General features: G+C 45.8%; 2 protein-coding genes and 1 long non-coding RNA gene across 4 annotated transcripts; 2 read left to right on the forward strand and 1 right to left on the reverse strand.

Moving 5' to 3' along the window:
* Nucleotides 1–21,698: 21,698 nt before the first annotated feature.
* LOC130297347 (uncharacterized) lies at nt 21,699–31,155 on the reverse strand. The gene is made up of 3 exons (XR_008849490.1): nt 31,120–31,155; nt 25,347–25,450; nt 21,699–22,421 (listed from the first exon to the last, which is right to left on the reverse strand). It is a non-coding gene; the product is annotated as an uncharacterized LOC130297347 (long non-coding RNA).
* Nucleotides 31,156–31,595: 440 nt separating this feature from the next.
* LOC130297345 (DNA damage-regulated autophagy modulator protein 2-like) lies at nt 31,596–38,187 on the forward strand. Of its 2 annotated transcripts, XM_056549736.1 has the most exons (8): nt 31,596–31,901; nt 32,006–32,288; nt 33,935–34,002; nt 35,281–35,423; nt 35,813–35,978; nt 36,205–36,260; nt 36,402–36,488; nt 36,615–38,187. In XM_056549736.1, exons 2-8 carry the CDS (start codon nt 32,164–32,166, stop codon nt 36,807–36,809), a joined length of 840 nt encoding a protein of 279 aa, XP_056405711.1. In that variant the 5' UTR covers nt 31,596–31,901; nt 32,006–32,163; the 3' UTR covers nt 36,810–38,187. The 2 variants fall into 2 exon arrangements, with proteins under 2 accessions (XP_056405711.1, XP_056405710.1); XM_056549735.1 differs by having other exon boundaries at nt 31,596–32,288.
* Nucleotides 38,188–62,196: 24,009 nt separating this feature from the next.
* On the forward strand, nt 62,197–68,767 carry LOC130297346 (DNA damage-regulated autophagy modulator protein 2-like). Its single transcript, XM_056549737.1, has 7 exons — nt 62,197–62,394; nt 64,541–64,608; nt 65,888–66,030; nt 66,420–66,585; nt 66,812–66,867; nt 67,006–67,092; nt 67,219–68,767. The coding sequence occupies exons 1-7, from the start codon at nt 62,270–62,272 to the stop codon at nt 67,411–67,413; spliced, it is 840 nt and encodes a 279-aa protein (XP_056405712.1). The 5' UTR covers nt 62,197–62,269; the 3' UTR covers nt 67,414–68,767.
* Nucleotides 68,768–72,089: the final 3,322 nt, after the last annotated feature.

Raw genomic sequence — 72,089 nt, forward strand, 5'->3', positions numbered from 1 at the left:
GCGTTTCCCCCGCGGGACCCTTTGGATAGGGGATAAGATGTCTAGGGGCGGAGTACCCCTTTAAATGGTTTTATATCTCAAAATAAGGCCCAAAATGCAGTGTGTAAACAGAGCCCGATAGTGATGAGAACTTATTCACAGAATCGACACAAGACGAATCAGAAGTCCCAGGGGAGACAATGTAGAGAAAGACTGGTGCCGTTACCCATAGCAACCAATCATATCGCTTCTTTCATTTTTCAGAGGCCTTTTTAAAACTGAAAGTGATCTATTTGGTTGCTATGGGCAACTGCACCTCACACCCTCTAAATCTCCCCCAATGATCCTCAGGCAATACAGGTGCCGGATTATTAAGTTATGTTCACACTGAGGAAGTTTAGCCAATCTTTCGTCTTCTGTTTGGTGCCGAATTGGTGTGGAAATGGCGCAGGATTTGAAGAGTAAACCAGGAAGAGATATAGGAAATGCAGTACAGGAAGTTCGGCCATTTTGGGCTTTGATATGCGCAAAAGTTCTGCGTCCATTCCGCTCTGAACTCATTTTTTTGGGAAAAAATAAAGTCCTTTTGACTATAATGGCCTTTTTTTGGGGTAGAAATTCCTCAGTGTGAACAGCGCGGAGGAAAGACCATTAAAGTCAATGGCACTTTCATTCAAGGCAGAATTGGAGCGTAATACTGGTGAGGAATTACGTGAGGGAATTCCACAGCGTGAACATACTTTTAGATTTTTCTAGATTATTAGGCTGTGATTAAATTAGGCCCCCCAGATAGGAATTGTAGTTTTGCAACCCTTTTTAGGCAATTGTAGAAACTCTATACCCCCCATTAAATAAAATCGTAAGCCCGCGCAGCATCCATCATAAGATAAATGTTATTTATCTTCCCATAATATCATCTTTCTTAAGGCTTTTCCGAATTCTCCTCCAAAACGTTTCTTTATTCTGCATTGGAAAAAATAAATAATATGTCTTTCCATGATGGATGCGGCAGCTTTCTTCTGATTTCTTAACATATGATTGATGGGACTGCGGCCCCGGGCCAAAGGCTCCTTATATAATCTACATAGTGCGGCAATTCCCTTTTTTTTTTTTTTTTTTTTGCTGGCTTTTATATATGTATAATATTATGTCCTGTTCTATATTATTATCATATATTCTGTGACAATATTATATGTTATAAGGCATATCTGTGGGGGACATTCAAAAAGTTTCTGCAAAAAGTTTCTTATCTATATGGTGTACATATGGGCAGGGGTTGTACTAAGTCTATATACTATACATATGGACATGCGCTGTACTAAGTCTATATGTTATACATATGGGCAGGGGTTGTACTAAGTCTACAGGCTATACATATGGACAGGGGTTGTACTAAGTCTACAGGCTATACATATGGACAGGGGTTGTACTAAGTCTATATACTATACATATGGACAGGCGCTGTACTAAGTCTATATGTTATACATATGGGCAGGGGTTGTACTAAGTCTACAGGCTATACATATGGACAGGGGTTGTACTAAGTTTATATGTTATACGTATGGACAGGTTGTACTAAGTCTATATGCTATACGTATGGGCTGGGGTTGTACTAAGTCTACAGGCTATACGTATGGGCTGGGGTTGTACTAAGTTTATATGTTATGCGTATGGACAGGTTGTACTAAGTCTATATGCTATACGTATGGACAGGGGTTGTACTAAGTCTATATGTTATAAGTATGGACAGGGATTGTACTAAGTCTATATGGTGTACATATGGGCAGGGGTTGTACTAAGTCTATATACTATACGTATGGACAGGGGTTGTACTAAGTCTATATGCTATACGTATGGACAGAGGTTGTACTAAGTCTATATACTATACGTATGGACAGGGGTTGTACTAAGTCTATATACTATACGTATGGACAGGAATTGTACTAAGTCTATATGCTATACGTATGGACAGAGGTTGTACTAAGTCTATATGCTATACGTATGGGCAGGGGTTGTACTAAGTCTATATACTATACGTATGGACAGGGGTTGTACTAAGTCTATATACTATACGTATGGACAGGGGTTGTACTAAGTCTATATACTATACGTATGGACAGGGGTTGTACTAAGTCTATATGCTATACGTATGGACAGGGGTTGTACTAAGTCTATATACTATACGTATGGACAGGGGTTGTACTAAGTCTATATACTATACGTATGGACAGGGGTTGTACTAAGTCTATATGCTATACGTATGGACAGGGGTTGTACTAAGTCTATATGTTATATATATGGACAGCGGTTGTACTAAGTCTGTATGTTATATATATGGACAGCGGTTGTACTAAGTCTGTATGTTATATATATGGACAGCGGTTGTACTAAGTCTGTATGTTATATATATGGACAGCGGTTGTACTAAGGCTGCATACACATCACGATTTCTCCAATTTCTCCATCCGACCTGAGTACACGATTTTTATAACTTAAAATCGTATGAAATCATATATAAAGTCGGATCCATTGACCTCCATTAGAAAATCGGATCCATTACACACATCTGATTTGCTCCGCATCCGATTTCACACGATTTTTGTTCAGTTCTAAAACCGTGGTCAACCCCGATTTTAGACCCGAACAAAAATCGTGTGAAATCGGATGCGGAGCAAATCGGATGTGTGTAATGGATCCGATTTTTTAATGGAGGTCAATAGATCCGACTTTATATATGATTTCATACGATTTTAAGTTCTAAAAATCGTGTACTCAGGTCGGATGGAGAAATCGTGATGTGAATGCAGCCTAAGTCTATATGCTATACGTATGGGCAGGGGTTGTACTAAGTCTGTATGTTATATATATGGACAGGGGTTATTCTAAGTGTATATGCTATACGTATGGACAGGGGTTGTACTAAGTCTATATACTATACGTATGGGCTGGGGTTGTACTAAGTCTATATGTTATACGTATGGACAGGGGTTGTACTAAGTCTATATACTATACGTATGGGCTGGGGTTGTACTAAGTCTATATGTTATACGTATGGACAGGGGTTGTACTAAGTCTATATACTATACGTATGGACAGGGGTTGTACTAAGTCTATATACTATACGTATGGGCTGGGGTTGTACTAAGTCTATATGTTATACGTATGGACAGGGGTTGTACTAAGTCTATATACTATACGTATGGGCAGGGGTTGTACTAAGTCTATATGTTATACGTATGGACAGGGGTTGTACTAAGTCTATATACTATACGTATGGACAGGGGTTGTACTAAGTCTATATACTATACGTATGGACAGGGGTTGTACTAAGTCTATATGTTATACGTATGGACAGGGGTTGTACTAAGTCTATATGTTATACGTATGGACAGGGGTTGTACTAAGTCTATATGTTATACGTATGGACAGGGGTTGTACTATGTCTATATGCTATACGTATGGGCTGGGGTTGTACTAAGTCTATATGCTATACGTATGGGCTGGGGTTGTACTAAGTTTGTATGTTATATATATGGACAGGGGTTATTCTAAGTCTATATGTTATAGGTATAGACAGGTTGTACTAAGTCTATATGCTATACGTATGGACAGGGGTTGTACTAAGTCTATATGCTATACGTATGGACAGGGGTTGTACTAAGTCTATATGCTATACGTATGGGCTGGGGTTGTACTAAGTTTGTATGTTATATATATGGACAGGGGTTATTCTAAGTCTATATGTTATAGGTATAGACAGGTTGTACTAAGTCTATATGCTATACGTATGGACAGGGGTTGCACTAAGGGATATTTCAGCATAAAAAAATTATATTATTCTAGGGCTCTTAGAAATGGCATAAAGTTATACTTACTTACCCCCACAGATGGGACTCTATTATGGCCAGTGATTGGCTGAGCGGGCAGGTCCTGCACCAAGAAGTCAGAGAACCAGAAGGAGAAGAAAGGGAGCTGAAGGGGTACCAGTAAGGGACAAGGTAGGTAAGTATGCTTTTTTTCTATTTTCTTAGGGCCCCAGTAATGTAGAAATTTTCTTGCAAATGCCGGAATACTCCTTTTGATTAAAACTGTTTAAACGTAAAAGAACATTCTCCAAATGAGGGAGATTGATAAATCTGACTCACCTGTAGACTGTCTAATCTGAGTTCTAATTTACATCAACCATTATAGGAAATCTCGTGTAGGTTACCCAGTGGATAGATGGAAAAAAATAGGGTCAATAGATGGACCCTTACCTGGCAGAGTTATGCTGAGAGCATAACGTCTGAATTTGCGTAGTAGTAATCCAGTCACAGCCTCGTGGTCCCTACAGTAGTCCAAGCGTGAAGATCGACAATCAATAGCAAAGCACGTTAGAGGACAAGTACCTCTGGAGAAATGGGACATCGATAAGGCGCAGACTTCTTAGACGTATGTTGGTGAAATTAAATTTATCCCAAGAAAATGCAACGCAACAATAAGCGTTTCAAGCCCTGACCGGGCTCTTCGCCAGGCTCATGTATAATGCGGATTGTTGCGTTGCATTTTCTTGGAATAAATTATATTTCACCAACATTCGTCTAAGAAGTCTGCGCCTGAACGATGTCCCATTTCTCCAGAGGTACTTTTGTCCTCTAACGAGCTTTGTCATTATAGGGAAACTGACACAGGTTGATCGCTGGATCTATTACATGTCATCATTTTCAACTTGAGGATAAAAATAAAAGTAGCATTTGCTCATGGTCCTGGCCAAAAGTCTGGGTCACCCAGGACGAACAACCCCAATGACTGACACATTACGATGCTTACATTTTGGATGTACTGTATAGGTGTCCCAAGGTTTTGTTGGTAGTGGGTAAGGTTGACTAGAGGATGCCGGGGGTTCGAAGGCCCACTAGGACCTTCGAACCCCCTGCCTCCTCTAGTCAACCTTACCCACTACCAACAAAACCTTGGGACACCTATACAGGTTCCCTGGTGCATCAGTCCGGGCCAATAGCCTTTTAGCTGTGTCTCTACCTAGTTTGCAAGGGGTCCCAGGAATATTCATGAGGTAGGCGGGCATATTGGTGCAAAGATGACAGAGGCAGTGATGTTGGGTATACTGGGTCACTCCTCAATTGGGCAAGGCCGGCCATTTCCAGAATAGCATAACGAAACAGGTATCTCCGGAACCAGACCAAGAATCTGAGAATGCAATATCTCTTTGTAATCCAGATCACTCGCACTATAATTCCATGTATTGGGTTTAGAGCGGGAGAACTGGCTTCCCTTAGTTTGGCCCAATTCAGGAAAACATAATGTGCACAAATTTTGGTGCATGGCATTGTAGGCCCCCAGTTGCTGTGCCGCCACAATTTTGGTGCTGGTGGAGCCATAATCATGGTACATCAGGCTTAGTCAACGTGGGCCGGAATTTTTTGTAAATGGGCATTTTATTTCACACATAAAAAAAAACAAAAAAACTACTATGGCTGAGAAAGACAGGGCAGGCACCAAAGCTGGGATGTCAGGGGTTAAAGACACAGCGTGGGGAGTGGAACAGCGCAGAGGTTGTGAATGGATATGCTTCAGGGGGTGCCAATCAAAGTCCAGAGTAATATATGCAACGTGCAAATAGAAAAAAGTAGATTGCACTCACCCAATGATGAAGCTAAAACGTCCTCTTTATTGGGAAATCATAAAAAACATTCTGAGGAAGAGGGTAGAGAGATGTGGTAAGCTCACGCTGACCGCATCTCTCTACCCTCTCCCTCGGCATGTTTTTTTATGATGTTCCAAGAAAGAGGACGTTTTAGCTTCATCATTGGGTGAGTGCATCTACTTTTTTCTATTTGCACGTAAAAAATAAAAAATAAATAAATAAATAAAACGAGAACTAGAATAGAAAATGATTCTGGATATGGACAGACGGTCTTTACCAGCCAAGTCACATGAGAGCCAACTCTACGTTCACTTTTCAGGACCAGATTCTCATCATAGGCAATGTAGAACATCCCTTTCATAGACTGAACGTGAGTCTGATCATTTCCAATTAGGAATCAATTGGCGTGACAGTGACTGTGTTCTAGACTGATCCCAAGCAGTGCCCCCCCCCCCCACCCTGTTAATCTTCAACCAAGTGCAAAAGCTGTGTCAGCAGAAGACCAGATTCCACCCTTATTCAGGACTCCCTGACACTGATGTCTTTTCAGATGCTTCCTGCCAGTCAGGAGAGAATGAAGAAGACAGGGGGACTGATGTGAGTGGGAGACGTGAGTGTGCATCAATACAAAGAGGGTGAAAAACAACAACTTTATTATGCTGACGCAGCTCTTCTTACATGAGGCCGGTGAGCGGCGGAGCAATGTCTACTCTGACGTGTTGGGTGGGCGGATTACATGCTTGTTGTAGGCCAGAATTACCAGAAGGCTGCTTTTAATTCTGCCATGAGGACACTTCATTTTGGCCTTCAGAGGGTATTCTCATCTCATATTTATAACATTTGTTATAAAGCAGTGGTCCCCAACCCAGTCCTCAAGGCCCGCCAACATTACAGGTTTTTTAAGTGACTCGATTGAAATAGAACAAGGGAAAGTTCAAATCGTGGACTTGAGAATGGGTATGGTTCTTTCCATTCTGCTCTTTAGGAATTACCAAAAATAACCAAAAATACAGATGGAACCAAGGGTTACTCCGTGGAAAACATTTATTTATTTTTTTTAAATCAACTGGAACCAGAAAGTTAAACAGATTTATAAATGACTTCTATTAAAAAATCTTTACCTTTCCAGTACTTTTTAGCAGCTGTATGCTACAGAGGAAATTCTTTTCTTTTTGAATTTCTTTTTTGTCTAGTCCACAGTGCTCTCTGCTGACACCTGATGTCCGTATCAGGAACTGTCCAGAGCAGGAGAAAATTCCCACTGCAAACCTATCCTGCCCTGGACAGTTCCTGACACGGACAGAAGTGTCAGCAGAGAGCACTGTGGACAAGACAAAAAAGAAATTCAAAAATAAAAGAATTTCCTCTGTAGCATACAGCTGCTAATAAGTACTAGAAGGATAAAGATTTTTTAATAGAAGTCATTTACAAATCTGTTTAACTTTCTGGCACCAGTTCGTTTAAAAAAAAAAAGTTTTCCACTATCATATATATATATATGTATTTATATATATATATATATATATATATATATATATATATATATATATATATATATATGGAATATCATGTATGCCATAAATGTTAGAGTTTGGAATACCCCTTTGAGGGCATGTGAATGACACGGAGAAGAGCCACGATTGGCAGGTTTTTTAGCGTTTAGGTTTTTTTTTTTGGGGGGGGGGGGTTGTCAGGTAAAAAAAAAATGCTAATAAGTTGTCTAGAAACTTGGCCTTAGGAGGGTTAAGCTAGTAAAAGTTTTTTTTTATTTTTTTTTTTAGGAACCACCATGACAAGAAGTAGGCAATAGCCCCAAAAAACTTCCCCACTAGAGCTGCACAATTTATCGCAGAAACAATAGAATCGCAATATTAGCGACTACTCTAGTAAGGATAAAAAACCTCTCCCCAATTTCTGACGCTTCCTACTCCACAGCCGCTCGTTCTTCAGGTAACACACAGCCATGAATGTGATAAAGCATAACACAGAAAGGATTCCTCCAGAAAGCATCCATAGGAAAAAGATCTCCCAGTACGGTAAAATCCTTTGAAATTCATTAGAATACATGAAGTAACACGGATCAGACCTCAAGGTGTAGATAAATTGTGAATGAATGCAAGACTGGAGATATGGCTGGTTTTACTAAATAAATAAGAAGAATAAACTCATATCTAAGCAGGGCCCTTGCTACAGATTCAGTATATACAGTATGCCAATAGTATATAAAAAATAGTATTTATGAGGTATTGAAATAATAGAAAAAATAAGATAGGATAAAATAGAATAAAATAGAATAAAATAGAATAGAATATAAGGGGAATCTTTTCGGACCTACTGTGTTTAGGTGCTCACATTTGAATTTTGGCAGTGGCCGAGACCCAACTCCCATGTGTGTCTGTCATCCGTCACCTTCCACCCCATAAAAACATGGACATAAAAAAAAATATGAATGCTTACCCAGCCTCGGTCCCCTGGTCTGCCACAGATTCCATTCTCCTACGTGTGGTTCTGGTGTTTTCTCTGTGATTCCTTCTTTCCAGACAAGAAGCTGGTTGTAAGACCTTCCCGCACAGCCAATCACTGACCTCAGCAAAATCCTGTCTCGGGCAGTGATTGGCTGAGCGGAAATGTCCTGAAACCAGCTCCGGAACTACTCTTAGGAGAGCGGGATCTGTGGCAGACCAACAGGGAACCGGGCTAGATAAGCATCAGTCTTTTTTATGTGTCCCCCGTATTCAGGGAAATAGGACGTGAAATGGGGGGGGGGGGGGGGGGCATGGGACATGAAATGGGGGAAATGGGACATGAAATGGGGAGGATGGGAAGTGACAAAGGGGGGATTTAAAATGGAGGGGAATGGGGCATTAAGTGAGGGGAATGGTATAGTGTTGCTGGAGAATATTCGCAATGCGAATTTTATTTGCAAATATCGCATATTCGCGAATATAGCACTATATATTCGTAATTACGAATATTTTTTTTTTTCACAGTACACATCAAAGTGATCATCCCTCTCTGCTTCCAGCTTGTGTGGTCTAAAGAAGGCTCTAATACTAGTGTGTGAGACTGGCGTACGAATTTTTGCATATGGAGAAATTTGCATATGCAAATTTTCACTTATGCAAATTTCCGCATATGCTAATTTTCACAAATGCGAATTTTCGTTTGTTAATTTTAGCGAATATTTGCATATGCAAAAATATAACGTGAATATTACGAATATGCGAATTTAGCAAATATATGATGAATATTCGTCCATATATTCACGAAATATCGCAAATTCGAATATGGCCTATGCTGCTCAACACTAGAATGGGACACAAAATGGGTATGATTGGATATGAAATGGGGGTTGCTCATGAAAATGAGGGGATGGGACATGACATGAGGGGATGGAATTTGACATTTGGGGGACATGGGGTATGGGACATGAAATGGAGGGATTGGACATGATATGAGGGGGATTGGACATGAAATGGGGGAATGGGAAATTACGCGGTGGTATGTAAAATGGGGCATGTAATGGGGGGTGCACATAAATGGAGTATTGGGCATTTCACAGAGATTTCACCATTTATCAAATCACAATTGCATATAAAAAATGCAATATTTACCTCTATGTTCGCAATATAATATTTTCCCCAAATCATGCAGCCTTACTCCCCACTATGGCCCTTTTTACCCCTATTGATTTAAAAGGGTGCTGGTCCTGGCTGTTAGCACTTCCTGTTCTCACAGGAAATGTCTGCTCAGCAAATCAGTGGACAGTCAGTACTGCGATCAGGGATTGGCGGTGCAGCCAGGAAATGCTGACAGCTTGGGCAGCGGCAGGTGAGTATAGTTATATGTCTATTTTCTCTATTTGAATTCACACTGTGTTTTCTATCCCCCTCTTTTTTGTTTTTACTTGGTCAGCACTCTGCTCCTTCCACTCAGTCCAGGCCTATATAAATTAGCAGGAAGCTGCATAGGGCCCCATTCTTCCTGGCAGCCTCCCAGTCTCTGACTGGGAGCACATGGTAAGTGAGCTTTTACACCTGTTCACACTGGTGTGGTGCTGTGCCGCATCCATTGCTGCCGCGGCGCCGTGTCTGTGGGGAGGCGCAGCCCTGGGACTGGTTTGAGTGGCATTGGGGCTGCTCTGCCAGTGAGTCGTTCCCCCTGTGGGCACTGGTGTTACGACAGTGGTGGTCGCCACTCAGTGCTACTCCATTTTATGCTAGGGATGTTAGGGACCCGCTACTTACAGGTGACCATGGCGTGGTTAGCGCACTTGCACTTCATGATCATAAAGTACACTAACGACCTGTTAGTTTAATGAATGTTACTGAGAAGCCTTAGATCATTGTGCATGTTGTGTATGTGCGACAATGTTTGTTTTCTCTATTTTAATTCACATTGTGTTTTCTATCCCCCTCTTTTTTTTTTTTTTACTTGGTCAGCACTCTGCTCCTCCCCCTCAGCCCAGGCCTATATAAATTAGCAGGAAGCTGCATAGGGCCCCATTCTTCCTGGCAACCTCCCAGTCTCTGACTGAGAGCACATGGTAAGTGAGTTTTTACACCTGTTCACACTGGTGTGGTGCTGTGCAGCGACCATTGCTGCTGTGGCACCGTGTCTGTGGGGTGGCGTGGCACTGGCACTGGTTTGAGTGGCATTGGGTCTGCTCAGGCCAGTGGGTCATTCCCCCCTGTGGGCACTGGTGTTGCGGTGGTGATGGTCGCCACCCAGTGCTACTCCATTTTATGCTAGGGATGTTAGGGACCCGCTACTTACAGGTGGCCGTGACGTGGCTAGCGGGCTTGCACTTCATGATCATAAAGTACACTAACGACCTGTTAGTTTAATGAATGTTAGATTATTGTGCATGTTGTGGATGTGCGACCATGTCTGTTTTCTCTATTGGAATTCACATAGTTATATGTCATTGTATGTCATTATATGTAAAACAGATTTTCCAATAAATAAATAATTAAATTAAATAAAAAATAGAAAAATAAATAAATGTTCCCTGCCCAACAACAAGTACCAGCATGCCTAGCATTAAACATTTATTACATTTTTGTCCCCCCCCTCCCCTTCGCGATTCCCAGACAGATCGTACTTCTAATGGGTTTTACAGCCATCCAAAGCAACATGTCCGCCCGCTGTCTTTAAGCACAGTTAATGAAAGTAACCCCACAAATTCATTTTAAATAGATGGGAATAGTTAGAAGCCCAGGCTGCAATTTATGGCGTTCATTACAATCCTGCTGAAGTAGGTAATGTAATGGACTATTACTTTTATCATCATTTTAATCCTTCAGAATTATTGAGAGCTGCTACTTGGCATAATTTCACGAGAGAGACATGCGAGGTTCCTAAGCGCCATCAGGTTCGATGACCACGCTCCTGCATTCCATTATATGGCGTTTGTATAATAAGGCCGAATCGGAGAATAATAATAAGCATGCAGAACGGAGCAAATAATAGATCACGAATGCATCTGGCAGCGGCCGGCCCCCACCCCAAATGGAAAAAAATAAATTACCATCAGTAAGTATATGTTTGCCTCTAGCTATTGCAAAACTACAACTCCCAGCACGCCCGGACAGCCGAAGGCTGTCCGGGCATGCTGGGAGTTGTAGTTTTGCAACAGCTGGAGGCACCCTGGTTGTAGAACACTGTTATAAGAGATGGACTCAACATATACTTTCTGATGGTAATTTATGTTTTTCCATTTGGGGTGAGGGCCAGCCGCTGCTAGATGCTCGGTCCACCAAATTGTATTTATTATTCCTATGCACCTGAACCGCGAAATTTTGTAAAAATAAAAAATTATTTTGTTTGGTCTTCAGCTAACATACAAATCTATGTGTCTCCATGGTAACAGACAACAAGCAAACCCTGCATCTGATCAGTCACGCCCCTTTTCGAGCCCCCTGCCTGAGGGCTTTCATGTTTTCAAGGAGATCTACAGTGTTAGACACTTATAAGTGTCTGATCGCGGGGGTTTCGAACGCTGGGACCCCTCCTGTATGGGGCCCTGGCTCTGCTGCTGCTCCGTCCTGGGCCGACACGCCCCCTCCATGTATCTCTATGGGAGAGGCGGAGATGCAGCATTCCTGCATCCCCGCCTCTCCCATAGAGCTCTACAGAGGGGGCGGGTCTTCCCTGTACGGGAGATCGCGGAAGTCAAACCCCCCTGCCATCAGACACTTATCCCCTATGCTGCAGATAGGGGGTAAGTGTCTAACACTGCAGTACTCCTTAAAGCGTCAAAGCCTCGGCTCTTGGAACCAAAGTGAATGGTGGCAAGACCCCGGTTACAGAGACTGCTGTAGAGAATTGCTACAGACACTGTTAAAGAGGACTGCTGTAGAGATCATTGTAATGTTCAGTGTTCCTTTGGGCAATAGGTGGCTACAGCCAGGGACTATATCATGTGTCCACTAGAGGATGAACCCTGGACAGTGCAGCCATGGCCCTTTCCTGTGGTATTCTGCTATGATGGTGGCCTGCAGAGACCTTCAGCAGTACCTAGAGCCTATGCACAAACAAAATCCTGTGGTTGCAGAGGTCCCCAGGGTATTTCGTACCTAAAGGGTTTATCCAATTATCGGGAAACTACTACTTAATAAAGCCTCTTTTTCGAAAGTCTCCAAACTGTACAACTCCAGCTCCAACTGGGGTTACCACCCAGCTGTCTAGACTCCTAGAGAAGGCAAATCGGACAATTTCGCATGAGAAATTCAGTAGAATTAAAACTTTTTTGATTCGTTTCAGATAGGTTTCACCCCTGCCCCTGTACTCTTGAGTGACCTAGAGATAGCATTCGCAGGATCTGGTGTTCGGTGTACTGAATAGGAGCAGGGCCTCTTGTCTTTGACAAGAGTCCCTGCTCTTGTATATACTTTGTGCAGGCATGTCTACATTTGAATCTAAAATAATTTGGACAGTTTTGCTGAATGGGACCCGAAATAAATACCCAGAAAATCAGTGTGGCGTGGGGGTGTGAGGTGCAGGGTAGATGTTATAACCCAAGGGGCAGATGTTATTAACCCCTTCTTGTCATTATGCCAGGGCATGGTTTAGCCTTAACCACCCAAAGGTAGTACCGCTGGTCCTTGGCTAGGCATAGGGGCAATGAAGATACCGACGCCAAGTTACGGACAAACGGTAGCTTTACTGAGGGTACCAGTGACACAGAGGTGACCAGTGACACAGGGGGACCTCGCAGGCTGGCTGGGACTTGCGGTAGTTAGACCGACTTCGGTGCAGGCCACGGTGACTAAACAGTAGACTTGACTTGACTGACTTGATGACTGACAATTAGATGACTTTGGCTTACTTGCAATTGACAGGTGGCTGCAGATTTAAGCCTTGAGGCCTCCAATGCTCCGGATGCAAACACCGAGACTACTTAACTGCACTGGACCTCAGGAACTAAGAGAGAGATTGCAGCCCTTCCCCTGGTTATATAGGGGGGCTGTGCAAGGAGCCCATAGGTCACTTGGGGGGTCACCTGGTCACTAGTGCCTCCTGGGTAACAATCACATGGTATAACAATTAAATAAACAAGACATTATTAATATCACAACTTATATACACAGGGGATAATACATAAATGGGGCCCTGGGGACATGGAGAGACTCTGCCTGACAGGGCAGGAGAAGTACGGGGACACACCATCCCGTACTGGGCCACCACTTCAGCGATAACTTTAAATGCCTGAAGAGAATGTGTAAAGACTTGACAGAAGATGAAACAAGTCGGAATTGTATTTTCTGGTGATTTTATAGGCAATGCTTTTATTGCAGATTTGCAGTAACCCCAATGCATTTGCAGGAGACCCCCACCTCTATACCTGCTTCGGTGTCATTGGCATGCATGCTCCACCTCGCCCCCAGCTAATGTAACATTATACATATGATTTCTCTCTAATTGGGCCCTTTAGTGATGGAATTGACAATAATGAATTAATAACATCCTCCTAATATGCTTTTTCCATTTGGCTCCATCCTGGAACTGCCTCCCTCCTTCCTTCTTCACTTTCCGCAGAGGGAGGGTGGCAGAATTTTCAGCTTATCCATACAATATGTTTCGGAGGCTGCAATCTAATGCGCTCTGTTTACAATAAACGCCAACGCGCCGCACATCGATTGTCCATCTAGCCTGGGTTACATTAGGTGGCTGGAAGGTTAATGTGAGTCCATTTGACTGGGGAGTGTCCGCTACCCAAATCCGTGTGGGACTCATCAGTGTTTAAGTAAACATGAGTAAATATCCGCATTTGTCAAAATATTGATTAGCTTTAAAAATAACAGGATTGATTTATTAGTTGGCTGCCAGAGATGGACAAGTGCGCAAATCATCTCTCTTATATTCAATTTCTTGATAAAAGGACACCAGCGGCAAAACGCTAAAAGGGTCATGTGCATTTAAAGCAATAGGACCGTGGGGAGTTTAATACAAGTATTGTTAAAGAAAAACACTATCAAGTTCATGGCGCTTTTTCGGAAGTATTGATCGGAAATAATGATCTGCGTTGTCTTGTGGAGTCTTGTAGCACAGTTAGATCTGTGCAGGTGAAATTCCAATAATGTAGAATAATAAGAGCGACAGGTGATGGATTTATCCAAATTCAAAATTAGAGGAACTTTAGTTGTCTTGGCTATCTCTTGCATATGATTTTATGGTACAGTATTTAAATAGGTTGAAATAGGTTGTCTAATTGAGAAAAACTATTTTCATATAATAGAGTTAATAGAATGGGGTCTTTTGTCCAGAATTTTTATATTCTGTATTAGCTAGAGTAGAGATTTACAAAGAGTGTCTGTCTCCTTAGAAGTCCTGTCCCACATGATACAGGCAACCCTTTGATTTCAATGAACACAGTGTAATGCTTAATTTCCCCTGTGGTGGCACTGCAGGTAAACTAGGCACTTACTGATAGGTATCACCACAGATTACAACTGAATCGGTCCCAGAAAGAGAACACTTTGTGATCAGATTATTGGCAAAGGAACTTTCTAAAAAGGTACTGCCCAAAGAGGAGGAACCCTTTAGAGGAGAAATCTAAAACAAATTATATTATGATGTTTTACAATATATCATAGATACAGGATAAAAAGTAAGAGAGACCAATAAAGAGAGAGAAAAATAGAGAGGGAAAGTGAGCAAGAGAGAGGGATAAAGAGAGAGAGAGAAGGAGAAAGAGAGGGAGAGAGAGAGAAGGAGAGAGAGAGAGAGAAGGAGAGAGAGAGAGAGAGAGAGAGAGAGAGAGAGAGAGAGAAGGAGAGATTGAGAGAAAATGAGAGAGATAAAGAGAGAGTGTGAAGGAGAGAGAGGGAAAATTAGACAGAAATAGAGAGATATGGAAAGAGAGAGAGAGAGAGAGAGAGAGAGAAAGAGGCACAGAGAGGAAGAAAAAAGACAAAATGAGAGAGAAAAAGACAGAGAGAAAGAGAGCGAATGAGAGAGACAAATAGAGAGAAAGAAGGAAAGAAAAAGAAAGCGAAGGAAGAAGAGATCTGATACCCTGCTGATGGTCTCTGATGGATCCATTAAAAGTATAGAGAGAAAGAGAGAGAGAGAAATACATAGAGAGAGTAACAGAGAAAAAAAGAAAAGCAAGAGAGAAACAAAGAGAGAGATATGATACCCTGAATATAGCATTTACATTGCTGACAACTGGAAAAATGTACCCTGCTAAATTAGATAATGTATTAAAAACATACTCTTACAGAGCTAAATTCCTCTAGAATAACCTTGTAACACAGAAATGCACAGATTACCTTATGGAGTCACATAGAGAAACAACAAAGAGCCTCATCCTTGTGTATATGGCCTTGGAAAATCCCATAGCATATTCTATATACAGTTTACTAAATGGACCATGAGGTTATAACACATGGACAGTAACATTGCTATGACTAAGGGTCCAACAGATTAAAAACCCGTCTGCGTTTGTATGTCAGTTGCTGGTGCCTTGATCTAAAATACAACAAAAGTACTCCTTTTCATTGCATCCATTGTGATGGATATTTTCCACTTACATGGACAACGCTAGAAAACATAATCTACATTTTTCTTTGTTAAGATGAATTTCTTGTGTACCCAAAAAACTGAAATGGAGCAAATACAAAAAAATTCATGAGAACAAACAGAAAGAACGATGCTTTACTATCCTAACCACAAGGATTGATAATAGGTCTGACAAAGAGGACTTCATCAGGAAACGGAAATTAGGTCTTATTAACCAGAACTGATTGATCAAATCTGCCTAAATTTATTTATTTTTCTTAAATCAGGACAAATGTTGATATACATCTCCCAATTGATGCAACGTTGACCTTGATTCCCCAGTCCGTGTGGTTATGGAGCATATCTCAGTGACACATGTCGGAGATTGTGATCTGTTGTGGCCCTTGAGAGTTACTCATGAGGAAAAGAAGCGAGAGAACACAAAAATACGATGTTCAGATAAGTCTCCAGCAGTTTGATTTCTTTGTCATCTTTCCAACGTGTCAGCAGAATTAACCTCACCCACAACAAAAAATGATGTCCAGATACGGAGGACGGTATTTCCACCGCTCAGGTTTCGTAATTCTTTTTTAACAGCTCAGTCTCACGAACTGAACCTAAATACTCAAGGCCACAATTTACCCGTTGATTTCTCCGATAGTATACAACAATAAAAAAAATTGAAAAATGCCACTTACTAATAAAAAGAATTAAGAATTGGGCATTGCTTCTAGTGTTGGTTGAACCCAACTCATGATCTGACGCTTTGCAGGACAGGAGAGCCAACCGTCAACCTGACTTTTGGAATAACCCAACTTAAGCTTGACCTTACTGTCTCCACAGTATTCTCCCTCTATGGTACATTCATCCCTGGTTCATAGACATTACACAAGGCTGGACTCTCCCACCAAAGTATCAGTTAATCCTCCAGTAAACCAACCTACTTCAGAGTCCAGTAGATGCTTCTAGTGTTTGCCAACACCAACTCATGATCTTGCAAGACAGGAGAGCCAAAACCAAGCTTGACCTGTTCCCTTGCCAATAGAGGTGAAAGATTGAAGCAATCCAACTTAAGCTTGACCCCCTGTCTACATAATACTCTGCCTCCATGGTACATACATTCTTGATTTATAGACACAACATAAGGACTGGACTCTCCTATCAAAGTATAGATTTTTTCTCCAGAAGAACAACCTACATGACAGTCTAGTAGAGTCCAGTAGTTGCTTCTAGTGTTTGTTGACACAAACTCATGATCTCAATATTTTCAAGACAGGAGGGCCAACACTGAGCTTGACCTGTTCCATTGCCAATGGTGGTAAAAGATTGGAACAAACCAACTTAAACTGGACTCCCTGTCTCCATAGTACTCTACATCTATGGTACATACAACTTTGATTTATAGACATAACATGAGGGCTGGACTCTCCCATCAAAAGCACCAAATAATTCTGCAGTAGGCCCGCCTACAGGAGAGTCCAGGACACTAGATGCTTCGAGTGTTTGTTCACACCAACTCATGATCTCAATCTTTGCAAGACAGGGGGACCAACACTGAGCTTGACCTGTTCCATTGCCCATGTAGGTGAAAGATTGGAACAACCCAACTTAAGCTTTTCCCCATCTCCATAGTTATTTGTCTCTACGCTACATACACATTTGATATAAGACATATAATAAGGGTGTGTACCACCAAAATACCAGTTAATCCTCCAGTAGGCCAACCTACAGAAGAGCCCAGGAGATCTTAAAGACGCATATGCCGTTGGGGTTTATCACATTAATGGATTATTTCACTAAGAATCTACATTCGCAATAATCTTCAGCTAAAAAATATATATATCTACACATGTTAGTATGCTTGATAAAGGCTAAGATGTAGCCCAAACGTCACCTTGTTTTTTGGGAACCAATACATTTTAAAGCTCTTTTTGCACAAGATACCAGAGTTTCCAGTTTGGTGCCGGTGTCTCCTTTCTTCATACTGTATCTGCACTGGCAGTCTGGACAAAAGATCCAGTGCTGACTTCTTTTCCAAGAAAGGGCCTTATTCAAAGGCCAAAATTGGCTAGCTTTTATAAAAAGTTGTGTTTGTTTTCACCTCCATGCCCATTCCATTCCATGTGTTTATTTTCACCTCCATGCCCATTCCATTCCATGTGTTTGTTTCCACCTCCATGCCCATTCCATTCCATATGTTTGTTTCCACCTCCATGCAGATTCCATTCCATGTTTGTTTCCACCTCCATGCCCATTCCATTCCATGTGTTTGTTTCCACCTCCATGCCCATTCCATTCCATATGTTTGCTTCCACCTCCATGCCCATTCCATTCCATGTGTTTGTTTCCACCTCCATGCCCATGCCATTCCACGTGTTTGTTTCCACCTCCATGCCCATTGCTTGTCCATGTCCATTACTTTAACCCAGTGACTTTCTCCTTGTGCTTTTTGTACTATTTTGCATGTCCGCGCCCATTCCAATACCCAATAAGTATCTACCAGTCAGGGCCGGTTCTGCCTATAGGCAAAATAGGCAGCCGCCTAGAGCACCCTCTTGATGGGGGTGCTGCTCTACCTGCCAAAAGAAAGTTAAACAACCTTCATCCGAATTACTAGCTCAGCCAGCAGCATGAGGAGGTTTGTTACAGTGTGGCACCCCAGTGACTTTCTCCTTGTGCTTTTTGTACTTTTTTTCATGTCCATGCCCATTCCATTATCCCACAGTTGGGGGGGGGGGGGACTTCTCTACAGGTTCTCACCTCCTAGTAACTTGTGGTTTAGTACAACAAGAACTGGGTACCCATTATATTCTCCCAAAGCAACCACATGGTCTATCTCTATGGTACATGTACACCCTTGAGTTCTAGGGATCCACAACTTGACGGGATTATCATCATGGTCATCCCCTAGGCAATAATTTCACGGGTTAAAAAATAAAAAAAATCCTTTATTCCTTTGCAAGCCGCCAGAATAATACTAATAATAGAAGGAATTGCAGACTCTCCTTGAACTATTCTCAAAGCACAAGGGTAATAATAGGGGATAGGCACCTCCGCCTGGCCCCTACATGAGAACATCCCATTCAAATACCACAGCAATCCATTTCATTTATTTTCCCTCTAAACAAGTTCTTTTATCATGAAGCAATAAATTTGTCTCGGCTCTGGCAAATTTGTCGCGGGTGACAGAACACCGGCAAATTGATTAATCGCCCCTTGTACGCTGCAAAATGAGAAAAGCAAGGGATTATTATGAATTGCGTCCTTCTTATGCAGTGGAGAGTCATTATTCACGGAGCATATGCTTCCTGTACCCTCTCCGTGCAGTGGATCCCATCTATTTGCTGCAATGCTTACACAAGTCAACAAACATGCATTTATTAAGATGTGAGGGGGGACGTTATTAGGAGGTGAAAAATAGCTCCTTTTCGGATGTTTGCTGCCCGGGATATTTCGAGTGTGATGTATCTTCCAGATTACTTCGGACTTTTTCACATTGTCTTTAATAGTTGCTCGTGGAGAAAGTAGGAAACGATGCGCCAAAAGGAAGAGTATCTTGAGTATCTGGCTCAACCTCCAGTAGGGGCAGTGTAGCACCGGAAAACGGTAGTCCTTCACTTGTCATAGACATTGTCAACTATAGGGCTTTTCCTAAGTATCTACTAGCTTAGTGGTCTCCATACTGCAGAACTTCAGATGTTGCAAAAATACAACACCTAGTGTGCCCGGACAGCCAACGGCTGTCCGGGCACACTGGGTATTGTATTTTTGCAACATCTGGAGGTCCACAATTTGGAGACCACTGTACTAGCTGCTCTAGTAGTCCACCACTTCTCAGAAAGCCATGTCCTACACATAGGGCTTTCCTCAAGTATCTACTAGCCAGGGCCGGCTCTGCCTATGGGCAAAATAGGCAGCCGCCTAGAGAGCCCTCTGGATGGGAGGTCCACAGTTTGGAGACCACTGTACTAGCTGTTCTAGTAGTCCATCACTTCTCAGAAAGCCATGTCATACATAAAGGGTTTTCCTCAAGTATCTACTAGCCAGGGCCGGCTCTGCCTATAGGCAAAATAGGCAGCCGCCTAGAGCGCCCTCTGGATGGGAGGTCCACAGTTTGGAGACCACTGTACTAGCTGTTCTAGTAGTCCATCACTTCTCAGAAAGCCATGTCATACACAAAGGGTTTTCCTCAAGTATCTACTAGCCAGGGCCAGCTCTGCCTATAGGCAAAATAGGCAGCCGCCTAGAGCGCCCTCTGGATGGGAGGTCCACAGTTTGGAGACCACTGTACTAGCTGTTCTAGTAGTCCATCACTTGTCAGAAAGCCATGTCATACACATAGGGCTTTCCTCAAGTATCCACTAACCAGGGCTGGCTCTGCCTATAGGCAAAATAGGCAGCCGCCTAGAGCACCCTTTTGATGGGAGGTCCACAGTTTGGAGACCACTGTACTAGCTGCTCTAGTAGTCCATCACTTCTCATAAAGCCATGTCCTACACAAAGGGCTTTCCTCAAGTATCTACTAGCCAGGGCCGGCTCTGCCTATAGGAAAAATAGGCAGCTGCCTAGAGCGCCCTCTGGATGGGTGGTGCCACTCTGCCTACCGCAAGAAAGTTAGAAAACCTTCATCTGAACCACTCGCACAGCCAGCAGCATGAGGAGGAGTTTTGTTACAGTGTGTCAACCCAGTGACTTTCTCCTTGTGCTTTTTGTACTTTTTTGCATGTCCGTGCTGTTCTGCCGCCTTCAATGGATTTTACTGGATTTTTTGATTAAAGAGTGCCTCTCATGTTAAATGTTATACTCCTCCAAGTTCACTGCCCCCGTCATGATAAACCACCCCCTGCCTTTATTTTTATTATTTTTTAGTTTTCTACCTTGATATTGCTCTGTATTTTCCGCTCAGCCTACGGTTCAGGTTCACAGACGGAGAAGGGGCGTTCCCCAGCAGGCGTGACATCATCTGAAGCCATACAGGGGAGAACTTCCTCCCTCACTCTGCTACACACAGCCCAGAGCAGTTCAGTGTGAGATGAGCTATGATTGGCTAAGGCTGCACACACACACTCCTTAGCATTTCCTGATTTTTGGCTTCTGCCAGGCAAGCAGTGCAAAAGATGGGGGAAATGTACTCTGGACAAGTAGGGAGACACCTAGTCGCAGCTTTTTTGAAAAAAAAAAAACACAGTACATTAGAAAGATTCTTTTTTTTTTTTACCATAAGGAGTGCAATAGCAAAAGTTAGTTTTAATGAGAGTGCCCAGGGAGCAGTGCTGAGCCTGTCTGTGTCCCGGCTGCAGTCTGAGATTTAGGACTCCAGCATGAGTCTGAAATCTATAAAAAAAAAAAAAAAAAAGGCTTGCGACCAGGACTGGTGGTCATTTTTTCAAAGTGGAAAATTAAATAGAAAGAAGCATTTTTTTTAATAACATGCTATTGGAAAGTTATTCTGCATAAATTAATCTATGATATATTTGAAGATTTTTTTTATTTTTATGAAAGGTACCCTTTAACAATATTTGTGCATGGAACTCATCTTACGGTTGCCTCAGCAACCCAACTGCCCAGTATGAAATCTGTCTCTCTAAGCCAAACTTTGAGGGCAACTCTGAAGGTACACTTAAAGCCTTATTCATGTCAAATGTTTAGCAGGCTTCTACAATTTAGTGATATTTACCAGTTTTATTAGTAAATAGTCCTTACACATTATATAACAAGAAAGAAAGAAACATTTACGGGATTATAATGAGACATTGTTTTTTTTTTTTTTTGCCTACCTTATATATTCTGCACGATTTACAGAGCCTCTCATCGGGTCCATTACTATTTCTATATCTCCCGTTGTGATATATTAGCTTTGTATTTCATTATGAAACATGCACATGTAGATTAGCGCCATACTGTAATTTCTCCATCTATCCTGCGTCCCCGTTACGGCACTCATCTATAGCAGTCTCCGCCATCACATCACTTCTCGCCATTGATTGGAGAGTGCATTACCGGGATAAAAGGGACCATTGGCAGCAGAATCAATTCTTCTCACCCGAGCCAAACTACTTGATCAATGAAAGACTAAGTTATTCGCGCTGTGAGAAGCAGATTATTCATTTATTTGCTAGAGAATAACTCATCGTAAAAGACAGGGGCGTAAAATATTTTGTGGCTGAACCGTTCGCTTCTATTGCCTTTATTAACAATACAATGTCGTAGTCAATTTCTGGACATGGCGGACTCCAATTTTCTCAGTCCAGTTGGTTAGATCAACTTGGGTTAATGTCCTGGTTTACTGATGACCCTACATCAGTGGTCTCCAAACTGTGGACCTCCGGATGTGGCAGGGCTTTGACAGGAAACAATAGGGTAGTAACACATGCAACATGGCTCTCAAGCCCAGTAGCAGTCATCCCATGACAACACCAATGGGATCAATGTAGGACAGACCACTGGTGATCCTACAACAATAATCTCTATTAGCTGGAAATAACTCATTGTAAGAGACAAGGGGCATAAAATATCTTGAGGCTGAAGCGTTTGCATCTATTGCCTTCATTTATAATACAATAAAAGTTCTGGACATGGCAGCCTCCAATTTTTTCAGTCCAGTTGGTTTGATCCACTTGGGTTAATGTCCTGGTTTCATGATGATCCTACATCAGTGGTCTCCAGATTGTGGACCTTCGAATGTGGCAGGGAACAATAGGGTAGTAACGCATTCAACATGGTTTTCAAGCACAGTACCAGTCACCCCATGACAACACCAATGGGATCAATGTAGGACAGACCACTGGTGATCCTATAACAGTAATCTCTATTAGCTGAAAAATAACTCATCGTAAGAGACAGGAGGCGTAAAATATCTTGAGGATGAAGCGTTTGTGTCTATTGCCTTATATTAATAATACGATACAAGTTCTTGACATGGTGGCCTCCAATTTTCTCAGTCCAGTTGGTTTGATCCACTTGGGTTAATATCCTGATTTTCCTGAGGATCCAACATCAGTGGTCTCCAAACTTTGGACCTCCAGATGTGGCAGGGCTTCGACAGGAAACAATAGGGTAGTTATTCGTGCAACATGGCTTTCAAGCCCAGTACCAGTCATCCCATGACAACACCAATGGGATCAATGTAGGTCAGTGGTCTCCAAACTGTTGACCTCCAGTTGTGGCAAAGCTACAACTCCTAGCATGCCCGGATAACCAACGGCTGTCCGGGCATGCTAGGAGGTGTGGCTTTGCCACATCTGGACGTCAACAATTTGGAGACCACTGATGTAAGATCACCAGGATATTAAAGGGGTACTCCGTTGGAAAACATTTTTTTTATTCAACTGGTGGCAGAAAGTTAAACAGATTTGTAAATTACTTCTATTTAAAAATCTTAATCCTTCCAGTACTTATAAGCTGCTGTATGCTCTACAGGAAGTTATTTTCTTTTTGAATTTATTTTCTGTCTGACCACAGTGCTCTCTACTGACACCTATGTCCATGTCAGGAACTGTCCAGAGTAGGAGCAAATCCCCATAGCAAACCTCTCCTATTCTGGACAGTTCCTGACATGGACAGAGGTGTCAGCAGAGAGCACTGTGGACAGACAGAAAGGAAATTCAAAACTAAAAGAACTTCCTGTGGAGCATACAGCAGCTGATAAGTACTGGAAGGATTAAGATTTTTAAATAGAAGTAATCTACAAATCTGTTTAACTTTCTGGCACCAGTTGATTTAAAGGGGCTATCCTGGAAAAAAAACTTTTTTTTTATAGATATCAACTGGCTCCAGAAAGGTAAACAGATTTGTAAATTAATTCTATAAAAAAAAATCTTAATCCGTTCAGTACTTATGAGCTACTGAAGTTGAGTTGTTCTTTTCTGTCTAAGTGCTTTCTGATGACACCTGTCTCGGGATCTGTCCAGAGTAGAAGCAAATCCCCATAGCAACCTCTTCTACTCTGTGCAGTTCCCGAGAGAAGCAGAGATGTCAGCAGAGAGCACTGTTGCCAGACAGAAAAGAACAACTCAACTTCAGCAGCTAATAATTATTGGAAGGATTGAAATTTTTTTAATAGAAGTCATTTACAAACCTGTTTAACTTTCTGGTGCAAGTTGATATTTAAAAAAATTTTTTTTCCTGGAATACCCCTTTAAAAAAAAAAAAATGTTTTCCAGAGGAGTACTTCTTCAACCCAAGTGGATCAAACCAAGTGGACTAAGGAAATGGGAGGCAGACAAAAATAGGACAATATCTCAGGTCTTTAGGTTGCAGCCCCAATACGCATTTACACGTTTGTATTTGGGGACCCCATGACTGCACTCCACGTAAGCTTGGACCACATCAGTCTACAAAGATCACAATAGGCAGTGAATATCAGAACATGTTGTCCATGTCGAGAGAGACACATGATCCAAGAATTGAGCGAGGAGCTTAGAGTAATGTTTGGTATACCCCGCAATGGGAAATTCTATCAATACACTAAATCATTCATGACTTTTCTGTCCAGTCCACATATTTCTAATAGGGGTCGGCTAAGCCAGAAGTAATCCTGATGATCCTTTTATTGTCTACATTGTTAAGTGTCGCAGGTTTAGGGTGCAGCCTTTTATTTATTTTAAAAACCCTATCGTTTTGTGTACACAGCTCCCATGCCCACCAATCTGCAAAGTAATGCATATAAATACTACTGTTAGGTATGGCGATCCATCTCTGCCCCAAGTGAATCTGCTGCCAAAATAATTTGCATCCCTTTTTTTCCCCCAAAAAAATAATTTCCCAAAAATTGGTTTTCGGGTTAATTCACTCTAATCAGTTGTCAGATTAAATTTGGATTTACTGGGCTGGGTTCAGAGCATCCGGTCTCAGCTATTGTACTAGCAAATGTTAGAGGCGATGCCCCACCGCTTACCTCTGGGAGACATGGGGGGGGGGGGATTTATCAAAACCTGTGCAAAGGAAAAGTTGCTGAGTTGCCCATAGCAACCAATCAGATCGCTTCTTTAATTTTGCAGAGGCCTTGTTAAAAATGAAAGAAGTGATCTGATTGGTTGCTATGGGCAACTTTTCCTCTGGACAGGTTTTGATAAATCTCCCCCATAGTGTATAGCAGAAGGGACTATGAAAGACAAGAGTCATTGTTCCACCCGGTGGCCACACACTCTGCCCCCTGACCAGCAATAGTGATGAGCGACAGGGGCCATATTCGAATTCGTGATATTTCGCAAATATTTGGACAAATATTCGTCTTATGTTCGTGAAATTCGCATATTCGCTATGTTCGTTCTTTTTTTTGGGTCAAAAATTCATAATAAAATTTGCATAGTGCGCATGCGCAATTATATCTTTCACCTAAAATAAGGGAGGGATTAGAGTACAGTCTGGAAGTGCCGATATTCGCATAAATATTCGCATATATATTCACTTAAATTCACATAAAAAACTAATATTTGTCATTACAAATGTATATCACTATATTCTAAATATTCGCAAAATCAAATAAAAAATTAGCATTTCGAATATTTGCACTCAACACTATCCAGCAAATGTTGACTGAGCAGGGAGTCATACGGTTTATGCTTCTCTGCTCAGTATACAGGAGCAGGGACTTCTGACTTTGCAAAAAGTCCCTGGTCCTGTACCTACTTTCTGTGGTGCCCTACCTATCAGTGTGTACATACGGGAGCAAGGACTCTTGTCCAAGAAAGTCCCTGCTCCTGTACAATGAGCATACCTGAAGTAAGCAGTGATGCTGCAGTGATGCTGTATGTATATCAGTAGGGATTCCTGCTCCAGTATGTACTACCAGCCATGCCCTCTTTTCACATTGGACACGACCTGAAATAAATTGCAAAAGAAAAAATAAATTTAGATTAATCCAAATTTTATGTGAAATTGAAATGGCTATTGAGAGAGTACTGTATTAGATCACACACAAGGCTTAGACTGTTCACTATTGCTCTATAATGTCTTTCATACTGTTTCTGCTTCTTAGGGTGTACTATAAAAGGAAAGAAGGTAAGCTATAAAGGGTTATTCCAATGTTTGATAAAAACAAAAAGCAATGTACTGCTGGAATGGGGGGAAAGTAGCATAGTAACCTCGCCCTGGTCCCCAACAACCCCCGTTCACTCCGTCCATTCCCCCAATAGTCTTTCTTCTCCTAGCTTCCAAGACGAGCACTAGTTAAAGGACCTGCCCACTCAGCCAATCAATGGCCACAGTGGTGTCCCATCTCAGTCAGTGATTGGCTGAACTGGGAGGTCCTGTCTCGGAAGGAAAAAGATTGTGAGACTGGATGGAGCCAAATAGGAGCTGCAAAGAAACCAGTGGGGCACCCAGGCTTTAGTGAGCATGCCTTTTTCTTGGGACACTCATGCTGGGAGTTGTAGTTTGACAACATCTGAAGGGCCACAGTTTTGGAGACCAATGGACTATAGGATCAGACTGCACATAGGGCCTTTACATGTAGTTAGAAAAACAGTTGCACAGGAGCACATGGGCCGGCAAGGAACGGCTCTTAGAGACAATATCTCACCATGCAGTCGCTCAAAAGTAGGTTAACAAAAAAGTTTAGATGGCGGGAATAATATGTGCAAATATGCAAAAAAGAAAAAAGTTTCGGCTTATTATAGTTCGCCATGGCCTACAAATGCCAGATGCTGACTTTTTATGGACAGTGTGAAGACTCTTGTCTAGTACTTTCTAATTGCCAGTATCCTACCTCAGAGGTGGCTGTAGAGAAGTAACAAGGCAGCACAGGCCTTTCTGCATAAGAAATGCTATGTAAACAGCAGAAATTATTCCATAAGAAGCAGGTCCAACATCTGACAGCTATGTCTGCCTCCAGAATATTGCAGATCTTTTCCCACCTCCCCCCTTTACCACCATCACGTCCCCCCAACACACAAAAATAAGAATAAAATTCTCTTTGATACACGTCCTTTTGTAAGTAAGCTGTGCAATGCCTGCAGTACACAGGACGCCTGGCATGAGCGGGGGAGAATTTAATTATCACTTCTGATGTTCGCCTGACGTCTGAACTCGGCATATATTTATAGCAAGCGTCTCATCCCCATAAATTCACTCACCTTTGAGGTTTTTATCTGAAGGGACGGAAGACTCTTTCGCCCAGGGAAGACTATCTTACGCCAGTAGGTTTAGCCTGGAAGTTTTAGAGAATGGTTTTGAAAATGTGTGTGTTCAGCTAATAAGTTGCAGTTTTGATCGCAGTTCCGGGAACGAGAGAACTCACATGGAAGGAGAGAATATTCCGGAAGATGAATCCGACCTGTTTCATGTGGACTAGCTTTTTGCTTGTCAACTTAAAACAACTCTAATCCCAATGACGTTTGTCGACTTTGATGATTGAACCTGGCTCTGGTCTACAGAACCTATAAAACCGTTCTTGGATCTTCTACCTTATGTGATCTTCGTGTGTAGGGAACCTGGTTCTGGTCTACAGAACCTATAAAACATCTCTTGTATCTTCGATCATAGGTGATCTTCATGTGGTAGACCAACAACTTTAAAGGGGTACTTCGCCCCTAGACATCTTATCCCCTATCATGGTACACTTTGGGTCCAATAGTCATCCTCGAAGGTAATGAAAGTAACCGCCCAGAACTACATGGGTACTAGAAGTATCTAGGAGACCAACTCCATCCATGGCTCAGACTTTGTTTCTACATGGTGATGCCATCTTTTGGGATGATTATGCTTCTATCCATGCTGCTCAGTGTATTGGATCTTGGCTTGATGGGCATGAAAATGAAGTTGAAATGTTACTAAAAAAACTTTCTCGACATGTCACAGAAGACACTTCAAAAGTTTTGATCGGTCAGAGTATGTGTGTTCAGACCCCCACCGGTCACTACGAGCCAGGAGACGTGTACAGTAAGAGCTTACCTCCATATTTCTCTCCTCAGTACAGGAGATGGATTCTGAGTAAAGTCTAAGGAGCCTGCCTTATGCAGAGAGGAGAAATAAGGGGATGAGAAGAACTTATTGGAGCACCGTTCCATGCTTCTTCTAGTTATCGGTAGTGATGAGCGGCATTGCCCATATTCGAATTCGCAATATTTTGCGAATGTATAGACGAATATTCGTCCTATATTCTCAAATTCCACATATTCGTTATATTCGCATATGCGAATATTCGCATATTCGTGTACTCGAGGAAGAAAACAGTGAGGGGGTGGGCAACTTTACTATTGGTAAAGGAAGTGGTTGATAACCACTGACAAGTGTATTTGCATCATTTTAGTTGGCCCACAAGTGAAAAGAAGGAATATGCGAATATTCACATATGCGAATATGCGAAAAAAAAGGAATATTCGTAATTTCAAATATATAGCGAATATATTCGCAATATTCACAAATTCACAATATTCGCAATAAAAATTCGAATTGCGAATATTCGTGTCCAACATTAGTTATCGGTGGGGGTCTCTAGGTTAAACCCTGACCATTTTTTAAAATGACAAAAACAAAGTATCTACCCTGGCCAGCCCCGTCACCAGACATGAAAATAATTGAAGGGGTTATACACCATAAGGTGATTTTAGTACTTACCTGCCAGAACTGGGTATTACCTGTTGGATTTTGTTCTCTAAACTACACATCCCACAGTTCCATGCTTGAAAGTTTGAGATCACTTTGCTTCCTCCCACACATCAGCCACCCCACCCAAACACAGTGTTTTCTAATCAGGGGGCATACAGCTGTTGCAAAATTAAAGCAGGACAGGCTCCTCCTGATCACCTGACTGGTGATGTCAGGTCTCGAATCCTAGAATAGGTCTTTATAGTGTACCTGTCAACAAAAACTTTTCATACAATGTAGATAATACCATTATATGCGTATTTGTAATAAACATTGGTTAAAAAATATGTCCAAATACAGGACGTGGGGGGGGGGGGGGGACAAGCAGGACTCTGTACACTGAGGACAAGCAGGGCTCTATACACTGAGGACAAGCAGGGCTCTGTATACTGAGGACAAGCAGGGCTCTGTACACTGAGGACAAGCAGGGCTCTGTACACTGAGGACAAGCAGGGCTTTGTACACTGAGGACAAGCAGGGCTCTGTACACTGAGGACAAGCAGGGCTCTGTACACTGAGGACAAGCAGGGCTCTGTACACTGTGGACAAGCAGGGCTCTGTACACTGTGGACAAGCAGAGCTCTGTACACTGAGGACAAGCAGGACACTGTACACTGAGGACAAGCAGGGCTCTGTACACTGAGGACAAGCAGGGCTCTGTACACTGAGGACAAGCAGGGCTCTGTACACTGAGGACAAGCAGGGCTCTGTACACTGTGGACAAGCAGAGCTCGGTACACTGCGGACAAGCAGGGCTCTGTACACTGAGGTCAAGCAGAGCTCTGTACACTGAGGACAAGCAGAGCTCTGTACACTGAGGACAAGCAGGGCTCTGTACACTGAGGAAACGTAGGGCTCTGTACACTTAGGACAAGCAGGGCTCTGTACACTGAGGACAAGCAGGGCTCTATACACTGAGGACAAGCAGGGCTCTGTACACTGAGGACACGCAGGACTCTGTACACTGAGGACACGCAGGACTCTGTACACTGAGGACAAGCAGGACTCTGTACACTGAGGACAAGAAGGGCTCTGTACACTGAAGACAAGCAGGGCTCTGTACACTGAGGACAAGAAGGGCTCTATACACTGAGGACAAGCAGGGCTCTGTACACTGAAGACAAGCAGGGCTCTGTACACTGAGTACAAGCAGGGCTCTGTACACTGAGGACAAGCAGGGCCCTGTACACTGAGGACAAGCAGGACTCTGTACACGGAGGACAAGCAGGGCTCTGTACACTGAAGACAAGCAGGGCTCTGTACACTGAAAACAAGCAGGGCTCTATACACTGAGGACAAGCAGGGCTCTGTACACTGAGTACAAGCAGGGCTCTGTACACTGAGGACAAGCAAGGCCCTGTACACTGAGGACAAGCAGGACTCTGTACACGAAGGACAAGCAGGGCTCTGTACACTGAAGACAAGCAGGGCTCTGTACACTGAGGACAAGCAGGGCTCTATACACTGAGGACAAGCAGGGCTCTGTACACTGAAGACAAGCAGGGCTCTGTACACTGAGGACAAGCAGGGCTCTGTACACTGAGGACAAGCAGGGCTCTGTGCACTGAGTAAAAGCAGGGCTCTGTACACTGAGGACAAGAAGGCTCTGTACACTGAGGACAAGCAGGGCTCTGTACACTGAGGACAAGCAGGACGCTGTACACTGAGGACAAGCAGGGCTCTGTACACTGAGGACAAGCAGGGCTCTGTACACTGAGGACAAGCAGGGCTCTGTACATTGAGGACAAGAAGGTTCTGTACAGTGAGGACAAGCAGGGCTCTGTACACTGATGACAAGCAGGGCTCTGTACAGTGAGGACAAGCAGGGCTCTGTACACTGAGGACAAGCAGGGCTCTGTACACTGAGGACAAGAAGGCTCTGTACACTGAGGACAAGCAGGGCACTTGTACACTCCTCTACACTCCTGTCACCCATGTACACTCCTGTCGCCCATGTACACTCCTGTCCACCCCCAACACTGCTATGTCAGTAATGTACACCCCTCAATCATCCCCATTGCCCCCTGTCACCAATGTACACTCCTCTACATCCCTCTGTCACCCATGTACACTCTTTTACACTCCAAAGGATAAGGGATAAGATGCTTGATCGCGGGGGTCCCGCCGCTGGAGACCCCCGTGATCTTTCACGCAGCACCCTGTTAAAATTGGGCGCTGGATAACAGGGTTATATACAGCCAAACGTGAACAGTGAGTAAACATTGATGGGGTAGTTAAAGGGGTACTCCAGCGCTAAGACATCTTATCCCCTATCCTTTGCCTGATCGCGGGGGTCCTGCCGCTGGAGACCCCTGTGATCTTTTACGCAGCACCCCGTTACCATGGGCCCCCGGAACATGTTCGCTCTGGGTCTGATGACTGGCTATCACGGGGCCAGAGTATTGTGATGACACATCTGTCACGCCCCCTCCCATAGGCTTGCATTGAGGGGGCGGCGCGTGACATCACATGGGGTGGAGCCATGACATCACAATACTCCGGCCCCGTGATCACCAGTCATCAGACCCGGAGCGAACATGTTCCGGGGGCCCATGGTAACGGGGTGCTGCGTGAAAGATCACGGGGGTCTCCAGCGGCAGGACCCCCGCGATCAGGCATCTTATCCCCTATCCTTTGGATAGGGGATAAGATGTCTTAGCGCCGGAGTACCACTTTAACTATCCCATCAATGTTTACTCACTGTACACGTTTGGCTGTATAAAACCCTGTTATCCAGCGCCCAATTTTACACCAAATGGTGCTGTTGTCATTGGAAACCACAAGGGCCCTGAATTACTTTCCACACAGCCACCGCTCATTGCCTCCAAGTGTTTACAAACTGGAATATTGTAATCTTTTATATCATTATATTTAATCATTAACTCTTAATTATTTTCACTAACCCTTCACTGATCATATTTGGTATAGACACCAATGAGAAGATTTATCATAACCTGTGTAGAGGAAGAGTGGTGCAGTTGCCCATAGCAACCAATCAGACCGCTGCTTTCATTTTTGAAAAGGCCTCTAAAAAATGAAAGAAGCGATCTGATTGGTTGCTATGGGCAACTCAGCAACTTTTCCTCTTCCATGGTCTTAGATATAGGGGGAGATTTATCAAAACCTGTGTAGAGGAAATGTTGCTGAGTTGCCCATAGCAACCAATCAGATTGTGTCTTTCATTTTGCAGAGGCCTTGTTAAAAATGAAAGAAGCGATCTGATTGGTTGCTATGGGCAACTCAGCAACTTTTCCTCTACACAGGTTTTGATAAATCTTCCCCCAGATACATCCTTTTTTTATTTATTTTTTATTAAAACGAACCTACACAATGGCGGTATTCTACCTTTTTTCATTCCACCCCACAAATATTTTATTTAAATATTTCTCAATACATTATAAGGTAAATAAAATGGTCCGGCCCTTTCGTGCTGGAGGGATGTCCCATGAGGCCAAAACGTTCACCTATTAATCCAACATTTTTTGGGGTCATAAGTATAAGATTTGTAATTCCTACGACGTATAAAAGCTGGTGAGGTCCTGTAAGTTGGTTTTTGTGAGGGGTTGTAGAGACGCCGGAGCTCTCATAGAGGGCACATTGTGGGCACAGACGTCTCCTGTTGGCAGTGGGCAGTAGTAGAGAACACATCTCCTCTGCAGCCCTTAGGGTCACAAGAATTCTTCTTGTAGGTAGTTTTGATAATAACTTTATATTAGGGGTTATTTGTGATATTTCCATATATAATACAGATTTGCTGTATGGATAATTGTAATACTTCTAATACATCAGCAACCAAGGAGGTGACATCATCAGGTATAGAATGTGATGACATCACAGATGGTGGTCGGTTATACCACTGCACGATACAGGCAAACCCTTCACTTTCTGTTAGTTCAGATTGAAAGCGCTCAGTTTTCCTGAGAGTGAAATATATTTCTTCTTCAAATATGACGAGCCCAACCCTGGCTATCCTGCCATTGTTTTGGGCAATATGGACCTTCGTGGGTGTCCTTACCACCTTCACCATGACCATCGTACAAGGCCATTACCAAACAGGGATCATCAGCATCAGGTAGGAGACTCTATAGGGACATTGGTGGGAATCCTACAATACACCATTCTGTCCTCTAATATCTTCCCCCGAACATTGGATTGGTAAATGGGCACAAAAAGACCTTTTGTAATATGGTTGTTTAAAATGTTTTGAATATTTTTTTCCCCAAACCTACTGGGACACTAACCAGTCCTACAGCAGCACCAATCACCTTCCACCACCACAAGGAGGGACACGCCCCCTCCCACCAATCACCTTCCACCACCACAAGGAGGGACATGCCCCCTCCCACCACACACCAATCACCTTCCACCACCACAAGGAGGGACACGCCCCCTCCCACCACACACCAATCACCTCGCACCACCACAAGGAGGGACACGCCCCCTTCCCCTGAGAGGATTTCTAATACAGTGAGCTAATGAAAGGAGGTATTTTTATAATAAATATAGGTGATAGAGGCATAAACATTAGATGTACATGGTCAGGATTATGCACTGAGTAACATTATTCTTTTTTTGTGGGATCTGACAAATGCGCTTTAAGAAAATAATAGATGTTTCTTATTAGTGTTACTAGTGACCGGCCCTTGTTACTAGTGACCGGCCCTTGTTACTAGTGACCGACCTTTGTTACTAGTGACCGGCCCTTGTTACTACTGACCGTCTCTTGTTACTAGTGACCGTCCCTTGTTACTAGTGACCGTCCCTTGTTACTAGTGACCGACCCTTGTTACTGGTGACCGACCCTTGTTACTGGTGACCGACCCTTGTTACTAGTGACCGGCCCTTGTTACTGGTGACCGGCCCTTGTTACTGGTGACCGACCCTTGGCACTAGTGACCGACCCTTGTTACTAGTGACCGGCCCTTGTTACTAGTGACCGGCCCTTGTTACTAGTGACCGGCCCTTGTTACTAGTGACCGACCCTTGTTACTAGTGACCGACCCTTGGTACTAGTGACCGGCCCTTGTTACTAGTGACCGGCCCTTGTTACTAGTGACCGGCCCTTGTTACTAGTGACCGACCCTTGGTACTAGTGACCGGCCCTTGGTACTAGTGACCGACCCTTGTTACTAGTGACCGGCCCTTGTTACTAGTGACCGATTCTTGTTACTAGTGACCGGCCCTTGTTACTAGTGACCGGCCCTTGTTACTAGTGACCGGCCCTTGTTACTAGTGACCGGCCCTTGTTACTAGTGATCGGCCCTTGTTACTAGTGACCGACCCTTGTTACTAGTGACCGACCCTTGTTACTAGTGACCGATTCTTGTTACTAGTGACCGGCCCTTGTTACTAGTGACCGGCCCTTGTTACTAGTGACCGACCCTTGTTACTGGTGACCGGCCCTTGTTACTGGTGACCGGCCCTTGTTACTGGTGACCGACCCTTGTAACTAGTGACCGGCCCTTGTTACTAGTGACCGGCCCTTGTTACTAGTGACCGGCCCTTGTTACTAGTGACCGGCCCTTGTTACTAGTGACCGGCCCTTGTTACTAGTGACCGGCCCTTGTTACTAGTGACCGGCCCTTGTTACTAGTGACCGGCCCTTGTTACTAGTGACCGGCCCTTGTTACTAGTGACCGGCCCTTGTTACTAGTGAACGGCCCTTGTTACTAGTGACCGGCCCTGCTAATGTTATATATGGAATCTATTTCTCCTCAGTGACACTGGAGCACAATACCCAGAATCCATCGTGCTGACTGTAGTTTCCACCGTGTCTTCTCTGCTAGGTAAGTGCACTACATGTATCTATAGGAATTATTATTAGTGCCATCCTGAATACAAAGGCGTAGCTAAGGTGTCATGGGTGCAGAAGTTTAGCCTGGGCCCACCTGACCATGCCCATCAGCCATCAAGCAGACATGCCATTCAGGAGCATGGAAAAGCTAGGTCAGATATTGTCACCTAACTTTTCCATGCTCCTGAATGGCATATCTGCTTGTAGCTTGATTACTTTATGCACAGGCAAACTTCAGATGTCATATATTAATCCCTGCAGTGGCATGTGGTTGCTGTATTAAGCAAATGTGCCATTCAGGAGCATGGGGAAGCTGTGTGTGACAGACCTTGTAATGACTCATGGTCCTGTAATGATTACAGTAGCATAAGTCATTACAGGGTTTGTCATACAGCTTTCTTAGGCACCTGAATGGCCAGAAATGTGTCAGTACTAAGACAATCATGTGCCATTCAGAAGCCTGTAATGATTACAGGGTCTGACTATCACACAAAGCTTTCCCAGGCTCCTGAAAGGCACATGATTTACTTAGTACTGACACATTTTAGCCATTCAGGAGCATGGGAAAGCTTTGGCCTGGTCTTGGGGTCCTAGCTCTGTGTACACATTGGTTGGTGGGAGGGTGTCGGGGAGGGTGCTGAGAGGGAGAAGTGTACAGGGATGGTGTAATGAAGGGGGCGGGGCTGAGGAGCTGTGAATAGTAATGAAGGGGCGGACCCAACTAAGAAGTGAATAATAAAGGGGCGGGGCCAACAGCCGAAGTGAAGACTTGTTATTGTCGCTAAAAGCCCATTGGGAATGCTCCTTATTGCTAGATTCTCAGGAATAGTATGTAGACAGTCTGCTCGTATCTTCTGAACAGCTGCACGTAATGGGGTAAGAGAAGCAACGTTAAAAAGAGGGTCCCCCGCACTATAAGCATAGGTAGGTTAGTGCGGGTGAGCCTCCCGTCAGTCCGCCCCTAAACGTAGTACTGTACTGATTGGTCTGTGTGACCCATCTATGCAGCCACAGGCCGCAGCATATAGTGTAGTGGCAGGGGGGTAACTGTGACCCTTACCACCTTTATAGCTGCGCCACTGCTTGAGTAACTACTAACATGGCCGCCATGACAGCTTCAGCACATGTTTTCAGACAACTTTTGGCAGATCCACTATGTGTTACTGAATTATATCTCCTGTATATTTTCTAATTGTTATTATCTTCAGACATGTATATGCTTTGTGTGGTATATATACCATCTATAGACTGTTCTGTATATGGATTTCAGAGGCCGGGATTTTGTTTATAATCTACAAATCCATGGAGATCAAGGCCCTGAAGAAAATCCTTTGTGGAGTCACCTGCCAAACGTGGATGTTGGCATTCGGATGGATTACGTGTGTTGGCAACATCATTACCCCATTGATACAGGTTTGTTTATACAGATTCTGTGGTGTTAGGGCCCCTTAGCTGGTCACCTATGAAGCCCCCTTACCCAGGAGAAGAGCAGCACAGCTGGGGCCATGTATTGGCAGATAACCTGCTGATCTGTAGGTCTTGGGACAGAATGGGCCTGAGCTCACACCCCCTCACAATGATACATAAGGCCCAGTATAAGAATACAGATAATATAATAACACCATTGGCAGATGTAGGATTATCCTGGATACTTACCATTGGCAGATATTAAGTATCCAGGACAATCATATATCTGCTAATGGTGTATAATGATATGGAGCTCTATGTGTTGTCTGATGATAGGTCATCTAGGACAGGATATGTATATTGTGAAATGTCATATTTTCTTTGTTTTCCTCTAGGATTCAGCAATGCTTAATGATAGCTGCCTGGCAGTTTTATCTAGTATGGTCATCTACGGAGGCATATCATTGGCATCTCAGCTGTACCCAGGCTCCAGGGACCGTAGATGTAGACGCCTTACCACCACAGTGCTGTCAGTTACCATCTTGCTGGCTAACATTATCCGTATCCTTTACAATTCACTATGTTATGTTATGGGATTAAAGGAAACTCCAGTAAATCCTTTCAGACACCATAATGACTTTTTAGGTTCTGTCCTTTGCCATTGATGGTGGGGGAGCTGGGTTATCTTGTCACTTCTGTCGTCCACCATGAAATTGTGTTTTTCTACTAAAATATGACCCCATTCTGCAGGGTTGAGGTTATTTTCCTATAGACGTCCTCCTTTCAGGGTTATCCTGTAAAATGGCAGCAATGTACACCTGCACCAGCGAGTATTGCACACAGGTATGTATATTCTACCACATAGGGCGAACTTCTTCACATGGTTATGGGATCCCAATCCCAGTAATTCCCACCACTGCTTGGTGAATAAAGGGGAAGACCAAAATGGACAAAGTCAAATGTATATGTCTGTTTTATTTTCAGTCTTCCAGAATAACGCTGACCATCTTGGAGTGGGTCGTATTGGTCTGCTCATGTATCAGCCAAATCATGCTGTATTGGGACTTCAAGGTCAGTATATGAAATCCAGATTTACAAGGTCTTGTTCACATGTAGCAGCTTTGTTGTGTCTGGGGCCTTTATATGTCAGTGAATATGAATGGTTACAATATGTCCGGCTCTTCTTTCATTTCTTAGGTTCTTACTATGACAACATCCAAGAGCGACATGATCGAAGCCGAGAGCGTCCTGGCAGTTGATCCATTGAAAGTGCCTCTACTAGATCGAGCACTTGAGGATCAACTAGATGACATGACGCCAGAGGAAACATCATCATGTGACCATGTTATATTAGACCTGTTTTCAGCGGAGGATATAGCAACATCAGACTAGGAGCCATAGGTCCCATCCCCCCCCTCCCCCCCCTCCCCCCCCCAAAAAAAAATGGATAGATATATCTATCTATCTATCTATCTCATATCTATCTATCTCATATCTATCTATTGTGAGAAGGTGAAAGGCATTGTGGTTGATGGTCGGTATGTGTCACCAAGGTTCCTGGCCTTGGTGAAGTAAGAGCTGGTATTTATTCAGTGTCTGTGCTGCAATGCAGACTGACACTGTGGCTGTAGTATGGCTGGAAGGCCTATCTGGGACCGCTTTTACTGGGAATGGCCAAGTGTAGGGTGGGGGCCATTCCCCACAATCCAGGCCGCCTTTTGGTGGCCTTAAAGGCAACCTGCTTCACCAGCTGAGGGGGATTTGCTAGTTGGAGCTCACACTGCCAGAGAGAGCTGAGAGTGGAGTCCTTCCCTAAGAGGTTGGAAGATGGTCAGCAGCCTGCCTGGAGGCCTGGAAAAGACTTGTTTGATACAGTATGGCATGTACTCTTGTGTGAACAAACACCTATAGAATACAGGTGGACTTTTGTTACATTTGCATTTGTTCTGCATTTAAAGACTGTTTGCCAAGTGTGAATAAAACACTGAACTTTGATTTGAAAAGTCCTGTTTCCTTGCCTCTATACTGCAACCAGACCTATCTGCAAGAGCGAGTCATCACATTTGGTGAATGACACGGGCAACGCAGTAAAGTCAGCGATTGAGTTGCAGCACGCTGTTTGCGAAGAACGGAGCCTGGGATAACTTGTTGGAGTGGTTGCTAGGGGCAACGATCCTGCCGACAAGTGACTGACAGTACAGCGGGAGTGTTTTCTCCAAAGAGTCAAGGCAAAGCAGTATCGCCAAAATGAAGGTGGTTATAAAAGCATTTCGGAGGCTTGTGTTAGAGTTAGCCCATCAACATGTTCTAAGGGGGCACCTGGGCCTGCAGAAGATACAGGACCAAATTTTGCAGCGTTTTTACTGGCCCAACGTGTATAAGAAGGTTGAAAGGTATTGTGAATCTTGCCCAACATGCCAAATAACTAGCCCCCAGCCACATTACTGTAGTTCCCTGGTCCCCCTCCCGATTATCAAGGTGCTGTTTGAACGGCTTGCTATAAATATTGTAGGCCCGTTGCCGAAATCCGCTAGAGGCCACCAACACATCCTGGTTGTCCTGGACTATGCTACTCGGTATCCCGAGGCACTACCTCTGCGACATACCTCTGCCATACTCATAGCTAAGGAGCTAATGGAGATGTTATCCCAAGTGGGCTTACTTAACCCCTTAAGGACTCAGGGTTTTTTATGTTTTTGCACTTTCGTTTTTTCCTCCTTACCTTTTAAAAATCATAACCCTTTCAATTTTCCACCTAAAAATCCATAATATGGCTTATTTTTTGCGTCGCCAATTCTACTTTGCAGTTACATTAGTCATTTTACCCAAAAATGCACGGTGAAACGGAAAAAAAATCATTGTGCGACAAAATCCAAGAAAAAACGCCATTTTGTAACTTTTGGGGGCTTCCGTTTCTACGCAGTGCATATTTCGGTAAAAATTACACCTTATCATTATTCTGTAGGTCCATACGGTTAAAATGATACCCTACTTATATAGGTTTGATTTTGTCGCACTTCTGGAAAAAATCATAACTACATGCAGGAAAATTTATACGTTTAAAAATGTCATCTTCTGACCCCTATAACTTTTTTATTTTTCCACGTACAGGGCGGTATGAGGACTCATTTTTTGCGCCGTGATCTGAAGTTTTTATCGGTATGATTTTTGTTTTGATCGGACTTTTTGATCACTTTTTATTCATTTTTTAATGGTATAAAAAGTGACCAAAATACGCTTTTTTGGACTTTGGAATTTTTTTGCGCGTACGCCATTGACCATGCGGTTTAATTAATGATATATTTTTATAGTTCGGACATTTACGCACGCGGCGATACCACATATGTTTATTTTCATTTTTTTTACACTGTTTTATTTTTTTTATGGGAAAAGGGGGGTGATTCAAACTTTTATTAGGGAAGGGGTTAAATTTATTAACACTTTTTTTTCCATTTTTTTTGCAGTGTTATAGGTCCCATAGGGACCTATAACACTGCACACACTGATCTTCTACACAGATCACAGGCGTGTATTAGCACGCCTGTGATCAGTGTTATCGGCACTTGACTGCTCCTGCCTGGATCTCAGGCAAGGAGCAGTCATTCACCGATCGGACACCGAGGAGGCAGGTAAGGGCCCTCCCGGTGTCCTGTCAGCTGTTCGGGACGCTGCGATTTCACCGCAGCAGTCCCGAACAGCCCGACTGAGCAGCCGGGTCACTTTCACTTTAGAAGCGGCGGTCAGCTTTGACCGTCGCTTCTAAAGGGTTAATACCGCACATCGCCGCGATCGTCGATGTGTGGTATTAGCCGCGGGTCCCGACTGTTGATGAGCGCCGGGACCGACGCGTTATGATGCGGGATCGCGGCGCAATCCCGCTTCATATCGCGGGAGCCGCGCAGGACGTAAATATACGTCCTGCGTCGTTAAGGGGTTAAAAAGGTGTTGACTGACCAGGTAACCCCATTTATGCCAAAGGTAATGAAAGAGCTCATACGTTACTGCAGGTAAAACATCTGTGGTGGCGTTGGGGGATAAAGCCTTGTGGGGTGTAGGGTAGTTAGGGTGTTGCTGTTCAGAATTATAAAGGGCGCTGTTAACCCTTGTCACTCGTGACGCCAGGGTGTGGGTTGAATTCTGTAATCTTGATAGGCCTAATGCCACCCTTCCCAAGAGCAATAGGTGAATGTAGAATAAAGGATTGTCCACAACCACTATTAACTGGAAACTTGCAGGAACTTTTACTGAAGAATTTCTGTACATTCAGCAATAGTAACAGTCCAGATAACAGAGTCTCTACAGATATAGTTGAGCAGGGATTGACAGTTGGTTGGGATCAGATAAGCTCAATTTAGCTTCTCAGAGATTTGGCAGCATAGATCCGCTGGATTTAAGGGTGCGTTTAGGTCCAGTAATCTTGCGGGGAGTAGCGGGGAAATGCTTAGTATAACCGCTTTGATATAGGCCGAGGCCGCAAGGCTTTGGGCTAGTAAATTGTCTTGTAAGCTGCGGAGGTCCTACCTCTTCCAGAATCAGCAACCCAAGAGAGCGATCAAGATGGCGCAGCTCCCTTATATGGGCAGGGGCTGGCCATTTTGGATTGGTCCATAACAACTGTCACTCACCGTTACCTTGCATTGTGGGTGAACACGTCATGAGAACCTCCAAAGGTCCTGTAGCAAAACCATAGAGTTCTAACCCTAATCACATGACCCGCAGGTCCTGCTATGCTGAACGGGTAGGTATTTGAATATATACATATTTATACTTATATTTATATGAACTTCTATACAAATACAAACTAACCAAGGGGTGACAATGGGATAACTATAGAAGAGGGACATCGACGTTCCTAGGGACTCTGACTATGGGGACCTCTACAAAGGTACAGTATGAAATACGGTACCGGGACACCACACAACTACGGACCTCCGTTTACCACCCGCAGACGGACGGCCTGGTAGAAAGGTTTAACCAAACATTAAAAAATATGTTAAAGCGGGTGGTGGCTAGAGATGGGAAAAATTGGGATCTTTTGCTGCCCTATCTCATGTTCGCAGTGCGAGAAGTGCCCCAGGCTTCTACTGGGTTCTCGCCCTTTGAATTGCTATAGGGCAGACATCCATGTGGTCTGTTAGACCTAGCTAAAGAGGCATGGGAACAACCACCCACGCCGCACAAAAGTGTAGTTGAATATGTCACTCAGTTGCAGGAACGGATGGAAACAGTGTTGCCCTTGGTTAGGGAACATATGGTAGCAGCTCAGCAAGCTCAGAGAAGAGTTTATAATCGGCAGACTCGGGTTCGGAATTTTAACACGGGAGATCGGGTTCTTGTTCTGGTACCAGCGGTAGACAGCAAGTTTCCGGCTAGGTGGCAGGGTCCCTACGAAGTGATCGAGAAGGTAGGGGAGATGACATACAGGGTACACCACCCCGGGTGAAGGAAGCCAGAGCAAGTGTACCATGTAAACTTCTTGAAACCCTGGAGAGATGGGGAGACTAGTGTGGATGACAGCCCCCAGCCAGGTTTGTTAGGGGCAGCCCCCAGCCAGGTTTGGACGTACTTATGTCATCCGCCATGACAGTCACTGGACCCCAGGTAAAAATACAGTTGAAACCATACCGGGTACCTGAGTCACGGCGACAAGCCATCTCTGAAGAAGTACAGCAGATGTTAAAATTGGATGTCATCGAGGAGTCAAAAAGTGAGTGGGCCAGTCCAAAAGTCTTAATACCGAAGCCAGACGGTGCGCTGCGGTTCTGTAACAATCTCCGCAAACTTAATGAGGTGTCCAAGTTTGATGCATATCCCATGCCCAGAGTTGATGAGCTTCTTGAAAGGCTAGGACAGGCTCGGTATTTTTCTGTTTTAGACCTCACAAAAGGGTACTGGCAGGTGCCCTTGACGGAGGCTGCCAAAAGAGAAAATAGCCTTTGTCACACCAGAAGGTTTATTTCAGTAGAAGGTGTTACCCTTTGGTGTACATGGTGCTCCCACTACGTTTCAAAGGCTAATGGATATTGTACTTCTGCCACATCGTCGGAATGCCTCAGCTTATCTGGACGATATCATCATCCACAGTACAGACTGGGAAAGTCACCTTCCAAAAGAACAGGCAGTGGTAGACTACCTTAGGAAAGCCGGGTTAACTGCTAACCCCAAAAATGTGCCATAGGGTTGGAAGAGACAAATACCATTTGTCATTGGGCGTGGAGTTGTCAAACCCCAGGTAAACAAAATAGAGGCTATCCGGAATTGGCCCCGAGCTGTCACTACCCGACAGGTGAAGTCATTTCTAGGAATGGTGGGTTACTATATGAGATTCATCCCCCATTTTACTACAGTGACTGTGCCCATAACAGACCTCCTAAAGGGACGCAAGTCCATAATGGTGCGCTGGAACGAACAGGCAGAGCAGGCCCTATATGTTTGTGACACCAGACTTCAAAAGGGAATTTGTGGTACAGACCGATGCCTCTGAGGTAGGTCTTGGTACTGTACTCTCCCAAGAAGTCAATGGGGCAGAGCATCCCGTTGTCTTTCTCAGACACAAACTGACCCCGGCCAAGACCATGTCTGGTATAGTGTGAGAAAGTGCCTGGCCATTAAGTGGGCACTCGAGTCTCTCCACTATTATCTGTTGGGCAGGAAGTTTTGTCTTGTGACGGATCATTCCCCCCTTAAGTGGATGTGCCAGGCCAAGGACAAAAATGCCAGGGTCACCAGGTGGTTTCTGTCATTACAGAATTTCAAGTTTAGGGTTGAACACAGAGTGGGTCGTTTGCTAGGCAACGCCGATGCCCTATCACAAGTCCACTGTTGCGCCCCCTCAGGCTTGAACAAAGGGGGGGGGGGGTATGTGAGAAGGTGAAAGGCATTGTGGTTCATGGGTGATATATGTCACCAAGGCTCCTGTGTCTGTGCTGCGATGGAGACTGACACTCTGGCCATAATATAGCTGGAAGGCCAATCGGGACAGCTCTTACTGGGAATGATCAAGTGAAGGGTGGGGATCATACCCCACAATCCAGGCTGCCTTTTGGTGGCTTTATGACAAATACGTTTTTATTGGAGTTTGACAATAAAAATATAACAAGACAGTTTAAAACAATCCATTGCTTACACAGATGACCTGAATGAGTAGGGGTACACAATTCCATGCAGGAGTGGCCAGCCGTCCCTAAAGAATAAATCGCAACCTCCATAAGGAAGCCGCTACCAGCACATCCCCATAAACACCATAACACTGCTGTCACGATGCCGGCTGGCAGGCAGTGGATCCTCTGCGCCAGAGAGGGATTGGCGTGGACCGTGCCAGTGGATCGGTTCCAAGTCACTACTGGTTTTCACCAGAGCCCGCCGCAAAGCGGGATGGTCTTGCTGCGGCGGTAGTGACCAGGTCGTATCCACCAGCAACGGCCCAACCTCTCCGGCTGCTGAAGATAGGCGCGGTACAAGGGAGCAGACAGAAGCAAGGTCGGACGTAGCAGAAGGTCGGGGCAGGCAGCAAGGATCGTAGTCAGGGGCAACGGCAGGAGGTCTGGAACACAGGCTAGGAACATACAAGGAACGCTTTCACTGGCACAATGGCAACAAGATCCGGCAGGGAAGTGCAGGGGAAGTGAGGTGATATAGGGAAGTACACAGGTGAAGACACTAATTGGAATCACTGCGCCAATCAGCGGCGCAGTGGCCCTTTAAATCGCAAAGACCCGGCGCGCGCGCGCCCTAGGGAGCGGGGCCGCGCGCGCCGGGACAGGACCGAGGGAGAGCGAGTCAGGTACGGGAGCCGGGGTGCGCATCGCGAGCGGGCGCTACCCGCATCGTGAATCGCATCCCGGCTGGCAGCAGAATCGCAGCGCCCCGGGTCAGTGGATCTGACCGGAGCGCTGCAGCGGAGAGAGTGTGGCGAGCGCTCCGGGGAGGAGCGGGGACCCGGAGCGCTCGGCGTAACAACTGCTCACAACAGCCACAACCATCAAAGGGATGCATTAATATAGAGGGAAGGCATAGCCCCCACTGCACTAATTTAAACACCAGCTCAAAATATCCCCTTATTACCCAATCATGCCGGTCACAATAACACCAATAGACGTACAGTAAAAGGAATACAAGACAAAAGAAAGAAGCAAAGTCGAAGAACACAATAAGAGAAGAGTTCAGTAGGACAAACAGGTAGGAAAAGTAAGAAAAGAATAAGAAAAAAAAGAATAAGAAAGTCAGGAGGAGGGGAGGTGGGGGAACGGGTAAGGAGGGAGGGAAGAGAAGCCACCATGGAAAGGACATATGAACTAACCTAACCAAGTTAGAAATTCTGCCGATTCCCTATTACTGTCCCAGGAGGCCCAGACCGCCGTAAAGACATCCAATTTGTCATTATCAGTAGCTACCATCTCCTCCATCCTACGAATCCTATTTATCGTTTCTACCAGCTCGACTCTCGTGGGCGTCACCATAGTCTTCCAGTGGCGAGGGATAACCGCTCTTGCAGCACCAAGAAAGTGCCTCAGGAGACCCTTCTTTGCCCCGGACAATGAGCCAGGCAATAGAGAGAGAAGAGTTATGGCGGGGTCAGGAGAGATCGAGCCCGAGGAAACCCTATTGTACAAATCAAACACCTCGTCCCAGAAGGAATGGATTAGAGGGCAATCCCACCAGGTATGGAGGTAAGAACCCAATCCCTGACCACAATGCCAACACGTCGCCGGTACCGTAGGGAAAATCCTATGTAAGTGGCCAGGACATCTATACCACCGACATAGAACCTTGAAATTACGCTCCTGTATCCTAGAGGAAAGAGAAGCCCTGTGTGTCAGAGTAAAAATCTTAACTATCTCGGAGTCAGAGAAAACACGATCCAGATCCGTCTCCCATCGAGCAATAAAGTCTGGTTTGATCGAGTCGTCAACTGTACTTCGCAGCATCGCATAGACTGAGGAAATGGTATGTATAGGTGGAGAGGAAAGAGTGCACAGAGTCTCAAAACCAGTCAGTGATCTATGTAATTGTGAGTTCGGATGCAGGGATAGGTAGTATGACCAAAGGCGCTCATAGGTAAACCATGAACCAGGAGAGTCAGTATTGAGGGAAGCCAGGGGGACCAGGGTAGAGGAGGTGGTCACCACAAGCAAACTGGGAAGGGAAGCAGCGAAACAGGACAATAAGGCAAGGACTGCCGAGTCATGACCAAGAGCCGGATTACTAAACAGAGGAGTGAGGGGTCCAGGGCGGGATGAAATGTCTGAGGTATGTAGGATGGAGTCCCACACCGGCAAAAGAAGGCGTGTGAGAAAAGGAAGAGCAACACTAGAAGGTCTAGACCCCGGAGGCAACCAGAGAAGAGCAGCAGGATGTATCGGAGAAAAATCAATTTCCAGAGCTACCCATTGTTTGGAGGAGGCATGATGGCTGTTAGAATTCGGCAGGCTGGATGTGGATCCTCTGTGTCAGCGAGGGATTGGCGTGGACCGTGTCGGTGGACCGGTTCTGGGTTGCTACTGGTATTCACCAGAGCCCGCCGCAAAGCGGGATGGTCTTGCTGCGGCGGTAGCAACCAGGTCGTATCCACCGGCAACGGCTCAACCTCGCTGACTGCTGAGAAGGCGTGGGACAGAAGGACTAGGCAGAGACAAGGTCAGACGTAGCAGAAGGTCGGGGCAGGCGGCAAGGTTCGTAGTCAATAGAAATAGCAAGAGGTCAGGAACACTGGTAAGGCAAACACTATAAACGCTTTCTCTGGCACAAGGCAACAAAATCCGGCAAGGAAGTGAAGGGGAAGTGAGGTTAAATAGACAGGGAGCAGGTGGAGGTTAATTAGACTGATTGGTCCAGGCACCAATCATTGGTGCACTGGCTCTTTAAATCTTAGAGAGCCGGCGCGCGCGTGCCCTAAGGATTGGAGCCGCGCGCGCCAGGACGAGACAGCCGGGGACCGGGACAGGTGAGTGACTTGGGATGCGATTCGCGAGCGGGCGCGTCCCGCTATGCGAATCGCATTCCCGCCGGAAGTGTCAGCTCAGCACTCCTGGTCAGCGGGTCTGACCGGGGCGCTGCAGAGAGAGGAACACCGCGAGCGCTCCGGGGAGGAGCAGTACCCCCCCCCCCTTAGGTCTCCCCCTTTTTTTGTCCGGATGTTGCTCCACATGGGACGAGGACATTGGAAGCGATTGTAGAGTCTCCTTCTGGATGACAGTGAAGTCCTGGGTATGCTCATCAACGGCAGGCAGTTCAGAAGGAGTGGGAATGGGGAGGGGGGGCAGAGGGTGAAGCTTGGCACGGGGCAAAGTGTTACCAGGACGGGGGCTATGAGGAGGCACGGCATAGTCCTGATAGGCCTTGGGGAGACCAGGTATAGGAGGAGACATAGGGGTTTGACTGGCAGGACTGAGAGCAGACGTGAGGCATTTTTTGTGGCAAGAAGCACCCCAGCTCTTGATCTCCCCGGTGGTCCAGTCAAGGGTAGGAGAGTGGCGTTGGAGCCATGGCAGACTGAGGAGGACTTCAGATGTGCAGTTGGGCAAAACAAAAAAATCTATTTTTTTGTGATGCCGTCCAATGCTCATGAGCAGGGGTTCTGTGCGGTAACACACAGTGCAGTCCAACTTTACTCCGTTGACCGAGGAAATGTAGAGCGGCTTGATGAGACAGGTCACAGGGATGTTGAACTTATTAACAAAAGAGGCCAAAATGAAATTTCCCGCAGAACCAGAGTCCAAGAAGGCCATAGCTGAGAAGGAAGAGTTGGCAGAAGGAGAAATCCGCACGGGCACAGTGAGACGTGGAGAAGCAGACTTCATACCAAGAGACGCCACACCCACGTGAGCTGGGTGCATGCGTGCGTTTCCCAGACGTGGAGGACGAATAGGGCAATCCACCAAGAAATGTTCGGTACTAGCGCAGTACAGACATAAATTTTTATCTCTACGGCGAGTCCTCTCTTCATGGGTCAGGCGAGACCGATCCACTTGCATAGCCTCCTCGGCGGGAGGCACAGGGGTAGATTGCAAAGGATACTGTGAGAGAGGTGCCCAGAGATCAAGGTCTTTTTCCTGGCGGAGCTCCTGGTATCTTTCAGAAAAACGCATGTCAATGCAGGTGGCCAAATGGATAAGTTCATGCAGGTTGGCAGGAATTTCTCGTGCGGCCAGCACATCCTTGATGTTACTGGATAGGCCTTTTTTAAAGGTCGCGCAGAGGGCCTCGTTGTTCCAAGATAATTCAGAGGCGAGGGTACGAAATTGGATGGCGTATTCTCCTACAGAAGAATTTCCCTGGACCAGGTTCAGCAAGGCAGTCTCGGCAGAAGAAGCTCGGGCTGGTTCCTCGAAGACTCTACGAACCTCAGTGAAGAAGGACTGTACAGTGGCAGTGACAGGATCATTGCGGTCCCAGAGCGGTGTGGCCCATGAGAGGGCCTTCCCAGACAGGAGACTAACCACGAAAGCCACCTTCGACCGTTCTGTAGGAAATAGGTCCGACAGCATATCCAAATGGAGGGGACATTGTGACAGAAAACCACGGCAAAGTCTAGAGTCCCCATCAAATTTGTCCGGCAGGGACAAGCGTAGGCCAGGAGCGGGCACTCGCTGCGGAGGAGGTGCAGGAGCTGGCGGAGGAGATGGTTGCTGCTGTAGCTGAGGCAGAAGTTGCTGTAGCATGGCGGTCAACTGCGACAACTGCTGTCCTTGTTGGGCAAACTGTTGTCCAAGTTGCTCTATCTGTTGAGACTGCTGGGCGACCACCGTGGTAAGGTCAGCGACAACTGGCAGCGGGACCTCAGCGGGATCCATGGCCGGATCTACTGTTAGGATTCGGCAGGCTGGATGTGGATCCTCTGTGTCAGCGAGGGATTGGCGTGGACCGTGTCGGTGGACCAGTTCTAGGTTGCTACTGGTATTCACCAGAGCCCGCTGCAAAGCGGGATGGTCTTGCTGCGGCGGTAGCAACCAGGTCGTATCCACCGGCAACGGCTCAACCTCGCTGACTGCTGAGAAGGCGTGGGACAGAAGGACTAGGCAGAGGCAAGGTCAGACGTAGCAGAAGGTCGGGGCAGGCGGCAAGGTTCGTAGTCAATAGCAATAGCAAGAGGTCAGGAACACTGGTAAGGCAAACACTATAAACGCTTTCTCTGGCACAAGGCAACAAGATCCGGCAAGGAAGTGAAGGGGAAGTGAGGTTAAATAGACAAGGAGCAGGTGGAGGTTAATTAGACTGATTGGGCCAGGCACCAATCATTGGAGCACTGGCCTTTTAAATCTTAGAGAGCTGGCGAGCGCGTGCCCTAAGGAGCAGAGCCGAGCGCGTCAGGACGAGACAGCCGGGGACGGGGACAGGTGAGTGACTTGGGATGCGATTCGCGAGCGGGCGCATCCCGCTATGCGAATCACATCCCTGCCGGCAGTGTCAGTGCAGCGCTCCCGGTCAGCGGGTCTGACCGGGGCGCTGCAGAGAGAGGAACGCTGCGAGCGCTCCGGGGAGGAGCAGGGACCCGGAGCGCTCGGCGTAACAATGGCAAAAATCCAGTATGCGAGAGCAAATCACCGCCTTATAATAAAGACGGAAGTCCGGGAGTCCCGCGCCTCCCCTCTCCCGGCTCCGTATCAGGATCTGATAACGTAATCTAGGACCACCCACGGACCAAATGAATCTGGTTATCATGGAGCGGAGCCTGGAGAAGAAGGACACCGAAATCCGAAAGGGCAGCGACTGCATAAGATATAGTAAACGTGGTAAAACATCCATCTTGACAACTGCCATCCTGCCAAACCATGAGAGCGTGAGCTTGCCCCAGGAGGAGAAGTCCCATTTCAATGAGCTCAGTAAGGGGAGATAATTAATATGGAACAAGGAGGAAAGATCAGGTCCCAATTGTATGCCTAAATACGTAATTGTGTTGTGTGGAGTTTTGAAGGGAAATTGGGAGGTGAGCTCAGTAAAGACATCTTGGGGCATGGAGATGTTGAGAAGTTCCGATTTATGTGAGTTAATCTTGAAATTACTCAAAGCACCATAGTCTGCGAACTCGGAAAGAATAACAGGGATGGATATGCGAGGGGAGGAAACATATGACAGTATGTCATCAGCAAAAAGCGACAGCTTATAAGTGGAGGAACGGAAGGAGAGACCCCTGATGGAGTCGTTCTGTCTCAATGCCACAGCCAAATATTCCATCGCAATCACATAAAGAAGCTGGGATAGGGGGCAATCGTGCCATGTCCCATTTCTAACATCAAACGGGGCCGACAACACAACATTTACCTTAACTTGGGCTGTTGCACCTCCATAAAGGGCCAGGATATGGTTGTGAAACCTAGGTCCCTTCCCCATATGGGCCAAAGCCAGATCCAGAAACTCCCAACCTACTCTTTCGAAGGCCTTTTCAGCGTCTATAGAAACAAGGCAAAGGGGAAGGCCTTTGGATTTGGCTGCGGCAATGAGAGAGAACGACTTCAAGGTATCATCCCTAGCTTCGTGGCCCATGACAAAGCCCACTTGATCAGTATGTATAAGTGAGGGTAGTAAGAGGCCTAAACGTAAGGCCAAGATCTTAGAGTACAATTTGAGATCTATATTAAGGAGCGAAATGGGTCGATAATTACTACAGCTAGAGGGGTCTTTATTAGGTTTCGGGAGCACCGTGATATGGGCAGCTAGAGCCTGAGAAGGGAAGCGAGCACCATCACTTATAGAATTAAAAGATCGTAATAAGGGAGGAGCTACCATGCCAGAGAACAGTTTATAAAATCGTGCCATAAACCCATCGGGTCCCGGACTCTTACCGTTTTTCAAAACTTTGATGGCGTCGGTTACCTCCCCAAGCTCCAGCGGCCGCTCCAGATGCTCCCAAGATGAGGAGGACAGAGCAGGAAGACTATGGCGGTCTAAGTAGGAATTAGTTTTATCATGCAAAGCAGAAACAGGGAGATCCGAATATCTACCCTTGATATTATATAAGGATTGATAATAGGTTCGGAACTCTTCAATAGTGTTGAGCGGCATAGGCCATATTCGAATTTGTGATATTTCGCGAATATCTGGATGAATATTCGTCATATATTCGCTAAATTCACATATTCGTAATATTCGCGTTTTATTTCCGCATATGCGAAAATTCACGTATGCGAAAATTTGTATATGCGAAAATTTGCATATATAAAAATTAGCATATGCGAAAATTAGCATATGCAAAATTCGCACGCCAGTCTCACACAGTAGTATTAGAGCCTGCTTTACAACACACAAGCTGGAAAAAATAAAAATAAAAAAAACGAATATTCGTAATTACGAATATATAGTGCTATATTCGCGAATATTCCTGAATTCGCGAATATGCGATATTGCTCGTATTGCAAATATTCGGGAGCAACACTACTCTTCAACAATCTGCGGTGTTGAGTGTAATTTGCCGGACGTGGGAGATGTCAGGGATAAGATGTAAGGGGTGGACAATCGTGGGTGTAAAGCCCTGGAGAGCCAGGAGCCAGCCTTGTCAGCGTACTCGTAGTATCCCCTATGCACCCTTTCCCTTAAGCAAAACGATCTCCTATCTAAACAAGTGAGTATCTGTTGTCGAACAGAGGAAATTTGGGCCCTAGTGGAATCATTATAAGATCTCTTATTTGATGCTTCCAAGGAGGCTAGGGAGTCAAAGAGAGTACGTAATTGGCTAGCATGCTCTTTTTTGAGACGGGAGCCATGAGCTATAAATATGCCACGGACCGTACACTTCAACGCTTCCCATTGAGTAGGCGCCGAGGTAGCGTCGGAGGCATGGATTTCCAAAAATTCAGAGATCACTCTTTTGACTTCCTGCACACATAAAACATCCTTAAGAAGATGATCATTTAGCCTCCAGGAGACCGCACGGGGAGCACTAGGAGATAATTGTATGCTGACAAGGACCGGGGCATGGTCCAACCATACTATCGGGGCAATAGTTGCGCGTGGGGAAAGAGAAAGGAGAGGATGGCTAAGGAACACCATATCTAGGCGAATATAGGATTTATGGGCAGGTGAAAAAAAGGTGAAGTCCCTAACCCTGGGGTGAGTCGCGCGCCACACGTCCACCAACCGGCGATCAAGGAGTTCTTTCCTCAGTCTACGCAAAGCTGCAAAGGACAAAGAGGACTTACCAGTGGATGTGTCCAAGAGAGGATCCCATACCCAGTTGAAATCACCCTCCAAGATTATCTGCGAGGAGCCAGCAAATTCATCCAGAAGATGGAGGACCTTAGAGGCAAAGGAAACCTGTCCCTGGTTAGGAAAATAAACAGAGGCAACGGTGAATACATGGGAGGAATGAGAGAATTGTATAAACACATAGCGACCATGAGGGTCACATGATGATTTCAATACAGTAGGCTGGAAGGACCTATGAAAGGCTATAGACACCCCTTTAGATTTAGAATCAGTAGACATTGTGTGAAACCATACTGGATATAACCGGTCATTAATCACCGGGCAACTAGTAGATAGAAAATGCGTTTCCTGAAACAGGGCAATTAACACCTTTTGTTTATGTAGGTACCTAGATATTTGGTGTCGCTTTTCAGGGACATTCAGACCCTTCACATTAAACGAACAGACAGATAATGTATCCATGGTGGTTCACCAAGGGTCAGGGGGACAGGGAGGATAGGGAGGGGCAGAAAAGGGGTAAAAGGGAAGGGTAGGAGAAGGGAAGAGAACAAAGAGAAGAGACAAACCAAGAGAGAAGATAAGAGAGAAAGAAAGGAAGGACCGAAACAAGAGAAATAAACATATACGAAAAAACATAAAAGTTTTGGTAACAGCACTAACAGTGAACAGAATACTAGCCACTAGGAGAGCAGCATAAGGCGGTATCCCACCCACCGCCGGGTTCTTGGCAGGGCAATACCAGCCCATCTCAGCCCAAGGTAAAGGCAATCCAAGGTATGACCGAACAAGCAGTCAGAAACTATAAATCACCCCAATTACCCTCCGTCTCTGCCATTGAGATGTATTGAGGGGGCGTGTCGGCCGCCGCTTCGTGCGGGGGTGGACACCCGCTATCTGGCCGGAGAGCCGGGGCCCTGTACAGAGAGATCGCAGGGGGCCCCAGCGGTCGGACCCCCCGCGATCTCAAACTTATACCCTATCCTTAGGATAGGGGATAAGATTTTCACCACTGGACTACCCCTTTAAGTCAGGACCTTGTGTGAAGCGGCCACAGAGAGGCGGAGATATGAGCTGTAGGCTCCCAGCCCTGCCACTCAACCCATTACCTGCGCATCCAGAGGCAGCAAGTAGTGCAGTGATTCCCAACCGTGATTTTTTAAAAAAATTTTTATTTCCCTCCCCGACACCGCAGGGGGGAGGGAAGCTACGCTGTGCGTGCGCCTGAGGCTGTAACAAGACCTGCGATGAGGTCTAGTCATGTGATCAGTCACATGGAGGAGGAGGAATCACATGATCAGGGGCTGCTGTTCTAGGCTTCAGCGTACCCCTACGTCCCCCAGCGTCCCTTAGCTTCCCCCTTCCCCCTGCGGCCCAGAGAGGGGAAGTATACGAAAGCTGAGTCGGGCCGGTGTAGTGACCCGTGCCCCAGCGTCCCCCTCTCCCCTGCGGCGCAGTGAATAATTGCCCTGCCGGAGTCGGTGCCCTGCCAGAGATTGGAAGAACAGGGAAGAAAAATGGCTTGCTTGAGGTACTATACCATATCCATTCTCCCCCCCTCACTCATGTGAATCCCCCCTCACCCATGTGAATCCCCCCTCACCCATGTGCATCCCCCCTCTCACCCATGTGCATCCCCCCTCACCCATGTCCACCCCTCTCTCACCCATATCCACCCCCCTCTCACCCATGTCATCCCCCCCTCACCCATGTGCATCCCCTCCTCACCCATGTGTATCCCCCTCTCACCCATGTTCACCCCTCATTGTCCACCCCTCTGACCACATACTTGTCACCCATGTACACCCCTCTGTCCCCCGTTACCACCTTGTCACTCCTGTCCACCCCTCTGTCACCCATGTACATCCCTTTACACTCCTCTGTCACCCATGTACACCCCTCTGCCACCCATGTACACTCCGCTACACCCCTCTGCCACCCATGTACACTCCTCTACACCCCTCTGTCACCCATGTACACTCCTCTACACCCCTCTGTCACCCATGTACACTCCTCTACACCCCTCTGTCACCCATGTACACTCCTCTACACCCCTCTGTCACCCATTTACACTCCTCTTTAACCCTCTGTCACCCATGTATACCCCTCTACACCCCTCTGTCACCCATCTACACTCCCCTATACCCCTGTCACCCATGTACACTCCACTACACCCCTCTGCAACCCATGTACACCCCTTTACACCCCTCTGCAACCCATGTACACCCCTTTACACCCCTCTGCAACCCATGTACACCCCTCTACACTCCTCTGCCACCCATGTACACTCCTCTATACCCTTCTGTCACCCATGTATACCCCTCTACACCCCTCTGTCACCAATGTACACTCCCCTACACCCCTCTGCAACCCATGTACACCCCTTTACACCCTTCTGCAACCCATGTACAGCCCTCTACACTCCTCTGCCACTAATGTACACTCCTCTATACCCCTCTGTCACCCATGTATACCCCTCTACACCCCTCTGTCACCTATGTATACCCCTCTACACCCCTCTGTCACCCATGTACACTCCTCTACACCCCTCTGCAACCCATGTACACCCCTTTACACCCCTCTGCAACCCATGTACACCCCTCTGCCACCCATGTACACCCCTTTATACCCCTCTGCCACCCATGTACACTCCTCTACACCCCTGTCACCCATGTACACTCCTCTACACCCCTCTGTCACCCATGTACACTCCTCTATACCCCTCTGTCACCCATGTAGACTACTCTACAACCCTCTGCCACCACTGTAAACCCATCTATCACCCCCTACACCCCTCTGTCACCCCCATGTACTCCTCTACACACCTGTCTCCCATGAACACCCCTTTGTCACCCATGAACACCCCTCTGTCACCCCCATGTACACTCCTCTACACACCTGTCTCCCATGTACACCCCTTTATACCCCTCTGCCACCCATGTACACCGCTTTACACCCCTCTGCCACCCATGTACACTCCTTTACACCCCTCTGTCACTCCTCTACACACCTGTCTCCCATGTACAACCCTTTGTCACCCATGTACAGCCCTCTGTCTCCCCCATACACTCCTCTACACACCTGTCTCCCATGTACACCCCCTCTGTTACCCCTTTACACCTATATGCCCCTGTATTCCTCTTCACTTGTAAAAGGGGAATCTGGAGGACGATGCTGGTAAAGTGCGGAGCCTAATAGGTTTGTTTTGCAGGTTTAACGGTGAAGAGTTGTGGCTGGAAGAAATGGTCAGGACGGTCCAGACCAGACAAATGACGCTGATCAGAGAAGACGTTATTGGTGAGTTGCTGTATAAAGCAGCACTTTAAACTACATATCCACTGATAAATAGATATTGGAATTTGTGTGCATTGTGGCTTTTAAAAAAAAAGGTCAGGGTGCCCCGCGAAAAAAAAAATTCCGGAAGGGTGCCCCGAACCGAAAAAGGTTGGGAAACACTGGTATACAGGATTTGGTCAGTAACACTATGATGGTAATATGTAAGGTGATAATATTCCTCCTTTTATAGTGCAATTATTGTTAATATCAGTCTAAGTATAGAGGACTTGGTCAGTTACAGTGTGATGGTAATATTTCTTTTCCTCCCATACTATTGTAAGGCTTGGTGCACACTACATTTTGTAACTACGGTTCCCGTATACGGCTGGGAGAAGGGGGGGCGTGGCTTAATCACGGCGCCCGCACTCAGCCGTATAGGGGAACCGTATTTAATGTATGTCTATGAGCCGACCGGAGTGAACCGCAGCCTCCAGTTGGCTGCTTTTTTGGCCGTATGCGGTTTCCCGACCATAGGCAAAAACACGGTCGACCACGTTTTTGCCTGCGGTCGGGAAACCGCATACGGCCGAAAACGCAGCCGACCGGAGGCTGCGGTTCACTCCGGTCGGCTCATAGACATGCATTAAATACGGTTCCCCTATACGGCTGAGTGCGGGCGCCGCGATTAAGCCACGTCCCCCCTTCTCCCAGCCGTATACGGGAACCGTAGTTACAAAACAAAGTGTGACCCCAGCCTTACTAGGTAAATGTATGACTTACCGTATTTTTCGCCGTATAAGACGCACTTTTTCTTCCCCAAAACTGGGGGGAAAAAGTCGGTTTGTCTTATACAGCGAATACACCCCTATGGCGGCGGTCCCTGCGGCCATCAACGGCCGGGACCCGCGGCTAATACAGGACATCACCGATCGCGGTGATGCCCTGTATTAACCCTTCAGACGCGGCGATCAAAACTGACCGCCCAATCTGAAGGGAAAGTGACACTAACCAGGCTGTTCAGTCGGGCTGTTCGGAACCGCCGCGATTTCACCGCGGCGGTCCCGAACAGCCCGACTGAATAGCCGGGTTAGTGCTTACAGGACACCGGGGGGGACCTTACCTGCCTCCTTGGTGTCTTCTCCATTCAGCCGGCGTGCGACGGAGAGCGAGGATACCCGGCCAGCAGCAGAGACGTTCCGGAGCGACGGGGACACGGCGACAGCGATGGAGCGACATCCAGGGCAGCGGTGACGGATCCGGAGCGGCGGGGACACGTGAGTATTACCTCCTATGCAGTGGTCTTCAATCTGCGGACCTCCAGATGTTGCAAAACTACAACTCCCAGCATGCCCGGACAGCCAACGGCTGTCCGGGCATGCAGGAAGTTGTAGTTTTGCAACATCTGGAGGTCCGCAGGTTGAAGACCACTATTGGGTTCAAAATCTTTATTTTTTTAGATTTTGCCCCTAAAAATTGGGTGCGTCTTATATGCCGGTGAAACCTATAGGACGAAAAATACGGTATATAGACATATACAGTATTATAATGCATGGAAAATTGACACATATATAAATTGCTCCAGCATAGTGAAATACAGTAGCAATTTATTTCTTCGAAATATATATCGAGGAAATAAATAAATAAAATAAATATACTATTGGCCTCTCACCACAGCCAAGCCAGATCACCCTGCTCTGTACAGACGAGGGGCAAACAACCCGAAACAGCTGTCTGCAGATGGGTCCTCTTTCCTTCTGGAGAGAGTTCTGGCTTGGCATAAATACCAATCAGTTCTGAGACTTCTTAAATGGAGCCTGAGCTGTTTTGCAGAAAACACTACCTGTGAAGGTGGTGTGGTGAGCTAATTTAAATATTTTTTTACCCAGAAGCCAGCGGAGTGCTAAATGGCCTAACTTGAATCTCCGTTACACCTGAAGAGGTGTCCTCTCCCCGAGGAAAGTACTGACCCCGTTTATGTATGTATATATTATGTATGTATGGAGAGAGACAGAGAGAGACAGAGAGAGACAGAGACAGACAGAGAGACAGAGAGAGAGAGACAGAGAGAGAGAGATCTATATATATATATATATATATATATATATATATATATATATATATATATATATATATAAATACCGGAATCTTTGCAGCACTCCCAAAGCCATGCATGTGGGTGTCAAGCGTCCTAGGTCTGATCGAGACCTTTTTAGATATCCAAAAAGAGATGGTGCAGCACTCCAAAATATTCAAAAACAAAGTGAATTTATTCACCACATGTTACCAACAGCAATGTTTCAGCTCAACACAAGAGCCTTTTTCAAGCATATATATTAGTGTACTGTAAAGGGATAAATCTAGACATGGCTACTGATGGCTGACGCGATGCTGTGGGGCTGGTCTGCAATTATTTCCAGGGCTGGTTTTCACCCCCAGTCAGGCCCTGAACACACTGTTCCATTATGGGAGTAGTAGTACCTGTACTAATTGACAGATCACCCGTTGCGATTCTCCTGTATAATGTATAGATGCGTCCGGCCGCTCTTCTACGGTCCCCTGCACTGACGTATATATTCACATATTCATATTTCCTGCAGAGAGCTGTGATTGGCCAGATGGTTCCAACCTATCACAGCTCTAGGAATATGTGTATATATACGGCAGTGCAGGGGACCATAGAAGAGTGGCCGCTGCATCCATACATTATACAGGAGGATCACAGCGGGTGTCAGGAGTGATACGCCCTGTGATCTTTCCTTAACTACAAGTACTACTACTCCCAACATGGAGCACACTTTGCTCCATGCTGGGAGCTGTAGTACCTGCATTAATAGACAGATCGCAGCGGATGTCAGAAATTACACTCGCTGCGATCTGTCTATTAATGCAGGTACTACAGCTCCCAGCATGGAGCAGAGTGTGCTCCATGTTGGGAATAGGAGTACCTGCAGGTAAGAACAGATCACAGCGGGTGTCACTACTGACATCCACTGTGATCGTCCTGTCTATAGCAGAGATGGAGCGGCTGTATAAATCGCTCACATCTCTGCTCTGTACTCCGGCCACTCACTCATTCATATTTTCCTCAGAGCTGTGATTGGCTGCTACCATCCGGCCAATCACAGCTCTGGGCGGAAAATATGAGCGGCCAGTGATGTGAATAGAACATCACTCAGTACAGAGCAGAGGTGCGAGCGCTGTATAGAGCCGCATCTCTGCTATATTATGGACGATCGCATCGGGTGTCAGACTGTCTATAGTACAAGTACTACTACTCCCATCATGGAACAGTATGTTCCATGCTGGGAGTAGTAGTACTACATAAAAAATGTGGGGGGAAAAGAGAAAAAAAAAAAGCTAAACACACACACTTTATAAAAAAAATTCTTAAAATTTTGTTATAAAAAATAAACATTTAGTTAAATACATTTTACATCCCTACTGCACCCTTTTTTTTTTTTTTTTTTGGTACCCAACCATTTTGTAAAAAAAACGCTAAAGGGGCCAAAAAAGGCAAATTCCACACAAAGAAAAACACCAGAAAAAAACCCAAATGCAGGGAAAAACTGTGGCAGTTTTTCTGGTGTTTTTTCTGTCGTTTTTATGCCACAAAAATCACAGGGCAAAAATCTCAGTGGAGTCCTAGCCTCATTAAGCACATTTCGACTGTACCCTCGGTTGTTACCCCATTTCATCCCTGTCTAACCCCGCCCCCTGTCACCCATGTCCATCCCCCCGTCACCCATGTCCACCCCCCGTCACCCATGTCCAGACCCCCTTCACCCATGTCCACCCTCTCCGTCATCCATGACCACCCCCGTCACCCATGTCCACCCCCCCGTCACTAATGTCCATCCCCTCGTCACCCAAGTCCACCCCTATCACCCATGTCCACCCTCCCCGTCACCCATGTTCACCCTCCCCGTCACGCATGTCCACCCTCCCCGTCACCCATGTCCACCCTCCCCCGTCACCCATGTCCACACCCCCATCACCCATGTCCACTCCCCCCCCCCATGTCCACTTCCCCCTGTCACCCATGTCAACACACTACAACGGTGGTTCACCACACAGGGTTCTGTACACTGAGGACAAGCAGGGCTCTGTGCACTGAGGACAAGCGGGGCTCTGTGCACTGAGGACAAGCGGGGCTCTGTACACTGAGGACAAGCGGGGCTCTGTACACTGAGGACAAGCGGGGCTCTGTACACTGAGGACAAGCAGATCTCTGTACACTGAGGACAAGCAGAGCTCTGTACACTGAGGACAAGCAGGGCTCTTTACACTGAGTACAAGCAGGGCTCTGTGCACTGATGACAAGCAGGGCTCTGTGCACTGAGGACAAGCAGGGCTCTGTACACTGAGGACAAGCAGGGCCCTTTATACTGAGGACAAGCAGGGCCCTGTACACTGAGGACAAGCAGGGCTCTGAACACTGAGGACAAGCAGGGCTCTGTACACTGAGGACAAGCAGGGCTCTGTACACTGAGGACAAGCAGGGCTCTGTGCACTGAGGACAAACAAGGGATCTGTACACTGAGGACAAGCAGGACGCTGTACACTGAGGACAAGCAGGGCTCTGTACACTGAGGACAAGCGGGGCTCTGTACACTGAGGACAAGCGGGGCTCGGTACACTGAGGACAAGCGGGGCTCTGTACAATGAGGACAAACAGAGCTCTGTACAATGAGGACAAGCAGGGCTCTGTACACCGAGGACAAGCAGGGCTCTGTACACTGAGGACAAGCGGGGCTCTGTACACTGAGGACAAGCAGGGCTCTGTACAATGAGGACAAGCAGAGCTCTGTACGCTGAGGACAAGCAGGGCTCTGTATACTGAGGACAAGCAGGGCTCTGTACACTGAGGACAAGAAGACTACGTACACTGAGGACAAGAAGACTACGTACACTGAGGACAAGCAGGGCTCTGTACACTGAGGACAAGAAGGCTCTGTACACTGAGGACAAGCAGGGCACTTGTACACTCCTCTACACTCCTGTCACCCATGTACACTCCTGTCCACCCCCAACACCGCTCTGTCACCAATGTACACCCCTCAATCACCCCCTTTGCCCCCTGTCACCCATGTACACTCTTTTACACCCCTCTGTCACCCATGTAAAAAAAAGTGCGGAGCCTAATAGGTTTGTTTTGCAGGTTTAACGGTGAAGAATTGTGGCTGGAAGAAATTGTCATGATGGCCGGGCCAGATGGAGAAGAAAAGGGAACGACGCTGATTAGAGAAGACGTCATTTGTGAGTTGCTGTATAAAGCAGCACTGTAATCTACACACCCACAGATAAATAGACATTGTGCATTGCGGCGCTTTTCTCTTTTTTGTTTTGCTCGACAACTTCGGTAGAGGTTCCCCCGACAACTTCGGAGGGGTGCCTCAAGCCGAAAAAGGTTGGTAAACACTGGTCTAAACTATTAAAATATAATGTTTGTGATCTCGCACGGTGGAGGGTGTCAGTGTAAAAAAAAAATTTATAAAAATGTACCAAAAGTGCAGGAAAAATATATTAAAGCAATCCTATGCTTAGACTGTGAATGTTCTTGAGTGACCCAGCCAGAGCCCTGGCTTAAGCCCATTTGATCTTCCACCGACGGTCCCCATCCAACCTGACAAAACTTGAGAGGATCTGCAGAAAAGAATGGCAGAGAATCCCCAAATCCAGGTTTCTAAACCTTGTGGCCTCATCTCCAAGAACACTGCCAAAGGGGCTTCACCTAAGTCTTGAGCAAAGGGTATCAATACTTATGTCACTGCAAGATATTTGTTTTCTCCTTTTCGATAAATTTGAAAGATTTTTAACATGTTGTTTTTTCTTTGTCATTATGGGGTGCTGAGTGCAGAATAATGAAGGAGGGGCCTAAAAGGGTCTGAAAACTTTCCGAATGCACTGAATACATGACTGCAGGAAACATGAACTTCACAAGATCAACTGGCGCCAGAAAGTTAAACAGATTTGTAAATTACTTCTATATAAAAATCTTATCCTTCCAGGACTTATCAGCTGCAGTATACTCCAGAGGAAGTTGTGTAGTTCTTTTCTGTCTGACCACAGTGCCCTCTGCTGACACCACTTTCTATGTCAGGAACTGTCCAGAGCAGGAGAGGTTTTCTTGTACTCTGGACAGTTCCTGACACGGACAGAGGTGGCAGTAGAGAGCACTGTGGTCAGACTGGAAAGAGCTCTAGAAAGAAATACAACTCCCTCTGGAGTATACAGCAGCTGATAAGTACTGGGAGGATTAACATTTTTAAATAGAAATCATTTACAAACCTGTTTAACTTTCTGGCACCAGTTGATTTAAAAAATGTTTTTTTTCCATCGGAGTACCCCTTAAAACAATTTCTCCAGTGTGGCAGGACATTATCCTGTTGAAAGATGCGACTGCCCTGTACTACTGCCATGACAGGGGAAGTGAGTCTGCAATAATGTTAATGTAGATGGTACGTGTCACGGTAACACATAAATGTCTGGACCCAAGGTTTCTTTGCAGAACATTGCCCAAATCCTTAAAGGGGTACTCTGGAGCCAAGACATCTTATCCCCTATCCAAAGGATAGGGGATAAGATGCTTGATCGCGGGGGTCCCGCCGCTGGAGACCCCCGTGATCTTTCACGCAGCACCCTGTTAAAATTGGGCGCTGGATAACAGGGTTATATACAGCCAAACGTGTACAGCGAGTAAACATTGATGGGGTAGTTAAAGGGGTACTCCGGCGCTAAGACATCTTATCCCCTATCCAAAGGATAGGGGATAAGATGCCTGATCGGGGGGTGTCCTGCCGCTGGAGACCCCCGTGATCTTTCACGCAGCACCCCGTTACCATGAACCCCCGGAACATGTTCGCTCTGGGTCTGATGACTGGCTATCACGGGGCCAGAGTATTGTGACGACACATCTGTCACGCCCCCTCCCATAGGCTTGCATTGAGGGGGCGGAGTGTGACATTACACAGGGGCGGAGCCATGACGTCACAATACTCTGGCCCCGTGATCACCAGTCATCAGACCCGGAGCGAACATGTTCCGGGGGCCCATGGTAACGGGGTGCTGCGTGAAAGATCACGGGGGTCTCCAGTGGCAGGACCCCCGCGATCAGGCATCTTATCCTCTTTCCTTTGGATAGGGGATAAGATGTCTTAGCGCCGGAGAACCCCTTTAACTACCCCATCAATGTTTACTCACTGTACACGTTTGGCTGTATATAACCCTGTTATCCAGCGCCCAATTTTACACCAAATGGTGCTGTTGTCATTGGAAACCACAAGGGCCCTGAATTACTTTCCACACAGCCACCGCTCATTGCCTCCAAGTGTTTACAAACTGGAATATTGTAATCTTTTATATCATTAGATTTAATCATTAACTCTTAATTATTTTCACTAACCCTTCACTGATCATATTTGGTATAGACACCAATGAGAAGATTTATCATAACCTGTGTAGAGGAAGAGTGGTGCAGTTGCCCATAGCAACCAATCAGACCGCTGCTTTCATTTTTGAAAAGGCCTCTAAAAAATGAAAGAAGCGATCTGATTGGTTGCTATGGGCAACTCAGCAACTTTTCCTCTTCCATGGTCTTAGATATAGGGGGAGATTTATCAAAACCTGTGTAGAGGAAATGTTGCTGAGTTGCCCATAGCAACCAATCAGATTGTGTCTTTCATTTTGCAGAGGCCTTGTTAAAAATGAAAGAAGCGATCTGATTGGTTGCTATGGGCAACTCCCTCTACATAGGTTTTGATAAATCTCCCCCCAAAGAATACGGATACATCCTTTTTTTTTCTATTAAAACGAACCTACACAATGGCGGTATTCTACCTTTTTTTCATTCCACCCCACAAATATTTTATTTAAATATTTCTCAATACATTATAAGGTAAATGAAATGTTCCGGCCCTTTCGTGCTGGAGGGATGTCCCATGAGGCCAAAACGTTCACCTATTAATCCAACATTTTTGGGGTCATAAGTATAAGATTTGTAATTCCTACGACGTATAAAAGCTGGTGAGGTCCTGTAAGTTGGTTTTTGTGAGGGGTTGTAGAGACGCCGGAGCTCTCATAGAGGGCGCATTGTGGGCACAGACGTCTCCTGTTGGCAGTGGGCAGTAGTAGAGAACACATCTCCTCTGCAGCCCTTAGGATCACAAGAATTCTTCTTGTAGGTAGTTTTGATAATAACTTTATATTAGGGGTTATTTGTGATATTTCCATATATAATACAGATTTGCTGTATGGATAATTGTAATACTTCTAATACATCAGCAACCAAGGAGGTGACATCATCAGGTATAGAATGTGATGACATCACAGATGGTGGTCGGTTATACCACTGCACGATACAGGAAAACCCTTCACTTTCTGTTAGTTCAGATTGAAAGCGCTCAGTTTTCCTGAGAGTGAAATATATTTCTTCTTCAAATATGACGAGCCCAACCCTGGCTATCCTGCCATTGTTTTGGGCAATATGGACCTTCGTGGGTGTCCTTACCACCTTCACCATGACCATCGTACAAGGCCATTACCAAACAGGGATCATCAGCATCAGGTAGGAGACTCTATAGGGACATTGGTGGGAATCCTACAATACACCATTCTGTCCTCTAATATCTTCCCCCGAACATTGGATTGGTAAATGGGCACAAAAAGACCTTTTGTAATATGGTTGTTTAAAATGTTTTAAATATTTTTTTCCCCAAACCTACTGGGACACTAACCAGTCCTACAGCAGCACCAATCACCTTCCACCACCACAAGGAGGGACACGCCCCCTCCCACCAATCACCTTCCACCACCACAAGGAGGGACATGCCCCCTCCCACCACACACCAATCACCTTCCACCACCACAAGGAGGGACACGCCCCCTCCCACCACACACCAATCACTTCGCACCACCACAAGGAGGGACACGCCCCCTTCCCCTGAGAGGATTTCTAATACAGTGAGCTAATGAAAGGAGGTATTTTTATAATAAATATAGGTGATAGAGGCATAAACATTAGATGTACATGGTCAGGATTATGCACTGAGTAACATTATTCCTTTTTTGTGGGATCTGACAAATGCGCTTTAAGAAAATAATAGATGTTTCTTATTAGTGTTACTAGTGACCGGCCCTTGTTACTAGTGACCGGTCCTTGTAACTAGTGACCGACCTTTGTTACTAGTGACCGGCCCTTGTTACTACTGACCGGCTCTTGTTACTAGTGACCGTCCCTTGTTACAAGTGACCGTCCATTGTTACTAGTGACCGACCCTTGTTACTGGTGACCGACCCTTGTTACTAGTGACCGGCCCTTGTTACTAGTGACCGGCCCTTGTTACTGGTGACCGACCCTTGTTACTGGTGACCGACCCTTGGTACTAGTGACCGACCCTTGTTACTAGTGACCGGCCCTTGTTACTAGTGACCGGCCCTTGTTACTAGTGACCGGCCCTTGTTACTAGTGACCGGCCCTTGTTACTAGTGACCGGCCCTTGTTACTAGTGACCGGCCCTTGTTACTAGTGACCGGCCCTTGTTACTAGTGACCGGCCCTTGTTACTAGTGACCGGCCCTTGTTACTAGTGACCGGCCCTTGTTACTAGTGACCGGCCCTTGTTACTAGTGACCGACCTTTGTTACTAGTGACCGGCCCTTGTTACTACTGACCGGCTCTTGTTACTAGTGACCGTCCCTTGTTACAAGTGACCGTCCCTTGTTACTAGTGACCGACCCTTGTTACTGGTGACCGACCCTTGTTACTAGTGACCGGCCCTTGTTACTAGTGACCGGCCCTTGTTACTGGTGACCGGCCCTTGTTACTGGTGACCGACCCTTGGTACTAGTGACCGACCCTTGTTACTAGTGACCGGCCCTTGTTACTAGTGACCGGCCCTTGTTACTGGTGACCGGCCCTTGTTACTAGTGACCGACCCTTGGTACTAGTGACCGACCCTTGTTACTAGTGACCGGCCCTTGTTACTAGTGACCGGCCCTTGTTACTAGTGACCGGCCCTTGTTACTAGTGACCGACCCTTGCTACTAGTGACCGACCCTTGGTACTAGTGACCGACCCTTGGTACTAGTGACCGACCCTTGTTACTAGTGACCGACCCTTGTTACTAGTGACCGGCCCTTGTTACTAGTGACCGACCCTTGGTACTAGTGACCGGCCCTTGTTACTAGTGACCGGCCCTTGTTACTAGTGACCGGCCCTTGTTACTAGTGACCGGCCCTTGTTACTAGTGACCGATTCTTGTTACTAGTGACCGGCCCTTGTTACTAGTGACCGGCCCTTGTTACTAGTGACCGGCCCTTGTTACTAGTGACCGACCCTTGTTACTAGTGACCGACCCTTGTTACTAGTGACCGATTCTTGTTACTAGTGACCGGCCCTTGTTACTAGTGACCGGCCCTCGTTACTAGTGACCGACCCTTGTTACTAGTGACCGGCCCTTGTTACTGGTGACCGGCCCTTGTTACTGGTGACCGGCCCTTGTTACTGGTGACCGACCCTTGTAACTAGTGACCGGCCCTTGTTACTAGTGACCGGCCCTTGTTACTAGTGACCGGCCCTTGTTACTAGTGACCGGCCCTTGTTACTAGTGACCGGTCCTTGTTACTAGTGACCGGCCCTTGTTACTAGTGACCGGCCCTTGTTACTAGTGACCGGCCCTGCTAATGTTATATATGGAATCTATTTCTCCTCAGTGACACTGGAGCACAATACCCAGAATCCATCGTGCTGACTGTAGTTTCCACCGTGTCTTCTCTGCTAGGTAAGTGCACTACATGTATCTATAGGAATTATTATTAGTGCCATCCTGAATACAAAGGCGTAGCTAAGGTGTCATGGGTGCAGAAGTTTAGCCTGGGCCCACCTGACCATGCCCATCAGCCATCAAGCAGACATGCCATTCAGGAGCATGGAAAAGCTAGGTCAGATATTGTCACCTAACTTTTCCATGCTCCTTAATGGCATATCTGCTTGTAGCTTGATTACTTTATGCACAGGCAAACTTCAGATGTCATATATTAATCCCTGCAGTGGCATGTGGTTGCTGTATTAAGCAAATGTGCCATTCAGGAGCATGGGGAAGCTGTGTGTGACAGACCTTGTAATGACTCATGGTCCTGTAATGATTACAGTAGCATAAGTCATTACAGGGTTTGTCATACAGCTTTCTTAGGCACCTGAATGGCCAGAAATGTGTCAGTACTAAGCCAATCATGTGCCATTCAGAAGCCTGTAATGATTGCAGGGTCTGACTGTCACACAAAGCTTTCCCAGGCTCCTGAAAGGCACATGATTTACTTAGTACTGACACATTTTAGCCATTCAGGAGCATGGGAAAGCTTTGGCCTGGTCTTGGGGTCCTAGCTCTGTGTACACATTGGTGGGTGGGAGGGTGTCGGGGAGGGTGCTGAGAGGGAGAAGTGTACAGGGATGGTGTAATGAAGGGGGCGGGGCCGAGGAGCTGTGAATAGTAATGAAGGGGCGGACCCAACTAAGAAGTGAATAATAAAGGGGCAGGGCCAACAGCCGAAGTGAAGACTTGTTATTGTTGCTAAAAGCCCATTGGGAATGCTCCTTATTGCTAGATTCTCAGGAATAGTATGTAGACAGTCTGCTCGTATCTTCTGAACAGCTGCACGTAATGGGGTAAGAGAAGCAACGTTAAAAAGAGGGTCCCCCGCACTATAAGCTTAGGTAGGTTAGTGCGGGTGAACCTCCCGTCAGTCCGCCCCTAAACGTAGTACTGTACTGATTGGTCTGTGTGACCCATCTATGCAGCCACAGGCCGCAGCATATAGTGTAGTGACAGGGGGGGTAACTGTGACCCTTACCACCTTTATAGCTGCGCCACTGCTTGAGTAACTACTAACATGGCCGCCATGACAGCTTCAGCACATGTTTACAGACAACTTTTGGCAGATCCACTATGTGTTACTGAATTATATCTCCTGTATATTTTCTAATTGTTAATATCTTCAGACATGTATGTGCTTTGTGTGGTATATATACCATCTATAGACTGTTCTGTATATGGATTTCAGAGGCCGGGATTTTGTTTATAATCTACAAATCCATGGAGATCAAGGCCCTGAAGAAAATCCTTTGTGGAGTCACCTGCCAAACGTGGATGTTGGCATTCGGATGGATTACGTGTGTTGGCAACATCATTACCCCATTGATACAGGTTTGTTTATACAGATTCTGTGGTGTTAGGGCCCCTTAGCTGGTCACCTATGAAGCCCCCTTACCCAGGAGAAGAGCAGCACAGCTGGGGCCATGTATTGGCAGATAACCTGCTGATCTGTAGGTCTTGGGACAGAATGGGCCTGAGCTCACACCCCCTCACAATGATACATAAGGCCCAGTATAAGAATACAGATAATATAATAACACCATTGGCAGATGTAGGATTATCCTGGATACTTACCATTGGCAGATATTAAGTATCCAGGACAATCATATATCTGCTAATGGTGTATAATGATATGGAGCTCTATGTGTTGTCTGATGATAGGTCATCTAGGACAGGATATGTATATTGTGAAATGTCATATTTTCTTTGTTTTCCTCTAGGATTCAGCAATGCTTAATGATAGCTGCCTGGCAGTTTTATCTAGTATGGTCATCTACGGAGGCATATCATTGGCATCTCAGCTGTACCCAGGCTCCAGGGACCGTAGATGTAGACGCCTTACCACCACGGTGCTGTCAGTTACCATCTTGCTGGCTAACATTATCCGTATCCTTTACAATTCACTATGTTATGTTATGGGATTAAAGGAAACTCCAGTAAATCCTTTCAGACACCATAATGACTTTTTAGGTTCTGTCCTTTGCCATTGATGGTGGGGGAGCTGGGTTATCTTGTCACTTCTGTCGTCCACCATGAATTTGTGTTTTTCTACTAAAATATGACCCCATTCTGCAGGGTTGAGGTTATTTTCCTATAGACGTCCTCCTTTCAGGGTTATCCTGTAAAATAGCAGCAATGTACACCTGCACCAGCGAGTATTGCACACAGGTATGTATATTCTACATAGGGCGAACTTCTTCACATGGTTATGGGATCCCAATCCCAGTAATTCCCACCACTGCTTGGTGAATAAAGGGGAAGACCAAAATGGACAAAGTCAAATGTATATGTCTGTTTTATTTTCAGTCTTCCAGAATAACGCTGACCATCTTGGAGTGGGTCGTATTGGTCTGCTCATTTATCAGCCAAATAATGCTGTATTGGGACTTCAAGGTCAGTATATGAAATCCAGATTTACAAGGTCTTGTTCACATGTAGCAGCTTTGTTGTGTCTGGGGCCTTTATATGTCAGTGAATATGAATGGTTACAATATGTCCGGCTCTTCTTTCATTTCTTAGGTTCTTACTATGACAACATCTAAGAGCAACATGATCGAAGCCGAGAGCGTCCTGGCAGTTGATCCATTGAAAGTGCCTCTACTAGATCGAGCGCTTGAGGATCAACTAGAAGACGTGACGCCAGAGGAAACATCATCATGTGACCATGTTATATTAGACCTGTTTTCAGCGGAGGATATAGCAACATCAGACTAGGAGCCATAGGTCCCATCTCCACCCCAACCCCCCCCCCCCCCCAAAAAAAAAAATGGATAGATATATCTATCTATCTATCTCATATCTATCTATTGTGAGAAGGTGAAAGGCATTGTGGTTGATGGTCGGTATGTGTCACCAAGGTTCCTGGCCTTGGTGAAGTAAGAGCCGGTATTTATTCAGTGTCTGTGCTGCAATGCAGACTGACACTGTGGCTGTAGTATGGCTGGAAGGCCTATCTGGGACCGCTTTTACTGGGAATGGCCAAGTGTAGGGTGGGGGCCATTCCCCACAATCCAGGCCGCCTTTTGGTGGCCTTAAAGGCAACCTGCTTCACCAGCTGAGGGGGATTTGCTAGTTGGAGCTCACACTGCCAGAGAGAGCTGAGAGTGGAGTCCTTCCCTAAGAGGTTGGAAGATGGTCAGCAGCCTGCCTGGAGGCCTGGAAAAGACTTGTTTGATACAGTATGGCATGTACTCTTGTGTGAACAAACACCTAAGGAATACAGGTGGACTTTTGTTACATTTGCATTTGTTCTGCATTTAAAGACTGTTTGCCAAGTGTGAATAAAACACTGAACTTTGATTAGAAAAGTCCTGTTTCCTTGCCTCTATACTGCAACCACACCTATCTGCAAGAGCGAGTCATCACATTTGGTGAATGACACGGGCAACGCAGTAAGGTCAGCGATTGAGTTGCAGCACGCTGTTTGCGAAGAACGGAGCCTGGGATAACTTGTTGGAGTGGTTGCTAGGGGCAACGATCCTGCCGACAAGTGACTGACAGTACAGCGGGAGTGTTTTCTCCAAAGAGTCAAGGCAAAGCAGTATCGCCAAAATGAAGGTGGTTATAAAAGCATTTCGGAGGCTTGTGTTAGAGTTAGCCAATCAACATGTTCTAAGGGGGCACCTGGGCCTGCAGAAGATACAGGACCAAATTTTGCAGCGTTTTTACTGGCCCAACGTGTATAAGAAGGTTGAAAGGTATTGTGAATCTTGCCCAACATGCCAAATAACTAGCCCCCAGCCACATTACTGTAGTTCCCTGGTCCCCCTCCCGATTATCAAGGTGCTGTTTGAACGGCTTGCTATGAATATTGTAGGCCCGTTGCCGAAATCCGCTAGAGGCCACCAACACATCCTGGTTGTCCTGGACTATGCTACTCGGTATCCCGAGGCACTACCTCTGCGACATACCTCTGCCATACTCATAGCTAAGGAGCTAATGGAGATGTTATCCCAAGTGGGCTTACTTAACCCCTTAAGGACTCAGGGTTTTTTATGTTTTTGCACTTTCGTTTTTTCCTCCTTACCTTTTAAAAATCATAACCCTTTCAATTTTCCACCTAAAAATCCATATTATGGCTTATTTTTTGCGTCGCCAATTCTACTTTGCAGTTACATTAGTCATTTTACCCAAAAATGCACGGTGAAACGGAAAAAAAATAATTGTGCGACAAAATCCAAGAAAAAACGCCATTTTGTAACTTTTGGGGGCTTCCGTTTCTACGCAGTGCATATTTTGGTAAAAATTACACCTTATCATTATTCTGTAGGTCCATACGGTTAAAATGATACCCTACTTATATAGGTTTGATTTTGTCGCACTTCTGGAAAAAATCATAACTACATGCAGGAAAATTTATACGTTTAAAAATGTCATCTTCTGACCCCTATAACTTTTTTATTTTTCCACGTACAGGGCGGTATGAGGACTCATTTTTTGCGCCGTGATCTGAAGTTTTTATCGGTATGATTTTTGTTTTGATCGGACTTTTTGATCACTTTTTATTCATTTTTTAATGGTATAAAAAGTGACCAAAATACGCTTTTTTGGACTTTGGAATTTTTTGGCGCGTACGCCATTGACCATGCGGTTTAATTAATGATATATTTTTATAGTTCGGACATTTACGCACGCGGCGATACCACATATGTTTATTTTCATTTTTTTTTACACTGTTTTATTTTTTTTATGGGAAAAGGGGGGTGATTCAAACTTTTATTAGGGAAGGGGTTAAATGACCTTTATTAACACTTTTTTTTTACATTTTTTTTGCAGTGTTATAGGTCCCATAGGGACCTATAACACTGCACACACTGATCTTCTACACAGATCACAGGCGTGTATTAGCACGCCTGTGATCAGTGTTATCGGCACTTGACTGCTCCTGCCTGGATCTCAGGCAAGGAGCAGTCATTCGCCGATCGGACACCGAGGAGGCAGGTAAGGGCCCTCCCGGTGTCCTGATTTCACCGCAGGTCTCCCGATTTCACCGCAGCGGTCCCGAACAGCCCGACTGAGCAGCCGGGTCACTTTCACTTTAGAAGCGGCGGTCAGCTTTGACCGTCGCTTCTAAAGGGTTAATACCGCACATCGCCGCGATCGTCGATGTGTGGTATTAGCCGCGGGTCCCGACTGTTGATGAGCGCCGGGACCGACGCGTTATGATGCGGGATCGCGGCGCGATCCCGCTTCATATCGCGGGAGCCGCGCAGGACGTAAATATACGTCCTGCGTCGTTAAGGGGTTAAAAAGGTGTTGACTGACCAGGTAACCCCATTTATGCCAAAGGTAATGAAAGAGCTCATACGTTACTGCAGGTAAAACATCTGTGGTGGCGTTGGGGGATAAAGCCTTGTGGGGTGTAGGGTAGTTAGGGTGTTGCTGTTCAGAATTATAAAGGGCGATGTTAACCCTTGTCACTCGTGACGCCAGGGTGTGGGTTGAATTCTGTAATCTTGATAGGCCTAATGCCACCCTTCCCAAGAGCAATAGGTGAATGTAGAATAAAGGATTGTCCACAACCACTATTAACTGGAAACTTGCAGGAACTTTTACTGAAGAATTTCTGTACATTCAGCAATAGTAACAGTCCAGATAACAGAGTCTCTACAGATATAGTTGAGCAGGGATTGACAGTTGGTTGGGATCAGATAAGCTCAATTTAGCTTCTCAGAGATTTGGCAGCATAGATCCGCTGGATTTAAGGGTGCGTTTAGGTCCAGTAATCTTGCGGGGAGTAGCGGGGAAATGCTTAGTATAACCGCTTTGATATAGGCCGAGGCCGCAAGGCTTTGGGCTAGTAAATTGTCTTGTAAGCTGCGGAGGTCCTACCTCTTCCAGAATCAGCAACCCAAGAGAGCGATCAAGATGGAGCAGCTCCCTTATATGGGCAGGGGCTGGCCATTTTGGATTGGTCCATAACAACTGTCACTCACCGTTACATTGCATTGTGGGTGAACACGTCATGAGAACCTCCAAAGGTCCTGTAGCAAAACCATAGAGTTCTAACCCTAATCACATGACCCGCAGGTCCTGCTATGCTGAACGGGTAGGTATTTGAATATATACATATTTATACTTATATTTATATGAACTTCTATACAAATACAAACTAACCAAGGGGTGACAAGGGGATAACTATAGAAGAGGGACATCAACGTTCCTAGGGACTCTGACTATGGGGACCTCTACAAAGGTACAGTATGAAATACGGTACCGGGACACCACACAACTACGGACCTCCGTTTACCACCCGCAGACGGACGACCTGGTAGAAAGGTTTAACCAAACATTAAAAAATATGTTAAAGCGGGTGGTGGCTAGAGATGGGAAAAATTGGGATCTTTTGCTGCCCTATCTCATGTTCGCAGTGCGAGAAGTGCCCCAGGCTTCTACTGGGTTCTCGCCCTTTGAATTGCTATAGGGCAGACATCCATGTGGTCTGTTAGACCTAGCTAAAGAGGCATGGGAACAACCGCCCACGCCGCACAAAAGTGTAGTTGAATATGTCACTCAGTTGCAGGAACGGATGGAAACAGTGTTGCCCTTGGTTAGGGAACATATGGTAGCAGCTCAGCAAGCTCAGAGAAGAGTTTATAATCGGCAGACTCGGGTTCGGAATTTTAACACGGGAGATCGGGTTCTTGTTCTGGTACCAGCGGTAGACAGCAAGTTTCCGGCTAGGTGGCAGGGTCCCTACGAAGTGATCGAAAAGGTAGGGGAGGTGACATACAGGGTACACCACCCCGGGCGAAGGAAGCCAGAGCAAGTGTACCATGTAAACTTGTTGAAACCCTGGAGAGATAGGGAGACTAGTGTGGATGACAGCCCCCAGCCAGGTTTGTTAGGGGCAGCCCCCAGCCAGGTTTGGACGTACTTATGTCATCCGCCATGACAGTCACTGGACCCCAGGTAAAAATACAGTTGAAACCATACCGGGTACCTGAGTCACGGCGACAAGCCATCTCTGAAGAAGTACAGCAGATGTTAAAATTGGATGTCATCGAGGAGTCAAAAAGTGAGTGGGCCAGTCCAATAGTCTTAATACCGAAGCCAGACGGTGCGCTGCGGTTCTGTAACAATCTCCGCAAACTTAATGAGGTGTCCAAGTTTGATGCATATCCCATGCCCAGAGTTGATGAGCTTCTTGAAAGGCTAGGACAGGCTCGGTATTTTTCTGTTTTGGACCTCAGAAAAGGGTACTGGCAGGTGCCCTTGACGGAGGCTGCCAAAAGAGAAAATAGCCTTTGTCACACCAGAAGGTTTATTTCAGTAGAAGGTGTTACCCTTTGGTGTACATGGTGCTCCCACTACGTTTCAAAGGCTAATGGATATTGTACTTCTGCCACATCGTCGGAATGCCTCAGCTTATCTGGACTATATCATCATCC

Source organism: Hyla sarda, chromosome 13 (assembly GCF_029499605.1).
Source record: "Hyla sarda isolate aHylSar1 chromosome 13, aHylSar1.hap1, whole genome shotgun sequence".
NCBI classification, from domain to species: Eukaryota; Metazoa; Chordata; class Amphibia; order Anura; family Hylidae; genus Hyla; species Hyla sarda.

Bases quoted from the DNA above. Each gene is read 5' to 3' on its own strand.
- LOC130297345 (XM_056549735.1), top strand. From the start codon at position 32,164: ATGACGAGCCCAACCCTGGCTATCCTGCCATTGTTTTGGGCAATATGG. The intron at 35,979-36,204 runs GTATCCTTTACA...TCCTCCTTTCAG, and splicing joins CTTGCTGGCTAACATTATCC to GGTTATCCTGTAAAATGGCA. The intron at 36,489-36,614 runs GTCAGTATATGA...TTCATTTCTTAG, and splicing joins TGCTGTATTGGGACTTCAAG to GTTCTTACTATGACAACATC.
- LOC130297346 (XM_056549737.1), top strand. From the start codon at position 62,270: ATGACGAGCCCAACCCTGGCTATCCTGCCATTGTTTTGGGCAATATGG. The intron at 64,609-65,887 runs GTAAGTGCACTA...TATGGATTTCAG, and splicing joins CACCGTGTCTTCTCTGCTAG to AGGCCGGGATTTTGTTTATA. The intron at 66,031-66,419 runs GTTTGTTTATAC...GTTTTCCTCTAG, and splicing joins TCATTACCCCATTGATACAG to GATTCAGCAATGCTTAATGA.